The sequence below is a fragment of the Gymnoscopelus braueri genome (genome assembly GCF_963280865.1).
Source record: "Gymnoscopelus braueri genome assembly, chromosome: 14".
Lineage (NCBI taxonomy): Eukaryota > Metazoa > Chordata > Actinopteri > Myctophiformes > Myctophidae > Gymnoscopelus > Gymnoscopelus braueri.
Window position 1 is genome coordinate 7474102 of NC_137619.1, and position 72089 is coordinate 7546190.

The window sequence follows — 72089 nt, forward strand, 5'->3', positions numbered from 1 at the left end:
GAAGTATTGGCATCAAAATGTACAAAGTACCAAAAGTAAAAGTACTCATTGTGCAGAATGTCCCGTTTCACGACGTATCATATATAACACGTAATTTAGAAAATAGCAGATCTACAAGCCCACAATGGCAACGCGTTGTGGGCTTGTAGCCAAAGTTTAAATAGAGCTGAAGTGGTTCATCATGTATGTTTTGTAATAATAATCTAAATCTACAAAGTAACTAGTAACTAAAGTTTTCAAATAATTGCAGTGGAGTAAAAGTACAATATTTGTCTCTGAGATGTATTTGAGTAGAAGTAAAAGTACTGAAAATAAGTACCTCAAAATGGTACAGTACTTGAGTAAATGTACTTAGTTACTTTCCACCACTGGTAAAGTGGTTGTATGACATGAAGTATAGGAGTTATTATTACCAAATGAATAATCTAATAATAAATCAAATAATTTAATGGGGATCCCAAACAAATTAAATAAATACACTTACCAGCCAGGGAAACAAACGAGTAATTTTTAAAATAACTACTACAGCACAAACAAACACAAGCACACTTCATCTAGGCTGCTTTGATGGACCATGAATTATGTCAAATATTTCACACAAAATGCTGCTCCAGCCTCCAGGGATCCTAAAGAGTCCCACACTTCTGAAAACCCTGTCAACAAGACTTCAAGAACTTTAGTAACAAGCAATTAGCCATCCATCAGTCCTCATTAAAGGGTTAGCATAGCAAATAACACAATGAGTCCACTGTCAAATCTGACTGTGGCACTAATCTTCAGTAGCCTAAAACAGTGGTTCTCAACCTGTGGGTCGGGACCTCCAGGGTGGTCCCCACATGACTTTGGGGGGTCCCCAGACCCAGATGACAGTGAAGAAATAATTTATGGACTTTCAAGACCTTTTTAATACCTAAAACAAAAAGAGAAAAAATACCATTATTGCATCAAAAGTGGTCAACAAACTATACTATAAAAGAAAGAGAAAAAATAGTATAATAGCAGATTTACAAGCTCACAACGAGGCGTTGTGAGCTTGTACATCTGCTATTTCCACAATATTTATCTGTGGGACCGAGTCAAACTAAATGTAATGCCCCAACTCCTACAATTCCAAGTGTTCATTAGGGTGGGGAGTCCCCAGTTCAAATATGCTTATTTTGGGGGGTCCACAGTTCAAACATGCTTATTTTGGGGGGTCCACAGTTCAAATATGCTTATTTTGGGGGGGTCCCCACCCCAGTTCAAATATGATCATTTTGAAAAAATAAAGTAAAATAAAAAGTAATTATTTTGCAATTTAGCAATTCTTTTTGGATTATGTGTGAACCCTCAGTACAATCTTTACTGTTGATTTAACTGTATGTCACCGACACCAAATGGACCTTTATGGCTAAGTAACTCTGAGAGACAGTGTAGGAAAGGAATGGAACCACATGTGGAACGAAATGAACACATGTGGTTCAACCACATGTGTTCATTTGGTTCCATTCGTACACACTCTCTTAATCCAGTGGTGTTAAGTAACTACAGTACATTTACTCAAGTACTGTACTTGAGGTCCAATTTTGAGGTATTTTTTACTTTACTGGAGTATTTCTAATGATAGTATTTCTAATACTTTTGTACTTTTACTCAAGTAATTACCAGAATTATTACCAGACAGAAGTAAAAAAAAAAAATAACCTGAATACTTTTCCAAACCACTGTCCACGATGTGGACAACAACGTGAGAACCGAACCGGGGGCGGGGCGAATCAGGCGCGACCTCCGAACTCGGCGCGTCATTCTGCGTCATTTTGCCGGGAACGCCGGCACCACGTGGTTTCCTCGCCGGGCCCCGCTGGACCAATGCGCGTTGAGCCAGTCCGTGATTCATGTTCATACTTCCATAGAGCTCTGCACGCATCTCACACACACACAGAAAGATGGCGTCGCGCTGGGGAGCAGGAGGCGACGAGACTCTCACTATCTCCACTATGGATCTATTCTCTAGCAACACACTAGACGAGGTGAGGAGGGATCTGTAGCTGTGCATGATCATGTTATGTGTGATCGTTGGTGTTTAGTGTTGTGTGTGTGTGTGTGTGTGGCGTGTTTTAACGCGCACGGGCCTTTTTCCCTTTTTTTATTGTGTACACAAACTGCATGGGGAAAAGTGACACGTGGATGCGATCAGGGGTCTAAACTTGCAAAGCTGTTGGAAATGATCACTTGATTGGTGTTTGCTGCGATGACAGATTGCTGCTCATCTGTGTTTGTTAAACGTCTACTCGTATTTAATGTTAACTTTGTACACACAGTGTCATTAGTGGGTTTTTAGACGTGATGATAACAGTACTTGCTAGCTGTCCCAATGGGCCGGCGGCCGGCCGGGGTCTCACACACACGTTGCTGGGTTATCTCTTACTGTACGCGTGTTGTGGGGGTCGATTCTCGGTGATCGGTGACGTGACAGCGGTGTTATATCATAGTGATCGACCTGTCGTGGTCGTATATGACATTATAACGGTTCTGATCGAGTCCCGGTCGGAGATGTTTCACGTGTAAAAGCTGTGCCACTCATTCACACAATCACACACGTGGTGGTGGTAGTAGCCCATTATAATAAACGCATGTCCCACCAGATTCTTTTAGTTTGTGTGATCGTTCCAATGATAAAGTGTGCTGTTTAAATGAGGATCCTTGGTGGTTTATATTGTCACACGTACTTTGTTAACATTGTGTTAAGAGGTTGAGATTGACTGGTTTTGAGGTGCAGCAGCATTGCTGCAGCAACGTGGTCATCACATTGATGATGATGATGATGATGATGATGATGAGGCAGTGTTCTTCAGTAATGTCAGCCTGACCCACACAGTGTGTGTGTGACAATCAATGACATCGATTGGGAAAGGGGTCGTGTATATGATGATTTAGCATATTATTGTTTGTCTTTGAATGTTTCAATGAATTGAATACACAGGATCACATTGAAACAAGCCTTTCTTTGGTTTAATCCTTTTAGCATCCTTCTTGTATTGGAACTGTACTTTGCTGTGCTTTTTTTTTTGGCCAACTGTTATTAAAGTTAGATAAATAAATCGATCATCTTTTGTGTTTAATAATAACTCATGGCTTCAAAATATAGTGAATCACAAAAGTTGGGTGGCTTAAAAAAAAAAGTGGTGAATCACATGTTGGTGGCTTTGTGGTATATTAGTCACCAAACAGCATTTTAATTTGACATTATCAGTCACCTATGTATTTTATGTTTTTCTATGCATGTCCGTTTCTAAAGTCACTTCTTAATGAACAGTTCTAACTTTAAACGTGGGTTTAATGTGGGGTTGATATTATAACAACATGGTGGAGTCAGTGTGGGTCCCACGCCTTGGCAGCGTGTTTGTTGTAGTGGCACCACGTGGGTTGAGTCAGAGTGCATGTGGGAGCCTCGTTTTTTAAAAAGAACAGATCTACAAGCTAACAACGCGTCGCGAGGCGACGCGTTGTTAGCTTGTAGATCTGTCCCTTTTCCCCCTGTCCGAAGTGACACGTCTCGCGAGGGGACGAGACTTGAGCCTCGGAGTCGGTGTTGCCATGGCCGCTTATTATAAGCGACTTTTTGGGGGGTTTGTTTCTAAAGTGAAGTTGCTTATTTGGACTTATTTCCTAATGTTGTTGAAATTATGTTCATGTCAAAGACCCCCAAATTAATATGCATTTGTCCGTGGTGGACCCCCATCTGAAACTATTTTGTGCCAGGGACCCCCACCAGATTTGTGGTGTTAAAATGTTTAAAAGAAAATATATTCCACATTTTTTCACATTTCTTCAAGATTTTTTTGAAAATAGCACAAGCTCAATGTGAGTTAAATGTGATTTAAAAGCTCAATGTGAGCTTGTTGTAGATAGGCTATTTTCAAGTGGCTGATGTATACATACTTACATAACATAGGTTTGAAGTGCCCATGTGACCTAATAGTTGTTTCTTTTGGGCTTGGTTTCTAGACCTGGTTTGCTTATTCCCCTCACAAACCCTGGCAACACTCGGAGCCAACATGTCTGCGCTCTGTGCCTCTCCACACTGGACCCACGTGTGTCTGAGAGCTGACCAGCGCCCATATATCTGTCTATTACATTTCATAGCTATATTTAAGTTGGTTAATTTATTGTTCTTGATCTAGTAATGTTGTTGTCTATCATGGAGATAAAACAAAAACAGAATTAAATGATACTGTATTAGTGTGTGTGAGGCCTCCACACTTTAAGTTGTTTTCTGCATTGCATCTCAATTTTTAGTGGTTAATAGTTATTTTATAAACCATATATTCTTGTATTGACTTGTTTTTATGTTTTATCAATGTGTTGCTTTGTACAACACAGCTAAAAATGGCCTCATTCATTCATACAGTAACAAAGTAACTGTAACAACCATAGCAGTGAAATGAATCACTTCCTCAACTAGTTTTAGGATTAGGTTCTCTGTAACTCAGTCTGCCCTCATTCCTTAGGATTGTTTTGAATATGAATGAATATATAAATGAAGGCATTAGTGTTTTTAACGCATTAGTGTTTTTTTTTCCCCATTGGGATGAGGATTAAAGGAGGACCCACTTTCGAGGGGTAACAATGCATCATTTGCATAACTTAACATTTCCCAAGGATGTTGAGGCTTTGGTTATTTATCCCCACAATGCATTTCTTTTTGTTATTGTGTAACCTAGCCTGTCAATCACAGTGGAGCCTACATTGACATCCTGGTACCTTTAATAACAAAATGAAACCTTGTGTAAACGTTAATACATATCTGTATATTTCCTACAAAGCATCGTTTGCTCCTCTTTCGAGGTGCCAATAATATAAATCTGCTGAATTCACAGTAGATGTAAGAGGAATTGCGCATAAATATAGAGCAACTGTGTATATTGTCACCAGAATCCGAATTTTGTCTTGAGTTTGCGTGATTATTTCTACATGCAGTTTATTTCTGATAACCAAATTAGAAACCAAAGTTAAAGAGCTGTTTTTTTTTTTGTTCTTCTCCTCCTTAGGATGATGGGATGAGCCCTGGTGAAACTCTGGAGGTCTTTCAGAGCACCCTGGACCCCTCCATCCTCTCCATGTTTGAGGACACCCACTCAGGAGAGGTAACACTCCTTTCCCCCCGCAATCTGTACTCCGTGTACACTGTACACGGTCTGGGGACCACCTGTGGTCCTTGAGGGGGTTCCAGGGGGTCCCCAGACAAATTAATAGTTAGGAACCAAATTGACCCTTATGTGTCTAATTCTGAGAGTGTACAAATGGAACCTAATGGACCCGTTAGGGTCCATTTGGTTCCATTTGTACACTCAGAGTTACACGAACACTAATGATGATGATACAGTGTAGATTGGGACCCCCAAGAAATTGAAAGGGTTGAGTCCCTGGCATATCCATGGCCAGGTTTAATCCCCAAAGCCATGGGGATTAAACTGAAAACCGTCAAGCCAAATACCTTTTTGTCTTCTGGTAAATTGCATGGTCAAGTAAAAGGTTTTCCTGCAGCTTATTAAGCTGGCCAGTCTTGCTGTGGTGCAATTCTGGTGTGCAAGGGCTGCAGACAGTGACTCTTTGGTTTGTGTATGAACTCAGCTGGGTGGTGCTGAGTGCTTTTAAGGGACCATTGAGACAATAACTCAAACAATGTTTAAATTTCAATGAATTAATGCATTTTTATATGAACAGATAAACAAAGTAACGTAACAAGAACACGCAATGTCAAATATACATATTGGTGCATAGACAAAATGGATATGAGTGTGCAGTTAGGGACAACATTTTCAGCTGATAGGGACAACATTTTCCCTGGCATATCTTTTCAAATGGGGGTCCGTGGGCTAATATGTGTAAATTTGGGGGTCCTTGACACAAAAAAAGGTTGAAAACCACGGGTGTACACACAGACGAACGTGTGCAAGTCAATCTATTGTTTGTCAACCACTTCATATCATTTGTTGAGTCCCCCACGGTTCTGTCCTAGGTCCCCTCCTTTTTCCCCTCTACACCAAATGTCTTCGCTGACTGTGCATACTTAATGTCATTTGTATGTTTTTATTCAGGAGGAGAGCGAGGCCACGCTGCTAACAGCCCTGACGGAGATCCTGGACAACGTTGATGAAGAGAACCTGTCTCCATTCGACATGCTGCCCGACTCGGACCTGCTGTCGGGTCAGAAGGCCAGGGAGCACTCCCCGGTTAGTTCCCCCCCCCCAGCTGTTACACTCTCTCACTCCATAATTCACTCCCTTTCTCCTCACGTTCTTCACTCTCACACCGACGACTCACCTAATGGTGCTTTTCACACAGACACTTCATTGGGGGATGGCTAAGCCTTTGATCCATTTAGGTTATAAAAGTATAAACACTATATCGATACAATGTTATTTACCACCTAAGCCCCTTTTTTGGGGGGGCATCTTAAGCTTGTATCCCCTATTTTTGATTATTTTTTTTGCCTGTAATGACATGCCAAAAATGAGGGCACCAGTTTGGAAGTGGTTAATTATTAAGCAATTAGCTGATTAGAGAGAAATCACCAGCTGGCAACAATCTAGAAAGAGACCGGCACACAAATCCCAGTTAGAGAAGTAACTTATTTTGGAATAATTCTGCACATTCCTTGGAGAATACTTGTTGTGTTTACACGGACATGAATACACTCAACGGCAACTTTATTGTCACGTCGCAAGTATAAAAGAGTATGGTGTGGATTACAATTTCCAGTGTTTTGCTGTTAAAAAAAAAGAAGGTTTTAGAAAAGAGCTGTCATATGGCAAAGTATAGAATTGATCAAAGCCATGGGGATTAAACTGAAAACCGTCAAGCCAAATACCTTTTTTGTCTTCTGGTAAATTGCATGGTCAAGTAAAATGTTTTCCTGCAGCTTATTAAGCTGGCCGGTCTTGCTGTGGTGCAATTCTGGTGTGCAAGGGCTGCAGACAGTAACTCTTTGGTTTGTGTATGAACTCAGTTGGGTGGTGCTGAGTGCTTTTAAGGGACCATTGAGACAATGACTCAAACGATGTTTACATTTTAATGAATTAATGCATTTTTATATGAACAGATAAACAAAGTAACATAACAAGAACACGCAATGTCAAATATACATATTGGTGCATGGACAAAATGGAAATAATTAGTCAGAAATGCTTCTTGTGCAAGTAGGGACAACATTTTCAGCAGATATAGAACGTCAGTCTCTTGTGCAGGTGATAGGCACCACTTAGCAGCAGATATCAAACATGTAAGTGTATACATAAGTGATGGTGCCATTGCAGCAGCAGTGGAGCGTAATCATAGTCCTATATACATAAAGTGATAATTCCCGTGCGGCTGTACAACAGCCATTGCGGGTAGAGTGACGAGACCCACAAACAAACACCCCAGTAAGTCGGTGGTTCTCAAACCTTTCAATTTCAAGGACCCCCTGATTTGATATGCATTAAGTCACGGACCCCCATAACTTTGGGAGTGTAATTTGGAAGCGAATAGCTGTCCACACAGTAGGCTATAAAGTGGTAAAAGTGTGAGGTCTGTTGACCAGTGAGTTGAGACGAATGGCATTCTGCTGTATGTTACCATTTCTCAATTTGAAAACGGACATTTTATGTGTCGCCGCACTTAATTTCCCGCAGGGCCCTTTCTGACCTGTAGTGTCATTCCGTTGTTTTTGAGGATTCAGAGGCTAGGGAAAGAGTCTGAGGCATGGTACTCAATAAATGGAGAGAAGCAGATAAAATAACAGACACAGAGCCAAGAACGGACTTGGAAAGAAACCGAGAAGCACAGAGATGTGGTGAGCTTAGAGGAGAACTTTTTAATGTCCTTTTGAGGGCTGAGTCATTGAGAGAGGATGCCACTAAAAGTGCTCAATTAAAATATTTTCTTGGCTGCACAGAATACTAAATGGCTGCTGAAACTAACTCGATTAAATATCAGTTCAATATTCTGTTATGGTCAAATTGAACATTTGATTATTGAACATCACTGTCAGACAATAGTTGTAATCTGTCCTTCCCTACTCAATGTACTGTATAATTTACCACCTAATTTTGTACAGAATAAAACAAAGTATATACCCATACCCAATTGTATATCAAAAACACGGACCCCCCTAGCTGATTACTATTCTCATTTAGCTGTCCAAAACGTAATGCAAGCACCGAACTGTAGATGTGACAGATTTAGACATTATTGAGTAAATTTATGTGTGATTGTTGAGCTTTTCTTATGTTCTGCTTTTTAGCTGAGGAGGTTGCTGTGTCTGTCGCGATCCCCTCCAGAGAAGGACCCTTTCTGCAACATGAGACCCTTCTCAACTGGAAAGGTATGTGTCTGTGAACAGTCTATAGACAATGTATGTTGGCGCTGGTAGATTTCCAGAAAATGTGATTTTTTTTTTCTTCCCTTCTGCATGCAGAGCCTCTCCAGGTCACAGGCTGCTTCTCTCCAGAGGAGTGACGGCGAGGAGGAGGACTATGGCTCCCTCACCCCGAGCCCAGTGAGGCAGCCTTCATCTCCGGATCAGGAGTTGCCCGACTGGGGGAATCGGACCCTCCCTTCCATAACTCTTGAGCAGGAGGGTGAAGATTACGATGGCATCTCGGTTAGCTTAGGGGACTTGGTGAAGCACATGCACCCCTACTGTATGACTATCTGTGTGGAAGATGGACTGGAGGAGCAGATGTTTTTGCCTGAAGGAGGCATCTTACTTGAAGTGGTGGATCAGGGGGAACACGGAGAGCCTATCCTGGCCATCCAAGATATGGATCTTTCCCTCCCTGGGCCAGTGCCACAAAATGCCCCAGAAATGAGGCAGAGAGTTCCTGATGAAGAGGAGGAGGATGCAGCCTCCGACATTTCCGAGCACATAATTGTCGACGACGATGACTACGACGACACCATGGCCAATGAGGCCCTGGCTGAATTTGCCCGCCATCTGGCCCCACTCGCAAGCTCAGAGGTGAAGGATGAGGTGGTCATAAAAAGACCCAAAGAAGAGATACGGGAGAAAAGCCCGTCTCGGAGGAGAAAGAAAAAGAAAAGTAAGAAGGGGCTCAAACGGGAGCCTGTGGAGGAGGAGGACGTTCCTCCCGTGGAAGGAAGGGTCCTTCGGAGCTCCTCGTCAAGACGGGCCGCGGACGTGTCGCCCCGTAAAACTGCAAAAAATACTATCAAGGAAGAGAAGAAAAGGAAAGAATCTACGACTCTGTGTTCCTCAAGTCTTCCTAGTTCTCTTCCGAAGCCCAGAGGACGTAACGGGGCACCGGCTGAAACACAATCAGAAGTCACCACCCTAACACTACCGACTAAATCAACGATTAAGAAAGGTGCTGAACCGTTGCCACCCACTACAGACCAGTCTCCAGGAAATGCAAGCCCAGAGACAAGTCCTGTTGATAGCCCCCCCACACCCATAAATTCCTCTCAGTCCGAGGAAATGGCCAAACTGTCAGCTCCGGCAGCTGATAAGCTTCCCGTCTCATCAGCAGTTACCGCCGCGGTCTCCCCTGTCCCCCTGTCAACAACACCTCTGTCTCCTCCAGAGGATTCCACAACTCAACTTAACGTGTTACCCCAAAACCCGCTCCCCTCAAGTGAGTCCTCTACTCCTCCTCCTGTGACCGCCAAGACTAGTGATCTGGCCCCTCCTCCTGCGCCAGAGTCCAAGCCCAAGTCTCTCAGTCTGGCGGAGTACCGGCGACTTCGTCTGGAGAAGAAGCTCGTTCCGGTGGAGAAAACGGAGGACCACAGCACCAAGTGGCCCAGTCTCCCCGAACCCCCTAAAGAGCTTCCGCCCATCCCCTGCCTGCCCGACCCCAGTCCCCGCGACGCTCGCCGGCCCCACCACCACCCGCCGCCGTCGAAGGAGGCGGAGGAGGTGAAAACCGCCTGGCAACCCATGGGGCCGGGCGCGCCGCCCACCCCCGAGGCGCTGCTCGTGCCCCCGGCTTACATGGTGGCGGCCTCCAGGAAGGTTGCCAACGCTGCTGCTGCTCCGGCCCCTAAACCCCAACCCGCCCCTCAGGACTCCCGACCCAGACGTCCTCAGGGCGCCTCCGCCCCGACGACCTCGCCCTCACCTCTGCATGCCACCCCGCCTGCTGCTAAGCCTCTTGTGCCTCACAACTCCGGGTCTCCTCCGCCTGTCCTGCGGTCGGTCTCTGTGCTCACGCCTGCAGCGGAGAAGCTGAAGTCTTTCTCTGCGCCCTCAAAAGTTGAGGGTGTCTCTGGGGAAAGGCCCTGCCCTCCTCAGGTCGATTCTGCGAAACCCGTGCTCGTCAACGAAGGCTCGTCTAAAACCACTACGAATCCCCCCAGACCAACCGCTGCTAGCGTGTTTGCCCAGATACTCAAGACCACTGCAATGATCCGGAACCGGAACGTGCCTCTGCCCGTTGCTGCTACCCCCCCAGCGAGTGACTCTGTCGTCACACCTGCCAGCAGGCCTTCCTCCAGACCTGCAGTCCCCGGTCCCCACACCGCTCCGTTTCGGGTAAACCAGTCTTCTCGCTCCTCTGCGATCCCGAAGGAAACCAAGCCTGTCGCACTCGGAGATGAAGGTCGTCCCACCGCAGAACCCGGGGCACTTCGAACTAAGAGTCGCACACAGGAGCTGATCGAGGCCTTCACCAGTGAAATAGGTGAGCTTGAAGTCTATTAAGAATCTGTTTAAACCTTGAACCTGGCATGTCATCAATATAGGTGGAAATTCACCGACATGTTGTGAGCTTGTAAATAGGCGATTTTCACGCCACGCTGTCATATGGCAAAGTATAAAATTGATAAAAGCCATGAGGATTAAACTGAAAACGGCCAAATAACTTTTGTCTTCTTGTAAATTGCATGGTCAAGTAAAAGGTTTTCCTGCAGCTTATTAATCTGCCAGTCTTGCTGTGGTGCAATTCTGGTGTGCAAGGGCTGCAGACAGTGACTCTTTGGTTTGTGTATGAACTCAGCTGGGTGGTGCTGAGTGCTTTAAGGGACCATTGAGACATTAACTCAAACGATTACATTTTTATATGAAGGTAATTGCATTTCGGTTTTAAACATAACTGATGTTTCTCAGGTATTGAAGCTGCAGATCTGACCAGCTTGTTGGAACAGTTTGAAGAGACTCAAGGTGAGTGACACATAAAGACTCTTATCGTCCTGATTTCACAGCACATATTTACCAGTAGCTCAATTCTTCATCTTTGAATGGTAAACCTGTTCACCTGAAGGGAAATCTCTTATTCCACATTCCCTGAGGCAATAGTTCCTAAACGGTGTGCTGTGAGACAGGTCCAGGTGTGCCTTGGGACCTTCCAATGTACACAACTACCGTAATTTTCGCACTATAAGCCGCACCTGAGTATAAGCCGCAGCAGCTAAATTGAATGATTTGTACATATATAAGCCGCACTGGACTATAAGCCGCGGGTGTTTTAATGTTTAATTTAATTTAGGTCCCCTAGTGGCCGTTAGCTGTAAAAATCCATAGATAAGCCGCACCGTTATATAAGCCGCAGGGTCGAAAAATGTCGCGGCTTATAGTCCGAAATTTACGGTATACAAAACGTTATGAATATGATTAGCAAAATTATTTACCAATACAGAGGACATTTTCTTTACCCTAAAGAAATATATTTTAAGTACTTTCAACCTGGTGTCACTGTTTTGGGCATGGCATTATAGATTTTTTTTTTTTTCACTAATAATTAAAAAAGTAGCAAATGGCTATAAACTCAAAACGTGTTAAGTTGTGAGCTTGTTGATTTGCTGTGAATACAGGCGTGCCTTGAGATTTTGGTTTGGCCACAATAAAGTTTGAAAACCTGCCATTATTCCCCCCCGACTCAAACGATCAGTGTCCATGCTGTTTTGCTAATTGTAAACTTGGCCAACTGCTTTTGTAGGTCACATAGTTGAGTACGAGGTACATGTGCTCAGAGGATCGCTTTCCGGATTTCGTAATGGATGAAAGTGGCGGTATAATGTTGCAGCACTCTATCTTTGGACAGGAATAGTGGTGGTGGGACTTGGAAAAGGGCTTGTGGGGTCTGTAAATGGACACCTGAAGACCCCCCCGAATGCTTCCAGTTGTCTGTTGTGCAGAATGTTGGAGCAGGTCATTAGTAGGTTTACGGGCAGCCATAGCTGAATGGGTAGAGCGGATGTCTGGGAATCCGAATGTCCCCGGTTCATCCTGGGTCCCAGCCTAGGTGTCCCTAGAATCAGCGGTTACCCTGGTTCGCCCCCTTGAATATGTTTCGGAAGTGTCCCTGAGCAAGACACTGAACCCCTAACTGTTCACCAGGCGCTGTTTGATAGCACCCACTGCTCCTAGTAGTTAGGATGGGATAAATGCAAGGACACATTTCAGTTGTGACAAAAAAATACCCCAAAGGAGTGGGGACTAAATTACTATATTATTAGGGGTTATATATGGATATTGTGCTCAGCCCTAACCTCTGAGGCGATGTCAAAAAGTGACGTGAAACCACTGCAGACTACCGATTGGTCAGAGAATCGTCATTGCATCACGACCTCTCTCCCTTACTGCACGATTCGAATGGTATAAAATCCTTCGTATCTCCACTTAAAGACCAGGATGTGTGCGTGTGTGGAAGGGGGGGGGGGGGGGGGTGCAGAGCTGCTGCTGCTGCTTTGTGTTCCTGTCTGCTCAGCTGTTGGAATTTTGCCCTGTCTGCAAATCCATTTAACTCTCCTCCCCCTGCTGCCTTTGTCTGGACCGACGTATAGGCCCCAGCCTGGACAAGTGGGGACCGTTTTGTACATGTACCTCTGTTCTCATTCAATGGCGTTTGTCGTACCCAGTTTTGGGCAAGTTACTCAGGAAGTGTATATAAGTTACTCTTTACTTATTGCTTCTTTCATAAGTAATATTACTTTACATATTACTTGGTATCAAATGTAATTGCTTACGTTTCTCGTTTATATTACCATGTTACTTTCGTTCCCCCCCTCTCTGAATCCACTTTATTGGAGCAATAATGAACCTCACAGGATGAGTCACCAATCATCCAAACTGCACACATTGCAGCCTGTCAAACCTGATGGGATACATACAACATGCATACGGCAACATACAATCTCACAAATGTTTTGAGCTTGTAAATTTTCACGCCATGCTGATATGGCAAAAGTATAAAATTGATAAAAGCCATGAGGATTAAACTGAAAACGGTCAAGCCAAATACCCTTTTTTTTGTCGTCTGGTAAATTCATGGTCAAGTAAAATGTTTTCCTGCAGCTTATTAAGCTGGCCGGTCTTGCTGTGGTGCAATTCTGGTGTGCAAGGGCTGCAGACAGTGACTCTTTGGTTTGTGTATGAACTCAGCTGGGTGGTGCTGAGTGCTTTTAACTCTTTCACTGCCAGACTTATTTCTGGCTGCGTGCACCGCACCCACTGTCAGCGATTTTTCGATTTTCTTACCTTTTGAAAAAGCGTATGTTGCTTTAATAATATTAAAGATAACGTCAGCCTAGTCGAGCGATGATGATCTTCCATTTCCCCGTGTTTCTGAACACCTGATTTTAACGGAAGTCCTGAGCTTAACGCACACTCCATGAATTGCGTATGTGATTCAGTGGTTCTCAAACCTTTTTCATGTCAAGGACCCCCAAATGTCAAGGACCCCCAAAATGATATGTATTTGGCCGCAGACCCAATATTTGACCCCGTATTTGGCAGAGGTAACCACGCTTGCCTCGGATCTTAACACATTGATTGCCAAGATCAAGTTAACTTGATCTTTCAAAAAAAAAAAATCAAAAAAATTATTTGACCCAAAGACCAAGGAGATATGATTTTTCGAAGATCTAGACTCCTATCCACTTCCTTTTTAACTTAAAACTTAAAAATTCTGTATCTCGGCTCCTGAGTACTTTTTTTTTCCTCAATGAAAAATCTCTGGCATAAAACTGCAAAAAATCTGAAATAATTCTGGCAGGCAATGTGTTAAGGGACCATTGAGACAATAACGATGTTTACATTTTAATTACTTTGAATATGAAGGTAATCACATTGTTTAGACGTGATGTGTAAGTTGAGTGTAAATCAGTCTTTACTTAAGTGTGACATCTAGCCCACGACTGATGGATTGGTCAGAGAATTGTCATTGGCGTCATTAGCTATCGACTAAATGAATCCATTGAGCGAATGCATGGTACCAAGAGCAGGTCAGATTGAGTTACCCTGCCGTGTGTATAAATAAATACCCTCCCTGGATTTGTAGGCTCCATCCTTGTTTTCACCTCCATCTCGCAAAATCTTTTTCCACACATCCTTCCCGTCTTTTCATGTGCTCTGTCGACTACCCCGGGTCCCAACGTTCCCTGTACTCATCCTTCCCTCTCTTCCCCTGTTTCTCTCTCTTCAGCCAAAGTGGAGCAGATTGTGCCGGAGGTCTCTGGTAGAGCAGCTGCTGTAGGAAACTCTAGGTGAGTTACCCTACAGCCCCCCATGCTGCTCTGGGTGTGTGTGTGTGTGTGTGCTGGAGGAAATCTCCTGGCAACATCTTGGAGTGTGTGGCTGCGTGCGTGTGTGTGTGTGTGACGGTGGCCAGTAGCCACGTTTTGCCAAGACCTACCGCGATCATCATACACTGCTGTTTGACCGGCCCTGGTAATGGCCTGGTCTGATATGGATCTGAATGTCCGAATTGACCCGATTCTCATTCTAAGACAGCCTGAGGTATTATGTTACACTATTAAGTCTGTGCACACCCAGACCCATTCCCGAGCTTAGGTTTAATCAGCCAATAAGTGAAGACACCTGTGCGGCGGTATACAGGGCCTTATAAATGTTTGCTGACAAAGCCTTGTACTTTGTTCTACACAGTGGTGCATTGACTGCAGAGAGAAGTGCCGTGGAGCGTGTGAGGGCCAATGACCTCTCAAGTATTGCAGGTAATTATTTTAAACTTCCCAAGTGCCAACATTGATCCAAGTTCTGCCCCGATACCAAAATGTTTAATTGATAAAATCCATGAGGATTTGAAAACAGTCAAGCCAAATACCTTTTGTCTACTGGCAAATTGCTTGGTCAAGCTAAAAAAGGTTTTCCTGCAGCTTATTAAGCTGGCCAGTCTTGCTGTGTAGTGCAATTCTGGTGTGCAAGGGCTGCAGACAGTGACTCTTTGGTTTGTGTATGAACTCAGCTGGGTGGTGCCGAGTGCTTTTAAGGGACCATTGAGACAATAACTCAAACGATGTTTAAAGTCTGGCAGTAGCACGGTAGAGGATGAGGTAGAAAATTAACCATTTGAACCATGTTGTATAATGTTTTGAGAGACCTTAAACTCTATTTTACTCTTCCGCAGTAGATGTCATTTTCAACCTCTGTAATAGACCGCCGAAGTCTGACGTCATTTACACATCCTTTGTTTGTCTACCTGGTTCGCAGTTTTCCACCCCCGTTCTGAATCCCATAGAGTAGACGTATTTAATATCGCGTCAAATAAGAACTGTGTTCCAAAAATAAACAAATTACCCCGGCGGGTTGACTCTTATGGATATGAAGCATCAACTGACGGTGAGAAAACGCTAATGTTACTTCCGCCGAATTAGTTACATTTTCGCCAGAAACAGACTGTATCAAATATAAGTGACTGACTATCATAAACGATACAGAACCTCCTCCCTGACAATAACGCCGACACGCGGTGTTTATTTTTGGACCACAATTCTTATATGAGACGATTCTAAGATGACCCAATGTTATTCTCCATAGAGAAATTACTTCCGCAAACCTGGGGATGAACGAGTGACATCAGGACTTCGGTGCTCTATTGAATATAATTTGGTCATAGAATATATGACTGATGTCCTTGTAAAACTTAATAGCCACATAATAGTTGTAATTCATCGAGCCTTTTCTCTCCATCGCAGCTCTGACTCCACCAGCCACTCCTCCTCACCAGATGTGGAAACCTCTGGCTCCCGTGGCCCTCCTGGCGAAGAGCAGGGCCGCCACCGAGGGGCCCCCCAAGCCATCCCCTTCCAAGGTTATCCAAATTGATGCCCGGCCCCTGCCCGCGGCCAAGCTCCGCAGTAAACCCACTGCCCCCGCCCCCGCCGTATCACCCGAGCTCATATCCATGGACCACGACTACTGCCTCCCCAGCAAGGTGGCTTCTGCCGCCGGTGAGCAGGGCCAGCGCTGGAACATCAAGCAGCAGCCTTTCATCACCATCAAAACCATCAAGCGGCCCACCACCACCACCACTCAGCCCTCCCAAATGGTCGCCCACAGAGTCGAGACAACCACGCCCGTTCTGGATACGAAATCGCCCGATTCTTCACTGACCGATCCGCTGGATCACAGGACTGTCACCGCTGCAGGAAGCTCTGTTCTAGAGACCCCCGACGCCTCCCCTGTTAGCCGGGAGACCGATGATGATGATAATGATGATGCTCTTCCAGAGCAGAGTCCGAGGCATGGGCGCTCCTACCGTCGACACGCTTCCGATTCTCGCTCCCCCAGCCCGAGACCCGCCTCCAAAGACAGGAAGAGGGGTCGGTCTAGCAGAAGAGGGTCCCATCGTTCCCCCAGCCCCACATCCAGCAGCGGATCGGATTCGGACGACTCCAGCTCCTCCTCTCAGTCCAGATCTCGCTCTCCACCCAGGAAAAGGTGAGGCCCTCAAAAGTCACAACGAGAACACAGAGAATCTGACCGATGCCTCGGGTCTGATCCTGATTTTGGAGAGTCCTACACCACCGATTTACTGATGTTTTGACTGAAGTTTGTATTTGAGAACGTCAACTTGTAAGCAAACGAATGAATGCAAAGAAATGCATAACTTTTTGATAGATCAAAATGTTGGGACATGTTGGGAGCAATCACCAGCATGTTGATCTGCTATTTTTGAACATTAATTAAAGGTAAAAAATATATCTGGCGAAATTGGCTGCATAATTGCCATTAATGATGTTGCATAAATAGCCGATATATTGTATCCAAAATGTTTTATTGATGAAAGCCATGAGGAAAACAGTCAAGCCAAATACCTTGTTTTATGGTAAATTGCATGGTCAAGTAAAAAAAAGGTTTCCTGCAGCTTATTAAGCTGGCCAGTCTTGCTGTGTGGTGCAATTCTGGTGTGCAAGGGCTGCAGACAGTGACTCTTTGGTTTGTGTATGAACTCAGCTGGGTGGTGCTGAGTGCTTTAAGGGACCATTGAGACAATAACTCGAACAATAAAGTTTAAAGTCTGGCCTAAGTGAAAGATTCAGCCTGTCCAGTAGCACTGTGTAGAGGATATGGTAGAAAATTAACAATACATAATGTTTTGTTTTGACAGGGCTTAAAAAATTTGATATAATTTAGTCATAGAATGTATGACTGATCATGTCCTTGTAGAACTTTGAACTGTTATTTTCCAAGTATTGTTGGAAAAACACCTGTTGTTGATACCTGTTGTATCGAATTTTACCTTTTTTTTATTACATCGTATCCAGCGTTGTCAAAGTTTCCAGCCTTGCTCCATTGATCACCAACACTCCCATCTTATTTTTTTCTGGCAGATATCGCCGTCGCTCTGCGAGCAGATCCAGCTCGTCTTCCCGTTCCTCCTCTCACTCCGTCTCCCGCTCCCCTCCCAGGAGACGAAGGTACTCGTACTCCTCCTCTCGCTCCGGGTCGTGGAGCCGCTCCCGCAGTCGGTCGCGCTCTCGTTCCCCGTGGATGGAAGACGGGTGGAGTAGAGGCAGAAGGACGAGCAGGTAACAACGTTCATCTGGGTTGAAAGCAAACATTACGTCACACTGTACCGTAGAGCAGTGGTTCTCAACCTGTGGGTCGGGTCCCCAGATGACAGTGAAGTGACAATTTAAGGACTTTAAAGACCTGAAAAAGACCATTAGGCCTACTGCATCCAAAGTAATCAACAAACTAAATTATATTATAAAAACTGGTCAAACATTGGCCAAATTGTCAAATAATATAAGAAAGAGGCAAATATTGTGAAAATAGCCGATCTACAAGCTTCAGTATTTATATTGTGGTCGTGTAGTGAACTGAGGCGCTATTTTTGAGCGGTGCAACCGCTCCTATAAGAGGGTTTAGGACCCATCCGTGGCGAAGTTTTTCGTTCCGTCGTAAAAATGTGTCTTTCGCTGTGACGCCATGCTGTGGAAAACACGCCCATAGGCTAAGCTCTGCAGGACGTGCTGTGATTGGCTAGCGAGACACATGATGAAATTAACTTCAAACTTCGCAGATGCGCTGTGATTGCCTTGTGAGACGCATGATGAAATTAATAATAATGTAAAAAATGTAAGCACGTCACTTCGCAGGACGTGCTGTGATTGGTTACCGAGATGCATGATGAAATTAATAACTCATAAATAGCACCGCTCGCTTCACACTGGGTGTGATTTTTATTTGTCCGTCAGTGGCATTTGTTTTTTAACAAAGCTCATATTGTTGAGTTATTATGCACTGTCTTTGAACCTGAGAGGCTCTGTCTGTGACCTCCTGGGCCAACAACGGTGCTAAAGCAACACTTGCTCATAACTGGAGCCTCCTGGCAACACCCCCAGGTTTCTCTTTTAAAAGCAATGCACACTTGTAGTCTGTTCGGACAGTATTCTCGTCAATCTATTGTCATGAAGTGTTTAATTATGCCTGCGTTGCGAGGCGTTGTGGGCTTGTAGATCTGCTATTTTCTCAATATTTGTCTGTGGAACAGTCAAACTAAATTGAATGCCACAACTCCTACATTCCAACAGGCTGAGGGGTCCGCAGTTCAAATATGATTATTTTGGGGGGTCCGCAGTTCAAATATGATTATTTTTGGGGGGTCGTGGCCTGAAAAGGTTGAGAACCACTGCTGTAGAGCTGTGTCCTTAAGTTTAGTCTGGCACAGCTTCGCAAGGACTGGTTGTTGGAGTGCTTTGTTTTACACCACAAATGTGTTTTTATTTTTAACCGTAAATACTATGAAATGCTAATATCGTGTAAATATGAAATACTAATTTCCTTATGTTTCTATTGGTCCACCTTATTTAGGTCAGGCTATAGGCCTAGTGTAAGAGAAAGTTCTGAAGAGGTGAAGAGACTCAAGGAGAAAGCCATCGTGAGTTGGGTTTTACCATGTGATCCTCCTTAGCCACGCAAACATGACATTATTAGATGATGCCACCTGTTGTTCATCTTACACATATTTAACATCGAAGTGCTGTGTTTTTTTTCTCTCAGGAGGAGCGCAGAGTTGTTTACGTTGGCAGAATTCGGGGCGCGATGACCCGTAAGGAACTGAGAGAGCGCTTCTCTTTATACGGGGAGATTGAGGAATGCACTCTGCACTTTAGAGATCATGGGTATGTAAAGCATCATTCTTTGAGACTCCAAATTCTGTATTAATATTGTGGTTGTAGTGAAATGAGGCGCTATTTTTATCTGTGTTACACTTCAGTGGCATTTGTTTAACAAAGCTCATATTGTTGTTATTATGCACTGTCTTTGAACCTGAGAGGCTCTGTCTGTGACCTCCTGGGCCAACAACGGTGCTAAAGCAACACTTGCTCATAACTGGAGCCTCCTGGCAACACTCCCAGGTTTCTCTTTTAAAAGCAATGCACACTTGTAAAAACCAGTCTATTCAGCCAGTATTATGTCAACCTATTGTCATGAAAAGGTGTTTGATTATGCCTGCGTGTTTTCTGTTACAGGGACAACTACGGGTTTGTGACTTACTATGACACAAAGAACGCCTTCCAGGCCATCGAGAACGGAGGCAAACTGCGCAAACCTGATGAGCTGCCGTTTGATCTCTGTTTTGGTGGAAGGAGACAGTTCTGCCAGACCAGCTATGCTGACCTTGGTAGGTTGGCGTTACCACTGAGCTTGATCTATACTCCATCCTAATATGGGCAGAGATGTACAATAAATAAGAGACGCTTCAACCCAACCCTAGTGGTTCGCAGAGGGGTATTTGAGCACATTAAGTTTGATCCACCATTTAACCACTTGAACCCCAGTGTAATTATTCTGGCGGAGAACATTCGGCAAAAAAAGATCTACAAGCTACCAATGCGTCACGTTGTGATCGACTAGTTTCAGCGAGATTTGGATTAGAGGGACATCATAATGTTCTCTGTACTGGGTCGGGGGGATCCCAGTCAACTAAATATATAGGGTTTAAGTGCTTAAAGTTCGTTTTAGACAGGAATGCAAACATGATTAGACTGCTGAAAAACTACGACATGCCCAAAATAGTGACGTTGGGTCATTGGTTCTCAAAGTGGGGTCTGGGGACCCCCAGGGGTCCTTGAGGGAGTTCCAGGGGGTCCTCAGCTAAATGATAGATAGTTAGGAACCAAATGGATCCTTATGGGTCTGTAACTCTGAGAGTGTACAAATGGACCCATTTGTACACTCAAGAGTTAAATTGACATGATTTTACAATATAAATTGGAGTCCCAGAGATAGAAATGTCATTACATAGGGGACCGTAGCCTAATGCATGTCAAACTGGGGGTCCTTGAAATTAAAATGGTTGAGAATCACTGCTAGAGCCGAAAAAATCTTCTCTTATTTTGGTTCCCCCTGTTGGCATTAAAATGCTAAATCGAGTATAACTACTAGTTTAGTCTTGCCAGTCGCTACGAGTTGGAATAAAGGATGGATATCCTAACAAACCAAACAAATTATTTCTACAAGCTAAACTACGCCGCATTAAGGGTTTTATTGGGTAGGCCCTAAAATTAAAATGCCCTTGACCGCGGGGAATTATTTACGGGTGACACACAGGCATTCCGGTTCCGGCTTGTGTGGGTTCCGGCCGCCTGACCGGATCAGAAACCCGAAAATGATATTGATCCCAGGCTAGGTTAACTCTTTCACTGCCAGACTTATTTCTGGCTGCGTGCGTCCCACTGTCAGCGATTTTTCGATTTTCTTACCTTTTGAAAAAGCGTATGTTGATAAGATAACGTCAGCCTAGTCGAGCGATGATGATCTTCCATTTTCCCGTGTTTCTGAACACCTGATTTTAACGGAAGTCCTGAGCTTAACGCACACTCCATGAATTGAGTATGTGATTCAGTGGTTCTCAAACCTTTTTCATGTCAAGGACCCCCAAAATGATATGTATTTGGCCGCAGACCCAATATTTGACCCCCGTATTTGGCAGAGGTAACCACGCTTGCCTCGGACACATTGATTGCCAAGATCAAGTTAACTTGATCTTTCAAATCCATCACTTGATTGCCAAGATCAAGTTAACTTGATCTTTAAAAAAAAATATATATATTTTTTTTTTTTTGACCCAAAGACCAAGGAGATATGATTTTTCGAAGATCTAGACTCCTATCCACTTCCTTGTTAACTTAAAAAGCTCCTGAGTACTTTTTTTTTCTCAATGAAAAATCTCTGGCATAAAACTGCAAAAAATCTGAAATAATAATGGCAGGCAATGTGTTAAAGGACAACATGGCATGTGAACAACATTGTCGTCTGGTCTTCTATTGTTTTGACGTCGTTGACATCTGTCTCCCCCCTCTCTCGTTGCAGATTCTAATAGAGACTCATACGACCCATCGCCGTCAAAGGCCAACTTTAATGCACTAGACTTTGACACTTTATTGAAGCAAGCCCAGAAGGGTCTGAAGAGGTAACGGAGGCCTTCGACCAGAAGAGGAAAACACACTTACCTCAGAGTCGTTGTGGCTGGCTCGGCGCCTCCCAACGCTGCCTTTGCGTTTACCTGTTGTTTTTTTATTTTATTTTCTTTGTGTTTAAATTTTATTTCTGCAAGCTAACACCTTCTATTGAAGTGAAGATTTGTATGAAAAGAGTAAAAGAGTTAAAAAAAAAATGGAATAAATCAAAATATAAACCATGGAATTTTTTTTAAGGAGTTTATTTAAATGTATGATTAGACTTGGAAAATGTCTAAAACTTAAAAAATAAGTTGAATGGCTTTCAGTTATGATTGGGAGAAGGTGTAATACAGTACATTGATGGAAAATGTACTGCAGACCTTAATAAAAACCAAAACTTGGACTGGCGTGTGTTTTCTCCTTCTTTATATATGATTGTCCACATTGATTACATGTAGTTTTTTTTTTTTAATACTTAAAAACCGTTTGTAAACAGTACAGTGGTATGATTTTACAATTAAAATCTCATCTGTAGTAGAATGTTTGTATGGTGTGGCATCAGGAGGTAGGATGTCCACTTGGGAATCATCAGGTTCCCGGTTCCAACCCCGGGGGTCCTTTTTTTGTGTGTGTGTGTTGCAGTCTTTGAGAAAGATTTCAAACTCCTAGGTTCACACCTTAACGGGATAATTCACTCAATTTTTTTTAATCAATTGACAATTACACATATTTAAAAAATGTGATTGTGTCCTATCTGGTAGAGAGTATCTGGTATAGTATGTTAGTACAATATAACTTATACAATTGGGGTGGTTGTATTTTGTGTCCCTGCTCTTCTATTGAGACATTTAGATATTGTCAAAGGTCATGTCTCACCTAGACACAGGATCTGACATGATTTTTTTACCCGAATGTCAAGATTCAATTTATCCCTAGCTCAATGGTAAATGACAGCACTTGCGCAGGAAACCGGGTTCAAATCCAGGGGTAGAAGAGGAAAGTTTCATAGTGCAGCTTTAAATTACAAGTTACAGTTGTAAAATTCAGGGTGAATTGTTTTTGTTGTAAGCTCCTATGTTTTGCATTTAAAAAAGAAAGAAATGGAGAAACGACGATGTCGATTATACTAGGTGCATGGGGTCAAAATATAAATGAAATGATGCCTTTTGTGCATGTAGAGACGATGCACATTCTAAAGTGCTTTGGACAAAGACTAGCCTATGTAAACACACCCATTTAACAATAATTCTAAGGTGGGTGTAACTTGTGTTGTATTATAAAGTGTTGCACTAGAAATGAGACAGCTAGCCCAGGGGTCTTCCGGGACCCCTAAGGGGTCCTCAGAGTTACTACAGGGCCAAATCAGAGTTACTACAGGGCCACATCTTTGTGTGACATGATTTTTTTTTTTTTTTACATTAACCACTTCAACCCTAGCATCCCTTTTCTGAGGAGAACTTTAGCCAAAAATTGTAGATCTACAAGCTCACAACGCCTCGCACTGTGTTGTGAGCATGTAGATCGGCTATTTTTGGCAAAGTGGTATCTAGGTGTTAAGGGAATAAAGTAAAACATTAAAAAAAAAAGTTTAATCTGAAACACAATGTTATACAATATAGAGGGGTCCCTACTCCCTGCTTCATCTCTCTCTCAGCTAGGGGGTCCTTGGCCTGAAAACCGTTGAAGACCCCTGGGCTAGCCTATTAAGCCTATATAATATGATTTCCCAATGATTCTGCTGGCTCACAGAGGGCTCACAGACATGATTTATAAATGAGAACCTCCTTCCATTTGAAATGTGTTGGAACCATGGCGGCTTAGATTCCAGTTCCATTCCTAATATGGGCAGAGATGTGCAATAAGAGATATTCAACACAGCCCTATAGTGGTTAGCAGAGGGGCATTTGAGGACATTCATTGCGACAGTTTGAGCCAGCCACCATTTATAGTTATTTAACTGTCTTAATGTTTTAGATATCAGTGTCTGTCTATCTATTCTCTCCTCAAAAAGCCAACATGATCATACCCACTTAATTACTAATGACTAATTAACTGCCTCCAAACAATTACAAATGTATTTTTGTATTTCTAAAGATGCCAAGTGGTTTAATGTGCTTAACTCATTTAAATGTATCTTTACTATGGCAATTTGAGAGTAGCCGATATACAAGCTCTCAAGGCATGAACTGCAACCCATTGTGAGCTTGTGGATCTGCTATTTTTTTGCAATTGTAATTGTTACATATTGTTTTATTTTTAAAAAAGTTTAAAAGTTAAAATTGTCGACTATAATAATGACATGCCAAAAAATAGGGACACCAGTGTGAAAGTGGGTAAAAGAAGGAGGGGGGAAAGTGACGCATCTCTTTCTAACATGAACATCTTGGCGGTGTTTACGTCATTGTTGCCATGTCCGCTTATTATAAGTGATTTTGGGCTTGTTTTTCTGTAAAGTTGCTTGTAAATATTGGTAGGCTAGTTGCGGGTTGCGTTTTTTTGGGGCTTGTTTCTAAAGTGTAGTTGCTTATTTGGGCTTATTTCCACATTTGTAAATTATTATTTAAACCAATGGTTCTCAAATATTTTTGTATTAATTAGTTTTGTGCCAGGGAGACCCCCATGTCTGTGTTGTTAGAATGTTTTAAAAAAATCTTCCAAAATATTTTTTTTACTTTTTTTTTCCTTCAAGACTTTTTGGAAAAGATTCTTCAAGATTTTTGGCAGATCTACAAGCTCACAACGCGTCACGAATTATGCGCTTGTAGATCGCCAATGTATAGCCAATGTATCAGTTAATCAGTGTAAGGTTTAAGTACCGCCTTGTCGCTTCTTTTGGGCTTATTTTCATAGGCCTGGTCGCTTATCTCTCTCACAATATCTGGCAACACCGGTTTTCGTGTCACCCAGATCCGGATCTGACCGGTTCTATCCGGTCGTGTGCGCATGCGCACTGGGTGTAAACAGGAAGAACTGACTAAACCCAAAGGAAAAACTGAAAGAGGAGGAAGAAGACATCAGACCATAGAGGAGAAAAACACCTTTAACATCTGCTTTATGCACGAATTGGCGTAAACAAGAGACGCCGAACCACACTTATTTTAATAACAACAATTATAATATTAATAATTGCTAACATACGCTATAAAGGGCCAGACAGTGACGGCGGATTAATTCCACCTCTAATGTAATGGCCTCCTGCTGAGCTGCACACAGACTGGTCCTCGGCGGGTCGGGTGGGGCTGTGCTCTAAATCAAACAAACCCTCCACGTTAAGGCTGTCACTTTAGCTTTAGTTCTGCTGTTTGGGTTGGTTTGTTTTATATTTAATAGTGATAATAACAACAACAATGGTTCAGAAAGACAAGGCGCAGGTGGAGTCTCAACATCAGCAGCAGGTCAGTGGTGGATGATGATGATGATGAACTGAAGTACTCACTCATTTGTTACTTAAGTAAAAGTATCAATACCCTATTGAAAATTATACTCTGTTACACAAGTACAAGTTCGGTATTCGAAATGTACTTGGAGTAAAAAAAAGTACAAAAGTATTGGCATCAAAATGTACTTCAAAAAGTAGAAGTGAAGTAAAACTACCTCGTTATGCAGAATGAATTCCCCATTTCACAAGTTTTCCGATGTGTAAAAATCTTTTGAAAATAGCAGATCTACGCGTTGTGAGCTTGTAGATCTGCTATTTTCAAATAGCCTAAGTATATATATATATAGGGCTGAAGTGATTAATGTATGTGTTGTAATAATAATCAAAATCTACAAAGTAACTAGTAATTATAGTTTTCTAATAATTGTAGTGGAGTAAAAAGTACAATATCTGCCTCTGAGATGTAGTGGAGTAGAAGTAAAGTGAATTGGAAATAGTCCAGTAAAGTAAAAAATACCTCAAAAGTGTACTTAAGTAATAAGTACAGTACTTGAATACACGTATTCAGTTACTTTACACCACTGTGTGTGTGCAGCAGGTTGAGGTGGAGCCGAACCTGTGCTCGGTGCCGGAGGAGGCCTGCTGTGTGGTGGAGGAGGAAGGGGCCCCGGGCTCCGTGGTGGAGGAGGTGCAGGAGGAGCACGGTCACCCGGGCATCGCGGTGGAGACCATCACCGGACACAGGCCGTTCATCAGTGGAGTCGTGGAAGGTAAAACATTGTTGTGTTGTTGGAGGAGGTGGCGCTTGCCACAGATCTGAGTCATGTTGACAGCTTGTAGGTCTGTTCTTGTCGGCAGGAGACGCCGTGGCACAAAGACAATGCAGTGTGTGACACTGTCACTGGCGCAGTGGTCCGTTGATAAATATTAAAGGGATAGTTCACCTAAAAAATTACTTATTCTCTCTCAATTACACACCCCATGATTGAAGCCTTGAATTCATGGAGATTTTTTTCTTGAAGCATTTCTATGCCAATAATTTGATGACCGCCGGCGTAAAGATGCTAATATCTCGTCATCAAATTATTGGCTTAGGAATGCGACGAAAACGAAATAATCTCCATGAATTCAAGCCCCCATGGGGTGAGTAAGATAAAAAAAAAAAATCATTTTGGGGGTGAACTATCCCTTTAATCTTGTGACTGGTGGTGGGTTCATAATTTGAAGATGGTGATGAGAGTAAATGTGAACCTGGAGGCCAATTAATCTAATATATATATATATATATATATATATATAGTAATGTTAATCATTAATTAAATTATTATCATTAGTAATCAAATCAATAGTATGCTTCTTTCTTGGGAGAACCATGAATATCACAGAGGAGCTTTCTTCAGCCGCGCCGACCCTGTCCCCCCTAGTCCAGGCCTATTACACCGGAGCAAGTGGCCAGTTAGTCCCAGTTTATACCCCAGGACAAGTGTCCTGTCCAGTAATCCCAGTTTACCCGGGGCAAATTGCCAGTAGTTCCAGTTAAAACCCCAGGGCAAGTAGGCAGTAGTTCCAATTTATACCCCGGGGCAAGTGGCCAGTAGGCCTGTTTATACCCCAGGGTCAGTAGTAACAGACAACTGATGAATGTCAGCAGACTCAGACTGTATTGACGCCGTTGTTTGTTTGACACAGGCTTTTATGGTCGGCCATGGACAATGGAACAAAGGAAGGAATTATTCAGAAGGTATGTCGACCGTATGTTTTTTCTTCTTTGTGTTTTACACTGCACTACAGTGATTTATATTGACATGGACACCTTTTATTTTCCACAGGCAACACAAATGGGGGCTGAATACATATCTTTATGCTCCTAAAGATGATTACAAACACAGAATGTTCTGGAGAGAATTGTACTCGGTCGAAGAAGCAGGTGAATTCTCTCTACTTATTGGAGCCTAAGTCAACCGGAGTAAAATTGTCTGTTCGTCTTGAACATTTAAAACTGTATTTCTTTCACTGAGATTCTCAGTGCTAACTGCAGTGCCAATAATTGATTGATTTGTTCAACTGTCTTAGAGCAACTCATGACTCTGATCAGCGCCGCAAAGGAGTACGAGATAGAGTTCATCTACGCCATTTCCCCAGGACTGGACATCACCTTCTCTAATCAGAAGGAGGTTTCTACCCTCAAGAGGAAACTTGATCAGGCAAGAAGACAGCATTTTTGATAATCATAAAAATATCTAATAAAACACATTGCAATGGCATCAGCATGTGTCCAATGCATTTCACCAATTTCCATCATATATTGTAATGTTATATAATTGCCATTTGCTTTATCCTCGCCTCCCACTGTCTCTCTCTTAGGTTTCTCAATTTGGCTGCAAGTCGTTTGCCTTATTGTTTGACGACATCGACCACAACATGTGCCCGGCTGACAGGGAGGTGTTCAGCTCATTTGCTCATGCCCAGGTGTCCCTCACCAATGACATCTTTCAGTACCTGGGAGGGCCAGAGAACTTCCTCTTCTGTCCCACAGGTACGTCGTTGCCTTGGCTGTGCTAATTACAGATCTTTAACCGTTTGGCCTGAACCCTGAAACGAAATATTGTTTGGATTAGATTATTGTAACTCGCTGTATACTGGCATCGACATAAATGTATTCCCTTTTGCCTGAAATGCAGAGTACTGTGGAACCTTCTGCTTCCCAAATGTTGCACAGTCCCCCTACCTCCTCACAGTGGGAGAGAAGCTACTGCCTGGCATCGAAGTGTTATGGACCGGTGAGTCTGATGCCGTGGAATTTAGTTCAGCATCATTGCTGAGCCTGACCGTATTAATCAACTCGTATGAAAGATAATTTCGTGTGGTAGATGATGCATGATCTGTTGTGTAATTCCTCCAGGTCCAAAGGTGGTGTCCAACGATATCACAGTGGAGTCTATTGAGGAGGTGACTAAAATCATAAGGAGAGCGCCAGTGATCTGGGACAACATCCACGCCAACGATTATGACCAGAAGAGACTCTTCCTGGGTCCCTACAAGGGCCGTTCGACGGAGCTCATCCCCAGACTGAAGGGTGTCCTCACAAACCCCAACTGCGAGTTTGAGACCAACTTTGTGGCCATCCACACCCTGGCCACCTGGTACAAGTCCAATATGAACGGAGTGCGCAAGGATGTAGTTATGAGTGAGTATGATAAAACTCTTAACACATTGACCGCCGGGCCCGTAGTTCTACGGGCCGTTAAATCCAACGGTTAAGTGCCGATCCCGTAGCCTACGGGCTGTGGTGCTTTTTCCTTTTTTTCGAAAAAACTTTTTTTTTTCAATTTTCTAGGGGGACCATTTTCAGTGTAACCACCCGATGTCGACCGGAAGTGCGATCCCGTTTTTTGTTTCCCGTCTGCCTCCATTCTAAGTCGTACACAAAAACCCCTGTAAACCTATGTAGTTTTTCATCCTCGCATTTCCCATGTTAACATAAACGGTCAGAACTCAAACATGGCGGCTCCGTTTGACACGTGGTTTGGACTGGTACACGCAGGGAGATGTCGCCGATGTAAACAGACCGTGTACGGCTCAATCTTAAGGATTTTAACAAGATCTATGGCGACGTGAAAAAAACAACAATAAAACGTTGGCACTGGTGAGTACATTATGAGATTAACCTCTGGCGGTCAATGTGTTAAACCTGTGAATTGAACCACTTTGAAACCTTATATAATATTTACTTTGTTGACCGAAGTCCCTAAGGGGTCTATACTTGGTCGCCCCCCTCTACACCAAATCTCTTAGACAAAAATAGGCGAGCTACAAGCTTGTATGTACTGTATATATATCACCTATTTCCGCAGAATAGTGGCCCATTATGACATGCCCAGATTAGGGATAAATGGTGCATTTATATAGCCCTTTTATCCAAAGCGCTTTACATAGATCGTGCATTACATTCACCCATTCACACACACATTCATACACCGATGGCGGAGGAAACCATGCAAGGCACCAACCTGCACATCGGGAGCAATTAGGGGTTCAGTGTCTTGCTCAAGGACACTTCGACACTAACTCTGGGGGAGCCCGGGATCGAACTGGGAATCTTGCGGTTCCCATCCGGCCGCTCTACCCTTGAGCCACTGCCACCCCTCATGAGTCATGTTAGGGATGTTAGGGTTCATGTGGATAAAGTATGGTCACTGCCTCAATAATTTGCTCTCACATAGATCATCTGGTATAGCAGTAAAGGTCCGCCTCTCTTCCACGTCCTTACCTCTTCTTCTTTTCTTTGCCCAGCGGACGGGGAGGACAGCACGGTGTCCATCCAGATCAAGTTGGAGAACGAGGGCAGCGACGAAGAGCTGGAGACAGACATGCACTACAGCCCTCAGCTGGCGCTGAAGCTGGCCCTCACCGAGTGGCTGGGGGAGTTCTGTGTGCCTCATCAATACAACAGTAAGTCACGTTATTACTTTTCCACGCCGCTGTTCCACATTATGTGCCTGGGCCTGTCACAGTTATTACATAATCGTCTAATCGTATATATTTTTAGCATGTTGCAATTATTTGAGTGACAATCAATCGTCAACTTAAATTTGTAATCGTGCCACCTGTGGTTTCTGTTGTATTCGCATAGCTCTTGCTTTGGCTCACGTGTGTAATGTTTCTTGGGATAGCCTACAGCTATAATCTTTTTAATGCCAGATGAGAGACAGAGAGAGAGCATGATGCAACATCATGTTTAACCCATTAAGACCTGAGGCGATTCTTAAAAATGTTTTCTAAATCCTAGCAGTTTTTTGAAAAAAAATCAAAAAAAAAATAACGATTTTTCAAAAATAGCAGATCTACAAGCTCGTAGTGCGGCACTCGGTGCCGCGCTACGAGCTTGTAGATCTGCCAAAAATTACACAGATGCTTCTCCAGGTCTTAATGGGTTAAGGCAAGTTCTTCTTTTCAGGCCGACAGGTGCTTCTCGCCCATGCCAAGAACTTGGCCGTAGACGTGTCGTCCCAGAGCGTTCCCCCGCTCTGTTCCGCTACCACGGTCACCGGTGTGTTCCAGCAGCCCATCATGTCCCCGGTAGTGCCGTCGCTCTGCCCGGATCCAGACAACCACCCCATGGCCAAAAGACACCAGGGAGTACAGGAGGTACGTACGTTTACTAGTCCAGTTGTTCTCAAACTTGTTCGAGCCACCAAGGACCCCCAAATTGATATATATTTGGCTGTGGACCCCCATCTGAAAATGTTTTGTGCCAGTGACCCCCAGAAGAGAAGATATATGTAAAGGGGAAAAAAATCGAAATGTTCAAAACATTTCTGAGATTTTGCAAAGAATTTCAAAAATGGTAGATATACAAGCTCGCTGCACGGCACGAAGTGACGTGCTGTGAGCTTGTAGATCTACTATTTTTGAATAGCCAACGTAAACATTTATAAAATGGTTGAAGTGATTGTGATGCTATATTAACAAATTTCACTGAGGACCCCCTGGAACCCCCCCCCCCACTTTGAGAACCAATGGCACAAACCACATTTACAAATGAGGTGTATAAATATAATTTATGAATGGGACTGTCATTTATATGATATCTTCAAATTTTGAGAGGGGAGGATTCGTTTGGGAAGATCTTTGCTTGAATGTTTTCCCTTTGTGTCCCCCTGGGCAGCCTGAGGTGGAGGAGCCCATGGAGATGGTCGTAGAGAAGGCAGAGCCAGGAGCAGGCGTCGAGCCCGACTCCGAGGAGAAGCTCGTCGTCGCTCCCATCCTGGCCGACAAGATGGCCGACGACCTGAAGCCCATGGACACGGACAAGGAGAGCCTGGCGGAGCCCAAGTCTCCGGAGGAGTCGATCCAGGAGGACTCCTGCAGCGACATTGCCCCCATGCAGACCGATGACCAGCTGAAACAGGTACGTGTTTGTGTGTGTAGGCCTGTCACGGTTATTACATAATTGCCTGATGGCAATTATTATGCATTGTTTCCATTCATCTGTATACATTGGTCTGTTTAAAAATAGTGAAAATAGCTCACAACACGTCGCAGTGCAACGACGCAGTTGTAAGCTTGTAGATCGGCTATTTTCACTATTTCTTTTTTAAGTTTTTAAAGTATCAAATTATGAATTGCATGGACTGTTTGGCTATAGTAGTCATTTCTTTGTGTATATTTCAGTAATAATAGGCCTTGATTTTCAGTTTACAAAACTTAAAAGGCAGAAATTTTATTTCAAATCATTGTACGCTATTTTGTACGTTGTACGTTGTCATGATTGTGAACAACCCTTATTTGCTTGCTGATGCGAGCATACGTCTTCCGGCTAGATGTTTGTGGCTGGTCTTAATTTTCCTCAGGACCTGTACGTGCCCGGCCCCGACGAGAAGCCCCTGTTCACGACCGCGCCCCTCACGCTGGAGGACCTGACGCTGCTGGCGGAGCTGTTCTACCTGCCCTACGAGCACGGGCCCAAGGCCGTGCAGATGTTGAAGGAGTTGCACTGGCTCAGAGCCAACAGCAGCAGTGTCAGTGTCAACTGCAAGGGCAAGGATCCCGAGGTATGCGGCCAGTGTTCATTTTGACGAATTTTTTTAATGCTTTTTTCATCTTTTAGTCATATTTTAGTCATCCGAAATGTTTTTGTTTTAGTCTAGCTCTACTGTAGTTGACTAAAGATTATACGATTTTAGTTGGCTAAACCTACAGTTGATTTAGTTGACTAAAAAGCTATTTCGGTAGGCCTCGATGGCGTTGTAATGCTTGATTTATACCTAGCTGCAATCCACAAGCTAAATAACGCATCGCAGTGCGATGCGTTATTTATTGATTATTTTGCAAATTTTTTGCCTATAATGACAATAAATAGGGAAGCCAGGTTGAAAGTGGTTAATATCCAGCTGCTACAAAATGGTGGAGGTGTACTTCCTATACGGCCCATTGGGTGGTGCATTAGTGACATGGGACCACAGAGTTGAGCCTCTGCTCTAACAGGGTATCCATGGTAGGGTTGGGCACTTTTAAAACGGTAAAAAAAAAAAGGATATTGATTCCTATTTGGTTGTGAATATAAATTAATTGTCGGCAGTTTTGCTGTCTGTTCGTCTGTAATAGGTTCTGTGTATATAACTACCTCTGGATTTCAAGAAGGTGGCAAACTCCGGTTCCGGTTCAGTTTCCTGTAGCTTCGGATTTGAACCGAAAACCAAATTGACACCTTCAAACGTGTTTCCGGTTCAAATCTGCGCCCGAGCCAATCTAACGAAACTGAAACGGAACGGGAAATGAGTTTGCCACCATCTGGAAACCCGGGACTACAGGTTATGCACAAAACCCATCGTACAGTTCTGTTCTAACAAGCTCAACTTACAACCTATTTCAAACATACACTCGTGGGATCCAGGCAGCACCAGTAAACGTTGGACGTTCGCGCAAGATTTGCCGTCAGATGCCGGCACCCACCATTTGTAGGATTTGTGTACCATTTCGCCTCTAGTGGCTCCAATTGAGTCGGTAATATCAGCATATCCCGCTTCCCGCATAGCACTAACTACTACTACTTTGTTGCGTGCACTGTGTGGCGCACTGTGGCACAAAATTACGTGTTGTAACTCACAACTTATGAGCTTGTCGGTTGACTATTTTCTACCACCACTCAACAAAGTATAAATCAGGCTTAAGGATATTCTATCAATTCTAACAATCTTCCCCACCACTTTTTGTCCTTTCGCTGCAGGTATTAGAGTGGCAAAATAGGGCTGAGCAGTTCGAGGACATGTGCTGCTCTGTCATCCAGATGTTCACCCGTCTGTCCAACTCCGCCAACCGGACCATCCTCTACGACCTCTACACCTACATCTGGGACATCAAGAGCATCATTTCTATGGTCAAGTCTTTTGTCCAGTGGCTAGGTATGTATGACCGGGGATGCCGAGGAGCACTGAACCCCCACAAAGTAGTGGCAAAAAAAAAATTGCCTGACCAAATCCGGCAACGCAAGTATCAACCCTATTTCGGATAAGCTACACAGAAAATCATTCGATGACCATTTTTGCGAGCAATCATGGTGGCTGCAAGGAATTCCTCTTCCAGGCTAGAGCTTCATAGTTTAGTCATGCACATATATAATCATAAACATATTCTGCACAATCTGCATAACAGATGGTAGTGCTCATTGTTTGACCGCATTCCCCACCTGTACATCAGGTGAGAACCTGAGCAGCCTCTTAACTCTTGTAGTTTGAGCTAATCGCCTTCATTAACGATCAATCACGTCGGACCAACTCGGCCACAATACACATTGCATCGTAGTAGTTTTGATTCTATTTATTGCTCTTTTGTGCTTTTTCTACACAATCGTGTGTAAAATGGTTTAATTTGTCTGACTGAATGCCGCCTGCACTGCTAGGGGACGACTGACCCATGACAGGTTTCTCCATTTGGGTTGTACCAGAGCTAGATCTTCTGTGGTGACTTGTCTCTCCAGCAGGGTCACTGCTGCTTGCTGTGTGTCCAGTAACATCACTGTTGCATTCCCAACCCCAGACACACTTGCTTCCATCGCTCTTATCTGTGGGGATGGGCACTGGGGGAAATCCCTACCTCCCTTCCCCCACCTTCCTCCCCCATGCCCTAGCGCGCACGCGAGCTTGGACAGCAAGGTGACTGGGAAGGCCATTCTGGTGCCACGACATATCCAAACCAATCCTTGAGAACATTTGGAAAAAGAAGGACATGACATCCTTCACGTTCAGCTGTTTTGAACAGATGAACCCGTTATTTGTTATACTGTATTTCAGCAGCATCCTCTCTGATCTACTCTGTTGAGTAGCCTTAGTAATGAAGAGGACCCAAATGTATTGAAACCCCCTGAATGATTTGCTCAAACTGTATCAAAGGTTGACTCACCTGGTATAGAACTAGCCTAATTTGTCTCTTTCTCTCTCCTTTTCTCCCTCACCTCTGCTCTCTCTCTCTCTCCCTTACCTCCCCTTCTCCCTCTCTCTATGTCTCTCTCTCACACTCACTCACAAAATGCAACGGGAGCACCATGATACAACTTGAATGGCATTCAGTCTCGATTTAATTGGAGTGTTGCTTTTGATGGGAGTGTGAAGGCACCAGCATGGCCCTGTAACCCAGTTTCATTCACAGGTTTCTGTCCTGTCCGGCTATAAAAAGCCGGTACAGCTGAGGACTCTAACCTGCAGTACACAGCAGGCAGCATGCCCACACTGGCAAAACACACATCATTCAAAAACTCAATACCTCTGGTATGCAAATTATCACAACGGTTCTCGCCAGCAACAGGGAAGCAGAGCTATTCATTACTATGAAAATGACACTTTACTGTGTGTCTGCATTTGAACCTGTGCTAGTATTAGCGTGTTACTACAGCCTTTAGCTGTTGGATGCTGTTGCAGCTGGCACTCAGTCACTACCACCCCTGGTTTTTGTGCTGAGAATACTTACTAATAATTATTTTCTACTGTTTTCTCCCTTCACTGTGTACAGATGGAGTATACACGTTTCTACTGCTTTCGGATCGACAGTGGCCGATAATATGCACAGTGCAGATCTGTCATCTGATTGTTGTTGTTCATTTTTTTTATTGGGTTTTGTTTGTTTTCCTTATGTCAAGAGTGATCAATATGTATATATATATATATATATATATATATATATATATATTTATGTATATATATATATATATATATATAAATTATTAGAAGTAGAGGAAGCAGCCCCCGGATGAAGTCACATTTTGCGCAGCGACTTAGCTCAGTGATAAGTGTTAACTCCAAAATCTCTCTCTCTGGCAGATCCTCTCTAACTTGTTGTTTTGTTTCTACCAGTAGGCTAATAGAGATGGCTCAGACCAGCCCCTGGTGCACCTACTCAAGGGAATTCATACCTGACTTTTAAAATGTAACTGGGATTAGTTTGACTGTGCAGTCAACAGTCTATGTACTGCTAACCTTCAGTATTGATGGCAGAGTAATTTGGTCCAATACTGTATGTCCGCTGTGCATCACTGACCATTTTCAAGTCTTTATTTGGGTTAAAACCAGTGGTGGAAAAAGTGCTCAGTACTCAATACTTCTTTATTTAAGTAAAAGTATCAATACTGCAATATAGAAATACTCTGTTACAAGTAAAAGTACAAAAGTACCTTGATGTACTTAAAATGTACTTAAAGTACCAAAAGTAGAAAGTAGTCATTATGCAGAATGTCCCATTTCACAAGTTTTCAAATGTATAAAAATCATTTGAAAATAGCAGATCTACAAGCTCACAATGAGTCGCATCGCGACGCATTGTGAGCTTGTAGATCGGCTATTTTAAAATGGCCGAAATGTATATAGGGCCAAAGTGGTTAATGTATGTTTTGTGATGATAATCAAAATCTACAAAGTAACTAAAGTTTTCAAATAAATGTAGTGGTGTAAAAGTACAATATTTGGATCCGAGATGTAGTGGAGTAGAAGTAAAAGTATTGGAAATTGGAAATACTCAAGTAAAGTACAAATACCTCAAAATTGTACTTAAGTACAGTACTAGTTAAATGTACTTAGTTACTTTCCACCACTGTTTGTGACTGAGTTTGAACATTGGCTATTGTCAGTGAAGAGATGTGGTGTAGCGGACCTAGGATAGAGCCCTGGGGGATATTTTCTTAAGTCTCTCATGCATGTCTCATCATATGGGGGTGCTGAGTGAAAGCAACGTTTTGACTTCCCTCTTGTGGGTGCACCTGTGCGCTGTGTTGTGCCAGCTCTTCAGAGGTCAGGGTGAGGTTGATGTGTGTTTTGGTGTTCCCGGGCACCCTGCGCGCTTGCATTTGTCTAGTCACATGACAAGGGCTTCTCCTCCATTATCAGCAGGTTCAGACATAACTCTGTACAGTCCATAGACATGGTTCCTCCTCTTGGCTGTCAAGAATCATGATAAGCCGCTGTCGTGTAGCTTGTTGAGCTTTTTTAAAGAAGGTCTCTGGATAGCAGAAAGCTATGCGCTTTGTGTAGTCACTGAAGACATGCCCCCCCCCCCGCCCCGCCCCTCACATGCTACAGTGTGTTGCTACTGTGCATTTCATTGCTGGTCTGTCTTGATCATGTCTTTGAATAGTAGGTTGAGATGTCACCATGTTATGGGGTGGGGGGGTGGGGGGGGTGTTCATCCCTCCTTTCTCTCTGTCCTGGTTTGATAACTCAACGCTCCCCAGTCATGTGACGAGGCAGATAAGATGAGAATGTGACTTCAGACGAGGTGCAGAGATCAGATCAGAGGGGTGATGGCAGCTGAAGCTTACTTATGAATTATAGGTGCAGTTACATTTCTTTTGTGTGGCTTATCATGACATGGGAATAATTCTGGACTCTGTAGGCTTAAAGATGGCTTTTCTTTTAAAAGCCACTTGCCCAGTTTTGCTGGAGTATATATGCCATACCTTTGCTTTCCTTATGGGTGGAATAGCCTTAAGAAGGCGTCCAATCTTTGGTCGTGGACCTTTTGCTAGGAAGAAATAGCCAGGTCCTGAGGGCCATGTTTTGTTATATTTTAATTTGACAAGAGTTTGGGGAATATAAATCACAGAGGCATAGTTTTGCTTTCAACGATGATTATTATGACGAGTCCGTCCTTAAATTGGACCATGTAAAATCGGAGACGTAAGCTTTAGTTGCTTGAGCCCCATTTCATCAGAAAGCTTTTCTTTTTAATATAATTTGACTTTTCCAAACCACGTCCTTTTTTTTAAACGTGTTTTTTTAGTAAAAAATTGACTTATTTATTTGGATAATGATAGATACCTCTGTGACCCCTACCCCCCCCTTCCTCCCCCATTTGACCATCCCTTTCATTTGTGTCCGAGAGCCCCATCCTGTGGTAACGATGTCCGCTTGGCTCTGCTCCTAACAGGGTGTCGTAGTCAGTCCTCAGCACAGTTCCTTAGTGGAGACCAAGAGCCCTGGGCCTTTAGGGGAGGTCTAGCAGGAGAGTTCCAGGTATCCAATGCACTGAACCTACAGCAATCAAATGGAAAAGAGTGTTAAGAGTTAAAGAAGACAATGATAATGCGTGCGCAGGTATGAGAGGGTTTGGTCTGTCTAAGGTGAGCTGATCAGATATGGTTTCAATGGGGTTCAGAGATGTGGTCCAAAAGAGGCCAGATGTTTGACATGGCACTTCTTAATCAAAACCAAAAAATGAATTAATACGTTCTTTCAGCGACTGCCCAAAGGAGATGCTGCTTTTCCCTAGCGCACGCAGTTGCAAAGCGAGCATGGCTAGGTTTTTATTTTCATGACATCTCATTTCTTTGCAGGAAAAGCACAGTGCAAAAATTATACCCCCCCCCCCACCCCCTTTCACCCTTTGCACGCACATGCATCGCAGCGCCAGCGTGTTCGCCTGCGGAAAACTCTACGAGCAAACGCGCTTGTCTAGCCTACAAGTAAAAAAACTCCATTCTCGGAGTGTAATGACACTCATAGGGGGGCAGTTAATAATACTCTTATTCAATTACTTAACGTCAGCAAATGACAACTTTCATCTTGGGCTTTTGCTCCTGGAGTTTTCGTTCTCTTCCTGCGCAAGCATCATTACTTTTCTCAACAGGAGGTTCCCAGCGCAGCGAAACTTTGCGATGCCTTAGAAAAGGGAAAGGAGCATCTCCTTTAGCCAGTAAAAACCTTGCTCAGACCAAAACGCTGCTTTTATTGAGTTTAAAACAAAATGTGAATTTTGCGTCTCGTTTGTTGTTGTTTAGCAGTCAGAAAGGTGTCATGTTTGCTGCCGTTTTCCCACTGTCGGATCAACAAGGGATGTGAGCATTTTAGAAGTTCCATCTTTTTTTATAATTTTCTTTTTTACAGCACAGGTTTGCTGTGTATGCTCTTTTTGATCTGATAGTGGCTCAGCTGCAGCAAATGGACCATGAGGCTGTCAGCCATGGCCAAGCAAGCACTAGTGACAGAGGAACTTAAACCTGTTTGTTTTGATGCCCACAGCGATTGTTGCCAATAGAGGGGGCAAACGATCTTTTCTTCCAGCCTCCACCTTCAATGCCAACCTCCAAAATGTATTCCTTAAGGCCATACTATCCCAAAGATAAGGTGAGAAATTAATTTGTTTGATAATGTTTTTTTAAATAGCGAATATATTGCAGATCTGCAACACGTTCTAAGGATAATAAGGATAAGGATAATTCCTTTAACAGGTCCGTTTATGAAAGTCCTTGCGGTCTTGTTTGCAATGAGGGCCTGTGAGCAATTAGGGGTTAAGAGTCTTGCTCAGGGACAAATTTCATTTCATCGACACATTTGCTGGCCTGGCCTGGAATCGTACCTGGGGCAACCAGGGCCTCTGGCTCCCTAGGCGGGCTCACTAACCACTCAGCTATGGCCCCCCTGAACTTTTAGGTGGTCTTTTTCCAAGAGAGAGTCAACAACAGTTACTGGGTGCATCAATGGATGCAGTCTATTAATAATATTAGAAAGGTTTATTTTATTGGTGTAATACATGCTTGAGTTATTCAAGATCCAAAGCCCCCAAACGGTCATAAACCACTGTAATAGATGTTTTTTTGCTTGAATTGTGTTAGTTTAAGTGTGAAGTGCTAGTAAGTAGAATATTCCCAGCAGAACTGGCCTAGTTTATGCGCCAAATGCTTTGAGGTTAATCTACCATGGGCCGTATGCTTAACCAATAAACCGAGTGTGCTGCACTTAGAGGCAGCTTTGGACTGCTTTTCAGCACTAGCTCTCGATCAGGGCTTGTCGTGGCTGAGCTAAATTAGCTTTGAAAATGTGCAGATTTTAGAGCGCTGTAATGTGTAGCTTTCCTGTCCTCCTACCCGAGATTCAAACCTGATTCAAAGCCCGCACGAGGGACAACATTTGCTGCTGAGCTAATACAGGAGGAAGCCCTTTTGGGCAGATGATAAATTAAGTTTTGAGCTTCATGCAGTACCACGTGTCAACCAGTAGGTGTCCTACCTGACCACAGGATCTTAATGTCTCAATATAAGAGCAGGAAGACCAACTACCCCCACCGCAGCAATGTGAACATTTTATTCACAAGAGAAGTTATGGATTGCAGGTTATTCTGCATGCGTTGTATCACATCACAACCTCAAATGTCTGTCTGTGTGTGTGTGTGTGTGTGTGTGTGTGTGTGTGTGTGTGTGTAGGGTGCAATCTATAAAATCTGCAAAGAGATGTACTCTGAAGGATATGAGGGGGAAATTGTTCCTTTCCCTGAGCAGGACCCTGACCTCATAGGAGACAGGTATGTAAGACCTTGCTATTTTTTGCGCTTGTAGGAGAATGTCCGACTAGCATTTTCCTTACCTTTTTATATGATGTTATTATGTCCTAGAGGACGAGTGGTACAGTAGAACATTTTCATAACTCCATCCCGAGTCCATGTGCTAGATCGCATATTTTTATTGCGATGTATTTTTTTGTTTTTTTTTAAAATATCTGACGTTCATATTGACATATAGCCACAGTGTTTGTGTTAGATGCGTCCCTCCGGAAGTCTCCCAAGACGAGATTTCACCCATGATTTCATCCAAGTCAGCTTGTAAACACTACGGCGGCCCATTTGGAACTGCCGTTTCTGTTTTATTTTTTAAATCGATTAGTTAGATCATACATGGGCAACTGGCGGCCCGGGGGGCCACATGCGGCCCCCACCTTCACTTAATGCGGCCTGCAGGTTAATATCAGAATACTGATTATATTATTGATTTCAGCTGTTACAATGCAAACATGACCCGCTTTAACTACTTACAGTCTATATATTAGCTTAAGCTTAGCTTGATGACTAGTATTAAAATTCTAGCGTCTTTTTTTATGTCCAATGCATTTGTATTTAAGTTCATAAAGTTAACATAAGTATAACTAAATGAATAAAAAATAAAATAAAAATGTTACTTTTCAGGATTCCAATTCAAAAATAGCAAAACAAATATCACGATTCCAATTCAAAAATAGCAGATCTACAAAACGCGTCGCGCTGCGACGCGTTTTGAGCTTGTAGATCGGCTATTTTTGCTACTTTTGTGTGACAGTACAGTACATAGTATGTAATGTGGCCCTCTGGAGTGAGTATGGAAATACAGTGGCCCTCTCCATCATCAAAGTTGCATCACCCCTGAGTTAGATGAACTGCTATAACCCTGCTGTCTCCTCACAGGTTGGTAGGAGGCTTCCTGACTCTGAGTCCAGACTACGGCTTCGTGCTGGAGGACGAGGAGAGGATCTGCGGCTACGCTCTGGGCACCGCGGACGTCAAGCCCTTCATCAAGAAGTGCAAGTTGAGCTGGATCCCCTTCATGCAGGAGAAGTACCTGAAACCCGACAGTGAGAAGGACCTCTCAGAGGCTGATGTAAGGCTCACTTTCCACCTTTTATGATCTGTACGTCTTGTGACACGATATTGTGTTTTGTGTTTATCCACTTAAAGGGATGGTTCACCCAAAAATATATATATATATTCGCATTCCTAAGCCAATCATTTGATGACCAGCGGACCGGTAGGCAGCGGTTCTGGTAGGAGACACAAAGGAGACTCTTTGTGTCTCCTACCGGAACTGCTGCCGGTCATCAAATTATTGGCTTAGGAATGTGACAAAAACTAAAAAATATCCACAAATTCAAGTCTCCATGGGGTGACTAATCGATAGTAAAAAAAAGTCATTTTGGGGGTGAACTACCCATTTAAGCCCTATATACTGTGTTGTACAACAAATAGTGAAAAGAGACAATCTACAAGCTCACTGACGGCAATTTTCACTAATTTGTTTGAACTGTTCCTGATGACTTTTTGACATGGCATCCTATAGTTTTTGATATCTTAACTGTTTAAACCAGGGGTCTTCAACCTTTTCAGGCCAGGGACCCCCAAACTGATGGGGTGATGGAGCAGGGACCCCTACCTACCTCGTAGGGTAGGGGGTAGGCTACCACATATATATATATGTATATATATGTATAAAATTGTGTTTTATATGTATAAACATGAACAAATTGTTGCCTGCTCCTACGCACAGGTTGTCCCAGTAGGTGTGCAAAAGGACCTTGTTGTCCTTTCTCTTCAAAATATGTATAAACATACCATGTTATTGTGCATTCAATACTAAGCTATTCAAATATGTCATCTTATGTTTAAAGACAAATTGACATTTTTTGAAAAAAATAAAATTAAAACAAGTTTTTAAAAACAAAAATATTTTTTAAATCAAACAACAATTTTGCGGACCCCCTGCAGTACCTCCGCGGACCCCCTAGGGGTCGCGGACCCCCTGTTGAAGACCTCTGGTTTAAACTGATGCTAGGTTCTTGGTTTACCTATGATCCTAGATTACTAAGGCACTACACTGTCTATTCATTTGATGTATGCGTTTACCTTGTTTACTGTAAGTCGCTCTGGATATAAAAGAGCGTCTGCTAAATGCCTAAATTGTAGAATGACATGCCCAAAATAGGGACACCAACCAAGCAGTGTCTTTTGAATTAAATCCCATTAATTTAGTCATCCGAATTTTTTTAGTTTTAGTCGACTAAATATCATAAGATTATTGTCGACTAAATCTACAGTTGATTTAGTCAACTAAAATGTATTTTGGCGGTGCCTTGATGGCGTTGTAATGGCAGATTTTACACTTGGTTGGTTGCATGCTGAAAATAGCAGATCTACGAGCTCACAACGCGTCGCAGAGTGAGCTTGTAGATCTGCTATTTTCAGAGCGCAACACCCGAGCTCAACCAAGCATAAAATGACTTGTCTTTTAGTTCTACTGGATCTCTTCTCCACTAGTCCCTCACTAACATTTTAGTCTAGTTTTTATTTGTTGAGAAATTGTCAATATATTTAGTCTTAGTTTTAGTCATCGTAGCTTAGTTCTCGTCAGTGAGAAAAGGTAGTCGACAAAAAAAATTCGTCATAGTTTTAGTCGACAAGCAACACTGCAATCAAGTAGAAAGTGGTTAAATGGCGTGTGTCGTCTCTGTCATACTTGCAGAGAATGATGCTAAGCTTCCATGAAGAAGAGGAGGGCGAAGGCCTCCCTGAGTCCTTCCTCTCCAACTTCCCCTCTCTCATCAAGGTGGACATTCACACCAAGGTCACCGACCCCAGTGTGGCCAAGAGCATGATGGGATGCCTGCTGTCTTCACTCAAGGCAAACGGTAGGCGACTGAGAGCCTGAAATCTTAACCCATCTGGACCGGAAAAGTATCTGCACCATTTTAGATTTCTTTGGCTATTAAAAAATAGCAGATATCATAGATATGTTCTTTGTCCCAAAACAATTTTTGTATAAAGTTGTAGACTGTTCTATAGACTCAATAACAATTAGCGACCATGCACCTGTGATTCTCACTTTAGATTTAGGAGTAGAAAAGTGTTTTAAATACTGGAGGGCAAATATTTCTTTACTAAATGACTCTTTGGTGACTGACGAAATCAAAAAATGTATGGGAGAGTATTTTGATATAAATGACAATGGGGAAGTTAATCCATCCATTTTATGGGATGGAGCCAAATCTATTTTTAGAGGTAAAATGATTGAAATATCAAGCAGAATAAAGAAAAACAGGCTGAAGGAACAAAAAGAATTAGAGAACAAGATTAAGATACTAGAGTCAGATCATAAAAATAATAGGATGAATGAAGCACTGTTGACTGACTTGAAACAAAAAAGACACGATTTGGAGAAGCTCTTGACATATAAGGCGGAAGGATCCCTGAGATTTTCTAATCAAAAATATTATGAGAGAGGGAACAGAGCCAGTCGCCTTCTGGCATTTCAGCTACGCAAGGAGCAAGCCAACCGTGTAGTTTCCAAGGTCTTTCACCCTGCCTCAAAAAAAATAGTAGTTAAACCAAGAGAAATAGCAGGAGCATTTGCATCATTTTATGAAGAGCTATATGACTCTCCAGCAGTAATAGATAAAGATGAGAAGTTAAATTCTTTCTTTTCAAAATTGAACTTACCAACTATTTTCAACGCAGACGCAACTAATATGATAAGAAATATAGAAGTGGGTGAAATAAAAGAAATTATCAAAAAATTTAAAAACAACAAATCACCAGGTGCAGATGGACTACCGGCTGAATTCTACAAATGTTTTGTAGAGGAGCTCTCTCCGATTTTAGCTAAAGTTTTCAACTACGCTCTGACTGAAGGAATTCCTCCTGGGTCATGGGCAGAAGCCATAATATCGGTTATTCATAAAGAGGGTAAAGACCCTACCAAATGCGAGGGTTACAGGCCAATAAGTCTCCTATGCAATGATCAAAAGATACTTACTGCCATATTAACCAAGAGAATCCAAAAGGTTGTGACACAGTTAATATCACCTGACCAAACAGGATTCATACCAGGAAGACAGGGAGCCAACAACATCAGGCGTACTCTTAACATTATGTCATGTGCAAAAAAGAGAGGTCAGACCTCCATGCTACTTAGTCTGGATGCACGCAAGGCCTTTGATGTTCTGGATTTGGAATATCTCTACCATACACTTGACAAGATGGGTTTTCATCCCACATTCATAGATTGGGTTAAAGTCATTTATTTAAATCCAAGGTCAAGGGTAAGAGTGAATGGCTTTTGCTCCAATTTCTTTGGCTTGAAACGTGGTGTCCGGCAGGGGGACAGTCTTTCGCCTTTGCTCTTCAATTTAAGTCTGGAACCATTGGCAGAGCTCATTAGACAATCAGAACAGATAAAAGGTATTAGAGATGATAGAGGGGAGGAACACAAGATCTCTTTATTCGCGGACGATGTACTTTTATATGTAATGGACCCTATTATTTCGATACCAAACATACTAGAAGTCTTAACAGAATATGGAGAAATATCTGGATATCAAACAAACGACTCAAAATCGGAAGCAATGATGTTGTCAGGTACTTGGCCACCACAATTGGATGACAAAGTTCGGTTCCATTGGTCCAGAGATGGCTTTAGATATTTGGGAATTGTTATCACTCCCTCTTTTTCAGGCCTGTACGAAGCTAATTATGGCAAACTATTGAAAAAGATAAAGGATGACTTACTTAGATGGGAAATTCTACCACTGTCACTGATAGGCAGGATTGAAACGATACGAATGAATGTTTTACCGAGGTTACTGTTTTTGTTTCAAGCATTGCCAGTAGGGGTACCAATGGGGACATTTAAAAACATAGATAAACTGGTGTCAAGATTCATTTGGCAAAACAAAAAGCCAAGGGTAAGACTCAAAACACTTTTGTTGTCCAAAAAAGCTGGGGGCCTTAACTTGCCCAATATTAAGTATTATTACTGGGCAGCACAGCTTAGGACCTTGATAGCTTGGATAACTAATGATTTGGAAACAGGCTGGGTGAGCATAGAAAAGAATGCTTGTCCCAATATTCCACTGGAGGGGCTGCCATTTGTAAGCCAAGAACAATGGAAGAAAATTAAAATAGATAATGAGTGGATTACATTCACTATAAAAACATGGTTGTCTATAAAAAAGAAACTACATCTCTTTAATTCCATATCCAGAGTGATGAAGATAGCAGCCATTCCAGATTTTGAGCCAAGATCATTAGATATCGGTTTCAGTAGATGGGCAAACAAGGGGCTAATCATTGTAGATCAGCTTTTCTCAGGGGAAACTCTGAAATCATATATGCAGCTTCAGCAAGAATTTGGCTTGTCAGGGATGGACTTCTTTAGATTTCTTCAATTAAGACACTATTTACAAACAAATACAAACTGGGAGCAGATCTGTAAATTGCCTTCAAATCTAGAAAAATTATTTATGTTGACCATGGATGGAGAGATAACAAGGAATCTGATATCCCATCTATATGGGTGGCTCCAAGACAATGTTATGGGAAATACTCTAGATATTAAACAGAAGTGGGAACTAGAAATGAACATCTGTATGACTGACAACAACTGGGAAAAATCATGCCTTAATGGCCATAAACTAACAAGCAGTCCTACTTGGAGAGAGTTTGAATGGAAAACAAAAATGCGAGTGTTTAAGACTCCCCAAATGCTAGCGAAATACAGCAACACTTCAGACCTATGTTGGAGAGAATGTGGGAAGATAGGGGATCATACCCACATATTTTGGGATTGTCCAAAAATACTAACATTTTGGAGGGAAATTCAAGGCGAGATTAAACAAATTATGGGAGTTGACATTCCTTTTGAGCCTGCGTTCTTCATACTTGGTGAGATTCCGGGTGGAATAGTGACCAAGAACCAGACATATCTGCTTGGGGTGTTGCTGTTGATCGCAAAAAAAATGATTACCGTGTCTTGGAGAAATGTGAAGCCACCAACTATCCAGCAATGGAGGGATAGGTTAAAAAGCATATACCTGATGGAAAGCATTACAGCTAGACTACATATGAGGACAGAGTTTTTCAATATCAGATGGACACCGGTAGTACTGCAGCTGCCCAGACTGATTGGGGATTCGGCCCCCCCCTAATGTCAAATTGACTGGACTTGATACTGTATATAGACTTGGATGTCTGTCCTGAAGGACATGTATGGACGATTGGTACTGTTGGAAATTGGAACAATGACCTTTGATTGCCTGTGATGCCTTTGTATATTTCTTTGATTTGTCTGATGATGTTCAAAGTGATGCAATTGTTTTTTGTTTTGTTTTTGTTTTGTTTGTCTGTTTTATTTTATGTATGTCCATAATGTGATTACAGAATGTATGAAAATTGGAAATAAAATTCAAGTGCTAAAAAAAAAAAAAATAGCAGATATACAAGCTCATAGCGCAGCACAGAGTCCCACGCTATGAGCTTGTAGATCTGCTATATAATCTGCTATAAATCTTTGAATGTATATTTTTTAAAGCGAACATTTGTCAAATATTTTGTTCGAGGGACCTCCAGAAGCAAAGATTTAGTTTCAAATATTAAAAATAAATATATGTATTCAAAGATTTGCTCAAAATGTTCAATATTTTTCAAAAATAGCAGATCTGCAAGCTCATAGCGCGGCACTCGATGCAGCGCTACGAGCTTGTATATCTGCTATTTTTGAATAGCCCAAAGTATAATAATGGTTATAGCAAAAAAATTAAAATGACGCAGTGTGCGTTCCCGGTCATAATGGGTTAAGTCTATCTGAATAAGTATGAGCACGTTAACAGTGCTTTTGGATCAAAGGTAATCTGATGTGTTGAGTCTGCACTTAAAGGGATACTTCACTTTCGGCGGGGGGAAACATTTAAAAAATATATTAAAAATAAATGAAAAAAGTAATGGAAAATTCATGGCCCCCTCACGCATTAGAGTGTCCTACTAATGTGTGAGGGGGCCTTTATTTTGCCATAACTTCTTTCTTTTTTTTTTTATATTTTTTTTTAATGTTTATTTTATGTGAAAGTGAAATATCCCTTTAAACATCCAGCCAACATCAGGGATTAAGGGTCATCCACACCGAGAATGATAACTATGACGATGACTAATGTCATTTTGAAAATAGTTCTGACTCAAGTGGATGGTGGGGTCCACACGGCAAATATAATGACAGTTGTATTTGTGTGGTGAAAATATCTCGTAGCTGTCACTTTCAGAGCAATTTGATGAACGATAGAAACACAGTGACAGCCAATCAAAATCCAATCCAGATATACCAGGTGTCACGTTCAACACATCTCTCACATTCATCATGTTTACAGAACGTTATCATTCATCAGTGTTGATGCTTACATGCATATTTTTATCTTTAATTATGTTTATAGTTATCATCCATGGTATGGACAGCCCTTTTATTCACACGCCCAGAGAAATTGTACACAGCCATATCTCCAAGCTTTTCTTTATTTAAACTATATTGAGATATCATCTTGTACTACATAAGGTGTAAAAACTAATTCTGTTCTTCTTTCTGTTCCATCCCCGTGTGTGTCGTCTAAACCTCCAGGTTCCCGCGGCGCATTCTGCGAGGTGCGTTTCAACGACAAAAGGATGTTGGACTTCTATAATAAACTTGGATGCTTCGAGGTTGCCAAGATGGAGGGCTTCCCCAAAGACATCATCATTATGGGACGCAGCCTCTAAAAAAAAAAGAAAACGCCAGCTAGCGACCAAGACAATGGCTCTGCTGCGGGGAGAGAACAAGCCTCTCTGGGGCTTTTCAAAAAATGTGTCTGTTACCTTCATCAGACAAACTTTTGAGTTTTATATTTCATAACCATCTGGGCCCACGGCCCAGACAACCTGTTTTTAGATAGTGGATAGAAGCACAGCGGCTGTACAGATTTTCTGGTACTGTTCCTATACACGTTAAATGGCTCCATTGAATTCCTTCTGAGAATCCAAACGGTCAAGGTTCCACGAGGAAGTCGTCCCCCAATCTCGGCGAGGTCGGTTGATTTGAGTTGGGATGAGTTGCCCCTCCTGCATTGAATTGTGGGGTATCCAATCTCACAGTGTAGTTTGGAGAGGCAGGAGGTCAACCGTTAAAAGGCTGAGTTACACTTAGATGTACCGAAAAATAGCCGATCTTGTAGATCTGGTATTTTTGGTGCACGACAACTAAGTATAAATCAGGCGTTATCATTTATTCTGGTAGCTGCTACGTCTGTACGGTCCCCACCATGACATAACGCAGAGTCTCTGTCTCTGAAATAGACAGAAGTGTGTGAAAGTAAGATGCTTCGTCGTCTCCATTATCCTTGGAGAAAGAATGCGTCTAGAGACTGACGTAGGAGACCGTTGTGTAGGCTGTAATACCTGAAACAGCAGGCCTTTGATTTGTCACAGTGTTTCAACTGATTCATGCGGTGTAACTGGCATTTATATGCCAATAGATATCTACTGCATATGGAAGGTGGAAAGTATGGCTTTTTTGTGGTTAGTTTGAGAGCCTGTCGGTAATTGATCAGTATCAATGGAAAAAGCTTAACGTCTAAATGACTCAAACTCATCTCCACGGTCTGCTTGAGTAGAGAGAGGGAGAAGCTTCCATTGGTTAATGAACGTGATTCTCAGCCCAGACCTTTTTAAGTGCTTTGCTTTTTTTTTTTAGACATGTGTTTTCAAACCTTTTCCTAATGTCGCTTTTGAACTCTCGCCTTTCAGTTAATTGCCTTTTTTTTTTAAACTTTAGTTTTAACGCCCGCAGAGGCCAGCGAGTTTAGACATTGATTTTATTTCATGGCTTTTCTAACCCGTGTCAGTCAGACTCGGATAAAACTTGGTGACACGCGTTGACCTTTGCCAGGCTTGGCAAAGTGACGGCAAAAGGTTTCAGAAATGTCATCCTTTTTTTTTTCTCTCTCTCATAATTGTTCTTTAACCGGGTATGTTTTAAGCATCAAGCTCAGCCATCAGTAATGCCTAGCTACGCTTAATTTATACTCCATCGCACGACTGTTCTTTTCGTCAAGTGTTTTTTGTTTTGTGAAATACAAATAACATTTCCATTCTTTTAGGCCCTCATGACAGTTTGTGGCTAACCAAAACAAGACCTGGGGCATTCAGATCAGCACATAAAAAAAAGAAAATAATTGATTTGTGCAATGTAGACAAACATTGTGTAGCGGGAGTTTGAGGAATTTGATTGGTAAAATGTATGCTTAATCTGTACTCTTATCGTAAAATGGCGTCACATGCCGAAAAATTGCCGGTCTACAATCGAGCTAGTAGATGGGCCATAGTCTACATCAGGCTTAAATACCAGAGTTATGACTGAGCTGATGGAAGTTTGAACACTCATAATGATAATAATAACCACTAGCCCACGCCCTAAAAACAGTGGCTGATCTGGCTGTGTTCAAGAGATTGCAGTGTTCCCTCCGCGTTCAGAACGATGCAGCCCGCAGCAGACCGTTCTGCTCAACGGCGACCGGTCACGTTGTCACCTTTCGTGTTTAATTGCATTCCTTCCTGCATTGTTTTATTATGGCATTGCACACTCTTGACTGAATGTTCCCTCCAGTTAAAAGCCTTGGGGCCCTGGGCAGTGAGTGCACTCGTTATTGTAGGTCAGTGGTCCATTTGGTTCTATTTGTACACTCTCAGATTTATGGGGGTCCTTGAAATTAAAATAAAGTTTAAGAACCACTGTTGTAGAAGGTTATTAAATCCTGTCACCAAAAGTGGCACTGAAATCCCCCCCTCCCCCTCCTGCTACTCGTCCCTACTAAAGAGTAGGGGGGGTTTGGAACAAATATTTCTAGGCCTTTTTTTTCGTATCTTAATGTTTTATACTCTTGATGTGTTTTAGTTTTTTTTGTTTTTGTAAATCTACCAAGTAAAAAAAAAAAAGGAAGAAAAAAAGAAGGCACTTTGAACCATAAAAGAAGTGCTGCTTGAGTTGCTTTATTATTATGACGGATCAGCAGTTTGTTTTCCTCATTGCTCTTCAGTAGATGCCTGCCAATGTGATGTTTTTGTTTTGTTTTGATACTGTTGTACATTCATTCATGACGTGCATGTATGAGGTTGTATTGGATTTGCTGCGGCAGAGGCCATTAGAAAAACCTCATCTTATGATACATGAGGGTTGGGGGGGGGGGGGGGGGGGCATGCCGCCCGGGGCTCTATGGGCATAATTCTCTGCAATGTAGACAGTTAGGAGCTGGGCGATTATGACTTCAAATCACTATCACGATTATTTCAAACTTTTGGTCTCGATTATCGGTTAATGAACGTTTATAAAAAAAAATAAAGGTGAAAGCAGACTTACAAGGGTCCATGTAGATCGGCTTCTTTCGTGCACCACCATTGTAAAACAGTATAATGATCAGACTGATCGATTCACTCGATAATTTTGTTCCGTGTCAATTTGTTGATATGCATCACATAAAAAAAAAATATATAAAAAAAACCTGCTTCTCGATTATTCGATTAACCTTCATGAGCAAGATTGACGGTTTATTGGTTCTAGATATCGGTTTTGATATATTTTTTGGTTAATTGCCTAGCCCAGTTAATCACAACACATCTGTTGAATGGTTTGGTCTTCAGCAGTGGTTCTCAAAGTGGCCTCCAGGGACCCACAGGGTTCCTTGAAGGCGTTCTAAATGGTCCCTTACATGTCTAACTCATGCGCATTTGGTTCCATTTTGTACACGGTCCTTGAAATGAGTTTTGAGAACCACTTGTCTTCAGTGTGTTGTGATAAGAGATGAATGAGGCTGCCCCCTGCGGGAACGCAGGTAGTTCTAAAATAAAGATAACTGACTGATAACACAAGGACCGGTTTCTCCGAATGGAGGCGTGGGTTCGAATCCCACTTTTGTCACCATGCAATATTAAGATATTATTCAGAGAGACCGGTCCTTGTGTTATCAGTCAGCCATCTTTATTTTAGAACTACCTGCGTTCCCGCAGGGGGGAGGGTAGCCTTATCTCTTATCACAACATTCAGCATTCTGTTCATTCAGCTCCAAATGCCCTGCTCAGCCATCACAGCCTGGCTGTCAAAAAGGAGGTTTGTCTGTGGAAGTCCCGTTATGATTTCTCTTTTGTTTTTGAGATGGATATTTCGCGCTCGTTTTAAAATGTTTCATTTTGCAGTTGTGTCTTATGTCGAGGCTTGTGCTTTCTTTCATCTTGGCCAAGTTCTGTGTTGACGAGCATAGCTGGAAATTGAACGGGCTTAGATTGTACATTTTATTTTGGATTACACCTTGTTTAAGAAACCTGGGCTGAAGTGGGGTGGGTGGGGGGGGGCTTCATAAAGGTATCAATTTATGTAAGATTTGTATGTAAGATAAGATTCATAACTAATAAACCGTTATAAGTGTTTCTTCCTTTTTTGTTGTCGTGGCTGTTGGCTGATATTAAACACGACTGTGGATTTTGATGCAGGTTTAACTTGGATTTTCTCTTTAACCCATTAAGACCAGGAACGCATCTGTGTAACCACTTGTAAACCATTATTTTATACTTTGGCTATTCAAAAATAGCAGATATACAAGCTCATTGCGTGGCACCAAGTGCCGCGCTACGAGCTTGTAGATCTGCTATTTTTGAAAAATCTTGAAATGTTGTGCAAATCTGAATATATATATATATATATATATTTTTTTTTTGGGTCAACATTTTTAACTCAAATCTTTGCGTCTGAGGGTCCCTGGAACAAAATATTTTGAGATTGGGGGTCCGCGGACAAATGCATATCATTTTGAGGGTCCTTGACATGGAAAAAAGAACCATAGCAACATGTTTTTCAGAAAACTGTTAAAATAAAGATAAGACATTTTGTAGAATCGGAACCTCAGGCCATAATGCGTAAAAGGAAAGAAGTTAATAGTTTGGCTCAATATATATATATATATATCATCTCTGTCAGGTGGAAATCTGATATGTCCATAACTGTTATTTATCAGGATTCCAATTCTAAAATAGCAAAAGTAGCAGATCTACAAGTGACACGTTTCATGTACTTTTGATGCCTTTGTTTTGTGTGGCGCTGTAGTATAATAAAGAAGGGCGTTCGTTTACGAAAAAAGTTAAACATGGAGATAAAGATGGTTTCTTCCCGACGATATATATACTCCATCCAGCATAAGGCTGTTGCTTGCCTTAAAGAAGTAAGTAGAATTTGTAATATTTGTATTCATTTTGAAACATGTTAGAAATATGAAATGTTATCTAACGCCAATCATTCTCAACTTTCAATTCAAGGACCCAGAGTTTCATATATATTAGGCCACAGACCCCCATTTGATAAGACTTGTATCCCTGGGACCCCTCATCTAAACTGTTAAAACCTCATTGTTCATTTAACTGAGTTACAGACCTGTAGGGTCCATTTGGTTCCTAACTGTCAATCATTTAGCTGGGGCCCCATTGGAAGGCCCTCATGACCCCTGACGGTCCCCGGACCAAATATTGAGAACCACTGGTCAACATACCAAACTTTTTACTTAAAAAACAGATCTGTTGGAACATTTTTCTCTGCACCCAGATTTACTCTTTCATTGAGAGCAAACAGAGGGATGTTTAATGTCATCAAAATACAAATCCGCTATTGTCATATCTTATAGTCATCAAATAGAGTTGCATCTTCCATATCAGTGTGGCTCAGGAGATATACCAGGGATTTATAAGCTGAAGGTTTATAGGCTTTGAAACGCCTTAATATGATTTTTCACTCTCAATCTAAAATCGAAGAGGTTGGTTAAGTATTGCATTTTTACGTGAGTTTTTCATTAGTGTGGCTCGATGTATTATTCAGGGTTTTATAAATAAAAGGTTCAGGGATCAAACCTCATCAAGAACATTATCATCGCTCTATGTAAATTCTAAAAGGTGGGTTAAATATTTATTACATTCTCGGTTGCATCTTCAATGCCAGTGTGGCTCAAACGTTAAATCAGTGCTTTATAAACAGAAAGTTTAAGGGTCAAAACTCCAGAAGAAAAAAATTCACTCTCCGTCTAAATTCTCAAAGGTGGGTGAACGCATACATTCTCTATTGCATCTTCCATGCCAGCTAGCATGTGAGATAAATCAGTGATTTATAAACCGTTGGTTAAAGGTTCAAAACTCCTGAAGATCTTTTTCACTCTCCATCTAAACTCAAAAAGGTGGGTTAAGTATCACATTCTTAGTTAATTATTACATTCTCAATTCCATCTTCCATGCTAGCATGGCATGTGAGTCAGGAGTACAAACCATGGCTCAAATGATGAATCAAGGGTAGAAAGTTTAAGGACCAAAACTCCAGAAGGAAAAAAAATCACTCTCCGTCTAAATTCTCAAAGGTGGGTGAAGTATTACATTCTCAGTTAATCATTACATTCTCAATTGCATGTTGCATGCTAGCATGGCACATGAGTCAGGAGTACAAACCATGGCTCAAATGATAAATCAGGGGTTAATATGAATATTCTGGGTTCAAAACTCCCAAAGAACATTTTTCACTTTCCATCTAAATTGTGAAAGGTGAGTTAACTATTATATTCCCAATTTCATCTCCTATGGTGTCTGCGTGGCTCAATAGGTGAATCAGGGGCGTATAATCCAAAGGTTCTGGGTTCAAAGCTCCCAAAGAGCATGTTTCACTTTCCATCTAAATTGTGAAAGGTGAGTTAACTATTACATTCCCAATTGCATCTCTTATGTCTGTGTGGTTCAATAGGTGAATCAGGGGTTTATAATCCAAAGGTTCTGGGTTCAAAGCTCCCAAAGAGCATTTTTCACTTTCCATCTAAATTGTAAAAGGTGAGTTAACTATTACATTCCCGATTACATCTCCTATGCCAGCGTGGCTCAATAGATGAATCAGAGGTTTATAAACCAAAGGTTTAGGGTTCAAAGCTCAACTAATACAAAAGTCAACTCCAACAACTAATACAAAATATCTCAAACAACCAAAACAAAAGTCAATACAAAACTTCAAAGTGCCTCAATAAAAAAACATAAAACAATGGTCAAAAAAATTACAAATAAGTCAGCTATAATACTAATAATGTCAATGACATACAACAATTGCTTTGCTTATTATGTAAATGTATTAAGCTCCTCCCACTGGAGGCAGGCTTTACCCATGCTCCTCCCCCTCCTACCGGAGCTAAAAAAGGGCGTGAAGAGGGAGGCGGGCTGATTCCACACTCCTCGCCTTAAAAAGAGCAAAGATAGAGATTTACCAGGACCAAGATTCAAACCCCCAACCTTCCACCTGCGAGGTCTCTCCTTTTCTCTTGTGCCACCAGGCTTTTCACACCAATTAGAAACTGGAGGTAATATTTGAAGTTTAAGGGAGAGGTGGCAGGTCAAAAGTTGAAAGTCTACAGCAAACACCACTCCCCCTGACAGAATGCCTGAATCTACTAGATTCACTGATGATCAGGGTTCATTATGACACAACGTTTTTTGAGTTTTAGGTTATTGTTAAAAACCATCTGTTGAAAAAAAATAATAATGCAAAGGATGGTTGGAGAGCAAACAGAGGGATGTTTAATGTTATCAAAACACATATTCCTTATTGTCATATCTTAAAGTCATTTATCAATTTCAGAAGACAAACTATCAGTTTTAATGTGTGAACCAGGCTCAGAGTTCAAACAAAATAAGAGCAAATACACTTAAACACAGAATTGATGAATATAAAGACAAAGGCTAATTAACTAATTGTTTATGCGTGAGTTAGTCTGCAGAATCTGTAGTGGATGTGTGTAAAGCAGTGGTTTTCAAAGTGGGGTCCAGGGGACCCTCATGGTTTCTTGAGGGGGTTCTAAATGTCCCCTTACATTTCTGTAACTCCCGAGAGTGTACAAAATGGAACCCTAATGGTCCATTTGTACACTCTCAGAGATGTGGGGCTCATTGAAATTAAAATGTCTTAGAAGTAAGGAGTTGGATGATGGATGCGAACCAAAAGACAAACAAGCCGAGGGGAGAATGAGAGACTCCAAAAGTAATGAAGACTGCTGTCACTATGCGAATCAGGAGGGAGTGCAGGACAGAAAGACCAAGGCAGACTAGTTCAGATACAAGGAGTTTTCTTTTTTTTATTATGACAAAAACCAGGGAACACAAGGAGCACGAGAAGGACTAGAAGGCACTTGCAAGTTTCACTTGTAAAAGCACAAGAAGATGGCCTACATACACCGAATCAAGGAGACTAGATCAAACATTAAGATACTCACAGACAACTACATACAACAAACAGACTGGCAGTGAAGGGCAAACAGGAACACATTGGAGGAGACACAGGTGCATATGTATGGACAATCAACACACGATTGGCTAGGGCTAAACAAGACACAGGTGAACAACATTTGCAAATGACAGGGTGAGACAAGACAGGTAGCAAAAAACAGGAAACACTCAGACATCGCTACAAAACAAAAGGTACACAAGTGTAAATTAAAACCTGAACTAAGAAGATGTATTTCTAAAATATGTAAAGAACACAACTGTATTGTAAAACACCAAGTATGACTAAGAAACAAGGAACACAACAAGAAAACACAACAGTTATTGTTAAAAAAACAGATCTGTTGGAACATTTTTCTCTGCACCCAGATTTACTCTTTCATTGAGAGCAAACAGAGGGATGTTTAATGTCATCAAAATACAAATCCGCTATTGTCATATCTTATAGTCATCAAATAGAGTTGCATCTTCCATATCAGTGTGGCTCAGGAGATATACCAGGGATTTATAAGCTGAAGGTTTAGGCTTTGAAACGCCTTAATATGATTTTTCAATCTAAAATCGAAGAGGTTGGTTAAGTATTGCATTCTTACGGGAGTTTTTCATGTTAGTGTGGCTCGAGGTATTATTCAGGGTTTTATAAATAAAAGGTTCAGGGATCAAACCTCATCAAGAACATTATCATCGCTCTATGTAAATTCTAAAAGGTGGGTTAAATATTACATTCTCGGTTGCATCTTCAATGCCAGTGTGGCTCAAACGTTAAATCAGTGGTTTATAAACAGAAAGTTTAAGGGTCAAAACTCCAGAAAAAAAAAAATCACTCTCCGTCTAAATTCTCAAAGGTGGGTGAAGTTATACATTCTCTATTGCATCTTCCATGCCAGCTAGCATGTGAGATAAATCAATGATTTATAAACCGTTGGTTAAAGGTTCAAAACTCCTGAAGATCTTTTTCACTCTCCATCTAAACTCAAAAAGGTGGGTTAAGTATCACATTCTTAGTTAATTATTACATTCTCAATTCAATCTTCCATGCTAGCATGGCATGTGAGTCAGGAGTACAAACCATGGCTCAAATGATGAATCAAGGGTTTATAAACAGAAAGTTTAAGGACCAAAACTCCAGAAGGAAAAAAATCACTCTCCGTCTAAATTCTCAAAGGTGGGTGAAGTATTACATTCTCAGTTAATCATTAGATTCTCAATTGCATGTTGCATGCTAGCATGGCACATGAGTCAGGAGTACAAACCATGGCTCAAATGATAAATCAGGGGTTAATAATCTGAATATTCTGGGTTCAAAACTCCCAAAGAACATTTTTCACTTTCCATCTAAATTGTGAAAGGTGAGTTAACTATTACATTCCCAATTTCATCTCCTATGGTGTCTGTGTGGCTCAATAGGTGAATCAGGGGTGTATAATCCAAAGGTTCTGGGTTCAAAGCTCCCAAAGAGCTTGTTTCACTTTCCATCTAAATTGTGAAAGGTGAGTTAACTATTATATTCCCGATTACAGCTCCTATGTCTGTGTGGCTCAATAGGTGAATCAGGGGTTTATAATCCAAAGGTTCTGGGTTCAAAGCTCCCAAAGAGCATTTTTCACTTTCCATCTAAATTGTGAAAGGCGAGTTAAGTATTACATTCCCGATTGCTTCTTACATGCTAGCATGGCTCATATGATAAATCAGGGGTTTATAATCCAAAGGTTCTGGGTTAAAAGCTCCCAAAGAGCATTTTTCACTTTCCATCTAAATTGTAAAAGGTGAGTTAACTATTACATTCCCAGTTACATCTTCTATGCCAGCGTGGCTCAATAGATGAATCAGAGGTTTATAAACCAAAGGTTCAGGGTTCAAAGCTCACCTAATACAAAAGTCAACTCCAACAACTAATACAAAATATCTCAAACAACCAAAACAACAATCAATACAAAACTTCAAAGTGCCTCAATAAAAAAACACAAAACAGTGGTCAAAAAAATAACAAATAAGTCAGCTATAATACTAATAATGTCAATGACATAAAACAAAAATTCCTTTGCTTATTATGTAAATGTATAAGCTCCTCCCACTGGAGGCGGGCTTTACCCATGCTCCTCCCCCTCCTACCGGAGCTAAAAGAGGGCGTGAAGAGGGAGGCGGGCTGATTCCACGCTCCTCGCCTTAAAAAGAGCAAAGACAGAGATTTACCAGGGCCAAGATTCAAACCCCCAACCTTCCACCTGCGAGGCCTCTCCTTTTCTCTTGCACCACCAGGCTTTTCACAATAATTAGAAACTGGAGGTAATATTTGAAGTTTAAGGGAGAGGTGGCAGGTCAAAAGTTGAAAGTCTACAGCAAACACCTCTCCCCCTGACAGAACGACTGAATCTGCTAGATTCACTGATGATCAGGGTTCATTATGACACAACTTTTTTTGAGTTTTAGGTTATTGTTAAAAACCATCTGTTGAAAAATAAATAAATGCAAAGGATGGTTGGAGAGCAAACAGAGGGATGTTTAATGTTATCAAAACACATATTCCTTATTGTCGTATCTTAAAGTCATTTATCAATTTCAGAAGACCAAAACTATCAGTTTTAATGTGTGAACCTGGCTCAGAGTTCAAACAAAATAAGAGCAATACACTTAAACACAGAATTGATGAATATAAAGACAAAGGCTAATTAACTAATTGTTTATGAGTGAGTTAGTCTGCAGAATCTGTAGTGGATGTGTGTAAAGCAGTGGTTTTCAAAGTGGGGTCCAGGGGACCCTCATGGTTTCTTGAGGGGGTTCTAAATGTCCCCTTACATTTCTGTAACTCCCGAGAGTGTACAAAATGGAACCAAATGGACCCCTAATGGTCCATTTGTACACTCTCAGAGATATGGGGCTCATTGAAATTAAAATGTCTTAGAAGTAAGGAGTTGGATGATGGATGCGAACCAAAAGACAAACAAGCCGAGGGGAGAATGAGAGACTCCAAAAGTAATGAAGACTGCTGTCACTATGCGAGTCAGGAGGGAGTGCAGGACAGAAAGACCAAGGCAGACTAGTTCAGATACAAGGAGTTTTCTTTTTTTTATTATGACAAAAACCAGGGAACACAAGGAGCACGAGAAGGACTAGGAAGGCACTTGCAAGTTTCACTTGTAAAAGCACAAGAAGATGGCCTACATACACCGGATCAAGGAGACTAGATCAAACATTAAGATACTCACAGACAACTACATACAACAAACAGACTGGCAGTGAAGGGCAAATAGACACACATTGGAGACACAGGTGCATATGTATGGACAATCAACACACGATTGGCTAGGGCTAAACAAGACACAGGTGAACAACATTTGCAAATGACAGGGTGAGACAAGACAGGTAGCAGCAAACAGGAAACACTCAGACATCACTACAAAACAAAAGGTACACAAGTGTAAATTAAAACCTGAACTAAGAAGATATATTTCTAAAATATGTAAAGAACACAACTGTATTGTAAAACACCAAGTTTGACTAAGAAACAAGGAACACAACAAGAAAACACAACAGTTATTGTTAAGTAAAAGTATCAATACTAAAATGTTTTAAAATAGTGTAAAAAGTACAATATTTTCCTCTGAGATGTGCTGAAGTAGAAGTATTGAAAATTGGAAATACTCCAGTACTCCAGTAAAGTAAAAATACCAAAACAAGTACTGTACTTAGTTACTTTCCACATCTGAGTAAAAGTATTGAACAATTTAAATACTCCAGTAAAGTAAAAATACCAAATTCCATCCCGCAAGTACTTGCGGGATGGAACTTTTCACATCTGATCAGAACACATTAGGTGATCTGTCTAATATATCCCCATTCCCCAGTGATGGAAGAAAAGTAGTAACTTTCAACCACTGCAACCACTGCAACTGTTAGTGTGGAAGAGCATTGGGAAGCTCTGCTATCTGGCTATAGTGCTTCCTCATCCCCTCTGTACTTACAAAAGGTAGTACTGTATCTATACTGGACAAGGACCCCAAATTGACATGTATTTGGCTGGGGACCCCTATGGAAGTCCACAGGTCCAAAAATAAATAAATAAGTAAAATCCACAATGAAATAAACGCAATGATACAAAAAACATAATGTAATAAATAAATACATTCATTTATTTAACTTTACTAACTGACGGCTAACATACTAAAGAACGCTTCAAGGATACGAAGAGACATCTGTGAAAACGACCGAGTGATGGGGTAGTGGTCTATTGATCAGACTCCTAGCACAGACAGTCCATGTTCAAGCCCCAGTCCTCAATGTGCCTTTAATTATTTTGGGGGAATGACCCATCACGTTCATCCAATGTCAATGTACAATGTTTCTTATGTCTGGGTAGCTCAGTTGAAAGAGCTCTTGACTCCGCCAGGGTCAAAAACTTTATATTTGAAATCCGAACGTTTATGTAGATGAATGAACGGGTAAAAAATGGAGAAAGTGCAAACACCAGGTTGAAGTTCATCCATGACGGTCATGACAGATCCAGACTGCACTAGCGATTTGTTTACATTCGTTACCATAGACGTTACCATATTGATTTTATCCCACTGTTGAGGGTTAGGGTTATGTATTATATATTTTGTTTAAGACTTACAGTAGGCTGCCTTGCCCCACTGGAATAGTGACTGATATGAATCAATAATATACTGGACCATACGTAAAATGAAGAATACCTTGTGATGTACCTAGCTCTGTTGGGAGAGCTCTTGACTTCCGACCACAAGGTCATGGGATCTAATCCCAGCACAGGTAACATGGCATTTGAGCAATCTGGCTCCCACGGGTCTAATAACTTTTTTCTTTTTTAAATGTCCATTGCCATTGACAATGCATTGGGCGCTTAAAGTTAAATATTTCAAAAACTACAAATAATTTCAAAGTAAAACATCTCAAGGATGCATGTCCACAGTAAGGTGGAATTTTTGAACTGTGAATGGAGTTTCTAGGTGAAAGTGTTTTTTTGAGGTCCCAAAATCTTCCATTGGCCTCCATTATAAATCTCTGAACTTTTAAAGGAGTACAATTCTAAAACTATGAAACATTTCAAAGATTCCTTTTCAGGCAAACATGTCCACATTAAGATGAACATTTTAAAGTTTGAATGGGGTTTCTAGGGGTAAGTATGTAGGACTAGTAGCCTGCCAAAGTTTGTACTTTTCCCCCTAATATCTACGCAGTGATATTAGTCTGGAATCTCTGTGTGGAATCTGCATTTCCAAGGGGCAAATAAAAAAAAATGCCTCGCAATGGCAGATTAGTCTGGAACCAGGCTATTGTCAATGGCAATGGACATTGAAAGGGGAAAAAAAATTGGCATAAAGGTGAAAAAAAGTTAGTAGATCCATGGGGGCCAGATTGCTCAGAAGCTGAACATACTGTAGTTCTCAAATTGATACATATTTGGCCACGGACCCCCTACCTGAAAATGTTTTGTGTCAGGGACCCCCAGAAGAGAAGATTTGTGTTATGTCAAAAAATAGCAACATACAAGCTTGCAGTGCGAGCTTGTATATCTGCCATTTTTGAAAAGCCAACGTATAAAATATGGATAAAGTGGTTCAAATGATTTTGTATTAACACATTTGATCACGTCTGAAATAACTTGCGACAAGACCTTGTGGAACATGTCTCAATGGGAAATGAATGAAACCAGAAACGATTTAAAACTTTTATATTCACACATTTCTCCAAACATACAAAATTATGTCCACTCTGCAAGATTGTCATCTCATAAAGCAGGGATATATAAACTTAATCTGGAAGATGATTGTTAGGGAGAACCAGGGTTTTGAGGGCAGGGAGATAACATTTCCAAATAGTCGTTCCCCTGTCCCAAAATTTCCCTCAACATGCAAAGTACTCAATTATTTATTTTTTTCCTTTTTACTGTGAAAGACTCATATCACCCAACAACTGTTGGGTGATATTATGTCCACAGTATAAACTGAATAACGCAATATCAAAATCGTGGTCCGGCTAACCTTGGGACATCCTGTCTGCAGTCAAACATACTGCCAAGGCAAAGAGCCCTTGAACAGAACAAGTTATAAGAAAATGAAAAAAGGTGAACCTGCCTCCAACACCCCACAAGATTCAACGCTCTTTATACTTCAAGTTTGCGTGACAAATAGCCGATCCACAAACTTCCACAAGATTTTGTAGATCAGCTATTTGTCACGCAACCAAGTATATACATTAAAGGACGACTCCACCCATTTTCAACCTATCTTCATATAATAGGTCCTCAGTAATGCTACATGATACAATGGTACCATTTTTGTCTACTTGGTCTGTGTCTCAGTCAGAGGGGGTCTGTGGACAGTTCAGAAACCCGCCTACCAGTGACATCGTCAATGGGGAATCCGAGCTAATAGAAACTGCAGGCTTTCTATTCCTGGAAAGTTAGCATGCTATAATGGAAGCGTTAATAAAAAAATAAAATATTATATTAAAGAAATAAAAAAATCTGCCTAAAGATGATGTCACTGATAGGCGAGTTTCTGAAGTGTCCACAGCCCTCCTATGAGACACAGACTGAGTTGACCAAAATGGCACCATTTTATCAGGAGCATTATTGAGGACCTATTATATGAAAATGGGTGAAGTTGTCCTTTAAGAATGACTCAAACAGCATGTTATGCTTTCATCATTTCAGGCATGGTGCAGATTAGTAGATAGTTATTTCTACATAAAATGTGTCCATTGGGTTGTACAAAAAGTGTCACGGTGTCTCTTTAAAATCCAACGATGTTCCGGTGGTGTTGGACCTTTAACAACACGCCTTAGTGCACTTCTTCTTGGCTGGCTTGACGGGCGCCATCTCCTCCATGTCAGCGTCGTCATCGTCGTCATCAGACAGGTCAGAGTCTTGCGCCTCTGAGGCTGTGGGGGGGGGGGGGGGGGGGGGGGGGGAGAAGATGACAGGAAACCTTTCAGGGTCAAGCTAAAGCCTCGCCGTTTATAACAGTGTTTCTCAACCTTTTCTGGATCAGGGCATCACTTGAAAATCTCAAAAGCATTCGCTAATTGTCAGAGCATGTTATGATCAATCAATCGATTTGTGTTCCGGCTTGAATCAATGGAACTAACATAGTATACGTTCCTACTTAGCAGTATCAGAATGAAAACTCACTTCTCAGGGTTAGAAAACCATAGCATGACCTTTTCTTTTCTTCATTAACACATTGACCGCCGGGCCCGTAGTTCTAAGGGCCGTTAAATCCAACGGTTAAGCGCCGATCCCGTAGCCTACGGGCTGTGGTGCTTTTTCCTTTTTTTCTAGGGGGACCATTTTCAGTGTAACACCACCCGATGTCGACCGGAAGTGCGATCACGTTTTTTGTTTCCCGTCTGTCTCCATTCTAAGTCGTACACAAAAACCCCTGTAAAAGCCCCTGTAAACATGTAGTTTTTCATCCTCGCATTTCCCATGTTAACATAAACGATCAGAACTCAACAATGGATGCCCCGTTTGACACGTGGTTTGGACTGGTAGACGCAGGGAGATGTCCGCGATGTTTACAAACAGTGCACAGCTCAATCTTAAGGATTTTAACGATGTCTATGGCGACGTGAAAAAAACAAAAAACAACAATAAAACGTTGGCACTGGTGAGTACATTATGAGATTAACCTCTGGCGGTCAATGTGTTAATATTAATGTTATATTTATGACGTGTTATTTACCAATGAGGTGTAAGCCGCTGACAGTGACGGGTCCTGATCCAGACTTCAGCCTGATGGTCACCGGGGCCCTCAGCTCAAACTCCCCCAGACACACCTGATGGAACAGGAACCATAAGAACCAATTACAGCAACTATAGGGACAGAGTTGAACATTAACCCTTTAAGACCGGGAAAAAATTGTGCAAATTTCTTTTACTATTTTTTTTGCTTCTGGGGGGTCCCTGGAACAACATATTTTGAGATGGGGGTCCACGGCCAAATACATATCATTTTGGGTGGTCCTTGACATAATAAAGTTTGATTATAGCAACATAAGTTTAAAAAAAAAACTGTTATGATTTAGAAGACATTTGTAGAATCCCCCCAGAAGCAAATATTAAAGGGGTAGTTCACCCCCAAAATAACTTTTTTTCTATTGATTACTGACCATCTGGAGCCTTGAATTCATAGATATTGTTTTGTTTTTGTCACATTCCTAAGCCAATAATTTGATTAAAATAAATGTGTCCCCATTGATTCCGGTAGGAGACACAAATGCATTTGTGTCTCCTACCGGAATCAATGGGGCTAAATTTATTATAATCAAATAATAAAGGAAGGAATGCGACAAAAACAAAAAAATATCCATGAATTCAAGGCTCCATGGGGTGAGTAATCAATAGAAAAAAAGTTATTTGGGGGGTGAACTACCCCTTTAAGAGTTAAAAATGTTCACTTTAAAACATATATATTGAAAAATGTGCACACATTTTCATGATCATGATTTTTCAAAAGAATTACAGATCTACAAGCTCGTAGTGCGGCACTCGGTGCCGCGCTATGAGCTTGTAGATCTGCTATTTTTGAATAGCCCAAAGCATAAGACAATGGTTAAAGTGGTTCAAATCTAAAATGACAGACACTTTCCCGGTCTTAAAGGGTTAATAATAGTTATGAACTCTGCAGCACATCAGTTTCATGCTCTGTATCAATTCTAACTACTAAATTGTAGGCATGTAACGATTCACTCAACTCACAATGCGATTCGAAGCACGATACTAGGTTCACGATACGATTTAAAAAAAATTCAACACAAAATTAGTTCCCAGACAAACAGAAAAATCTTTAAAAATGTTTCTCTTACACAAATCCAGTATTTTCTTCTTTTTTTCTGCTGTTCTGATACAATTTTTACTAAATTGATTTAAATGATCAAATAGTTTGAATCGATTTTAATAGATTTACGATAAATCATTACATGCCTACTAAATTGCATTGTGCGATTCGTCCCTATCAAATACAATTAATACAAATAATTTAACAAAACGTTGGCTCTGCTGATCACATTTCACATACAGTATGGCTGCAGGAAATCAGTGATAAAAGGGAAAAACGATCCACGTACCATAGGCAGACAGTTGATATGAAGGTTGGCAATGGGCACGGAGATGGTCTTCCCTTGGTGGTTCATGGCTGTGACCTCCACGATATTGCTCTCCTCCTTGGCGCCCTCTCCGAGACAAACCTAGTCCACACAACACAACACATGCAGTATGGTTTTAGGTCATTGGTTCTCAAAGTGGGGTCTGGGGACCCCCAGGGGTCCTTGAGGGTGTTCCAGGGAGTACCCAGAAAAATGTGTAAATATAGCATCAGAATAATTATGACCTTTTATACTTTGGCTATTCAAAAATAGCAGATATACAAGCTCATAGCACAGCACCGAGTGCCGCGCTATGAGCTTGTAGATCTGCTGTTTTTGAAAAATCTTGAAAATGTGTGCAAATCTTTGAATATATATTTTTTAAAGCGAACATTTCTAACTCAAATCTTTGCCTCTGGGGGGTCCCTGGAACAAAATATTTTTAGATGGGGGTCCGCGGCCAAATACATATCATTTTGGGGATCCTTGAGATGAAAAAGTTTGAGAACCACTGGTTTAGGTCAGTCCGCTTGGGTGGGTTATACTCTGTGTCTCTGTCAAGACTTTGTTTCATAAAAATCCACCGTTGTCAACTTGTCATGTTATGAACAACTTTGAGTCAATTAGACTCTGTGCAGCCTTGATTTGTCATGATTTATCAATTATACAATTTTGTCTAAATTTTGCTCCTTTTCTCTTCTGTTTCAATAAACTAATATCCCAACCTGAAACTGTGTTTTCCGTTTACTAAAGAGCTGGAGAGACAGATCTCACCAGTTACTGAAAAAACACTCTATAGCAGTGGTTCCCAAACCTTTTGGCTCAAGACCCAAAAGAGAAATTAGACGTTTGCCCTGGACCCAAACTAGTGAAAATAGCAGATCTACAAACTCACAACGCACCGCTTCGTGCCGCGTTGTGAACTAGTAGATCTGCTATTTATTTTCACCACTACTTAAACATTTTGTATTTATGGTAATTATTAGATTTTCTGATTTTATTTATGAAATACTTTTGATTTTTTTTGTAATTGTTTTTAATTGATGAAAAGTTGTGATATATTTTTTTTACTTGTTAAAATCATTTGAAATAACATATTTTTTAAGATTTAATGTAGAAAAAATAAAGAAAAAGCCTATTTACTCGTGACCCACAAAAATGTGTCCGAGACCCACTCTTTGGGAAACAGTGCTCTATATCAATGATTACTATCGGAATATAGAGCTATCGAACACTTATTTTAACAAAAGAAAATCACGTATACCAACTTTAACACCAATATACTAGTGGACCCACCGTTCTGAGCTCAAGAAAATGCTCCAGATCTTCCTCTTCGTCCCCTTGGAAAGTGAAGAATGGCACTTTAGTGGAAAGTTCACAACCTGGAGAGAGACGACACCACCGACATGTTAACGCTCTATATACTGTTATACTATAATTGGTTCTCAAAGTGGGGTCCGGGGACCCCAAGGGGTCCTTGAGGGGGTCCCAGGGGGTCCCCAGCAAAATTAGCTGATATAGCGTCACAATCATTTTAACCACTTAATCCATATTTTATACTTTGGCTATTCAAAAATAGCAGATCTACAAGTTCATAGTGCGGCACATGAGCTTGTAGATCTGCTATTTTTGAAAAATCTTGAATGTGTGCAAATCTTTGAATGTGTATATTTCTTTAAAACGAACATATTTAACTCAAATCTTTGCTTCTGGCATAAAACATTTTCAGATGTGGGGTCCGTGGCCAAATACATATCAATTTGGAGTTCCCTGGCACGAAAACGTTTGAGAACCACTGATATATTAGGCTACTATTATATACTTATACTATCTATATACACTGTTATACTAAACTATACTGTTATACTATATACACTGTTATACTATACTATACTGTTAAAAATGTTACAATAACAATATAATAACCATGGGTATGAACATTGTTCACATTATGTTGTTCACTGTGAGACACCATCCTATGCAGAAACCCAATGGGTGTAAATAACTAAGTACATTTACTCAAGTACTGTAAAGTACAATTTTGAGGTATTTTGACTTTACTGGAGTATTTCCAGTTTAAGTACTTTTACTTGTACTCCACTACATCTCAGAGGCAAATATTGCACTTTTTTTACTCCACTACAATTAGTTATAGTTACTTTGTAGATTTTGATTATTATTGCAAAACATACATTAACCACTTCAGCTCTATATATACATGTCGGCCATTTGAAAATAGCAGAAGCTCACAATTCATACATTTGAAAACATTCTGCATAATGAGTACTTTCTACATTTGGTACTCTCTAAGTACATTTTGATACCAATACTTCTGTACTTTTTTACTCAAGTAAAATGTTCTGGCTTTTAACTTGTAACAGAAGTATTTCTACATTGCAGTGAATGATACTTTTACTTAAAGTAAAACATGTGAGTACACTTTCATTTTCCACCACTTGATCCCCCCATGCATAAACCCACGTGTGCGACAACCTGGCAGAGAAACACAGGGTGATAATGTGACCATAAAGGGTCCTCTGTCTTACTGAACAGGTAGTTCTCCAGTTTGGAGGGTCCTCCACCGCTCATCCCCTCCGACGACTCGTCATCGTTGAAAGACATGCTGTCTATAGATCTATAGATCGATACTAAAGGTCGATGGATGATCAGATCTGATCCGTTCAAACAGAAAGGTTTGGACACCAGATTGCAAGGAGCGCGTCGCAGGGTTAGTGCGTAGTATGTGACGCGGTGTTGCCAGAGTTTGTGAGAGAAATAAGCAACCAGGGTCTATGAAAACGAGCCTAAAAGAAGCAACTAGTAGCCCACATGAGCACTCTAAAGAATATTGGCTATATTCATTGGCTATTTTAAAATAGCCGATCTTTAAGCTCACAACGCGTTGCAATGAGACACTCTATGACTCTATGAGCTTGTAGATCTGCTATTTTTTTTAAATGAAAGAAAAGCTAAACATTTTTAATATGTTTTACAAACATTTACAAAACATTTAACACAAAACTGGAAAGGGGGTCCCCTAGTAGCTGGCACAACATAATTTTAGATGTGGGGTCCGTGGACATTAATTTGGGGGTCCTTTCCTTGCCATGAAAATGTTTGAGAACCACTGGTTTAAACAGCATTTGTTAACAAGCCCAAATAAGCAAGTACACTTTAGAAACAACTCCAAAAAAAACGCAACCTGCACATAGCATTATTATTTAAAAGCAACTTTACAGGGGGAAAAAGTCTAAAAGTGGCTTATAATAAACAGACATGGCAACGTTGAGGTGTCGTCATAATTGTGCGCTCCTAGGCCGCCCCGCCCTCACAGCCATATAGTTCTCAGGTTTGACGGTGTCGCTTGCCGAAAGGAGCGTGTCTTATTTATTATTATGAATATAGTGACATATAGTTAACATATTAAACAAAATAAATAAATAAATAGCAGATTAAAGACTTTAACAAGAAGACAAGCAGCAATTGAAAAAAATTAGGGAGGATTTTTTTTTGTCAAGGGTTTAGAGTTAGTTAAAAAAAAATACACACACACACACACACACACACACACACACACACAAGAAATTGAATCATCTATAGTATGTGTGAACCACGGTGGTAAAGCAGGCGGTAGCATACATGAGTCACATACACACAGTGGTGGAAAAAGTACTCAAATGTTTTACTTAAGTAAAAGTATCAATACTGCAATGTTGAAGTACTCTGTTACAAGTAAAAGTCCGAAATTCAAAATTTACTTGAGTAAAAGTACAAAAGTATTGGCATCAAAATGTACTTAAAGTACCAAAAGTAAAAGTACTAAAATGTTTGAAAATAGCAGATCTACAAGCTCACAACGTGTCGCGATGCGACACGTTGTGAGCTTGTAGATCGGCTATTTTCAAATAGCCTAGGTTTAAAATAGCGCTAAAGTGGTTAATGTATGTTTTATAATATAATAATTTATATCTGAAAAGTAACAAGTAACTAAAGTTTTCAAATAATTGTAGTGGAGTAAAAGTACAATATTTGCCTCTCAGATGTAGTGGAGTAGAAGTAAAAGTATTGGAAATTGGAAATACTCAAGTAAAGTACAAATACCTCAACATTGTACTTAAGTACAGTACTTAAGTAAATGTACTTAGTTACTTTACACCACTGCATACACAATATTACAATATTGCACAGTATAATAAATGTGGATGAATTCATAAAAAATTGCTGATCTACCATCCAATAAGATTGTGTCATAATGAATGAACCCTAATCATGGATGTACAGTCATTCTGTCAGGGAGAGAGTGTTGTGTGCTGTAGATTGTCATCTTTTGACCTGTCACCTCTCCCTTCAACCTCAAATATGCCCTATAACAGATGTGGGCAACTTTGATGATGGAGAGGGTCACTATATTTCCACACTCACTCCAGAGGGCCACGTTGCATATACTGTCTCTCCGTATTTTAACTTTTTTGGCCATTCTATGTCACACAGAAGTAGATTTTTGTTGCTATTTTTTAATTGGAATCCAGATTTGTTTTAGCTATTTTTGAATTGGAATCCTGAAATGTAAAATTTCAAATATATTGGACATTAAAAAGACAATAGAATTTTAATACTAGTCATTAAGCTACTAATATAGACTGAAGCAATTAAAGCGGGTCATGTTTGGAACTGTAACAGCTGAAATCAATAATATATCAGTAATCCGCTGCATCAAGTGAAAGTGGGGGCCACCACTTGTGGCCCCGGGCCGCCATTTGCCCATATATGCCCTAAAACATCTCATCGATGTGAATGGCCTGGTTGCACAAGAGAGACTGATGATTGGGGGGTTTGAATCTTAAGACTTCTATGTTGTGTGGTTACTGTGGTAGTCACATGTTATTTCCATCAAGCAGGATGTAATTAGGTTGATCAGCATCAACATACAGGCTCAGAAATCCCCTCCTCGTTTCTTCTGTTGTGGCTGTCAGTATGTCAATATTTTGTTACACACCTCAGTAATGATTCAGTGATTATATTTGGATAATGCCGTAAATTGAACTGTCAACAGCCCTCCTCAGAGACGTACAGTAAAAAAAAAAAGCATTAGTGAGGAGGACCAATTATGAAGATACGTTGAAAATGGTTGAAGTCCTTTACCTTGGTTTCCTAAAGATTATTATTATTATTATTATTATTATTATTATTACCCTTATTATTATTATTATTATTATTATTACCCTTATTATTATTATTATTATTATTATTATTATTATTATTATTATTATTATTATTATCAATAATAATATCACCATCATCATCATTATAGGATTATTTGTCTAATTGTTTGTTTTCAATTTCACCTTTTCTTCAGTAAAATCCTGCCAACTACATCCTGCCTGTTCCTTGGAGGAGTTGAAGCAACTCCTACAACTCCAAGGAAGCATGTTATTGATTCAGTTCCTAAACACATATGGACACAACAGTATATTTAAAAAGTCATACTATGTCATAAAAAAATGTCATGCAATACCTTTTAAACAAAATGCCATACAGTACTGTTAAAGTTGTACAATGCCATAATACTTTGTACTGTTGTTCACAGCACAGATATCTGTTTTTGTATTTCATTCTGGAAGTGGATGGATTCAATTTACATAATTTGTTATTCCTCAGTCACAATAATAGCTCAAAACCAAATAGAATGCAGTTCACAAGTATGGGGCTCAGCCTATAATTGATCATTGATTTGATTGATATGCTGCATGTCAGTGTTTAGTGGTATTTTCTCAAACTGAATTCAGCTAAAGTGGAGCTGTGGTCATAATACAGCACTGTTTGAGAAACGCGTTGAAACTGTATGCCCTGTATGCCCTACATATTTTATGAAAGAGTCCAAAGTGAGAACAGCAAATGTACTCGATTTTACAAAAACAAAACAAAACAAAAGGAAAAAGTTCTGGTTGATTAAAACTGCAATAGTTTTGATCACCTGAAACTAAGAAACAACCATACCCAGTTGCAATTGATGCAGTTGATTTTTGAATGTGTGTGCATGCATGTGCGTGCGTGCGTGTGTGCTTGCTTGCTTGCTTGCTTGCGTGTGTGTGTGTGTGTGTGTGTGTGTGTGTGTGTGTGTGTGTGTGTGTGTGTGTGTGTGTGTGTGTGTGTGTGTGTGTGTGTGTGTGTGCATTTTACCACTCTGGATTCCTTTGGTGTTTTGGCACAGAATTCAAAGGCGTTATCACATCAAAGAACTTTACCAGCAGTCTGCGTGATTGATTGATGATCAGCACCTCTGTGTCTATACATGCATCTGTGTGTGTGTGTGTGTGTGTGTGTGTGTGTGTGTGTGTGTGTGTGTGTGTGTGTGTGTGTGTGTGTGTGTGTGTGTGTGTGTGTGTGTGTGTGTGTGTGTGTGTGTGTGTGTGTATGTGTGTGCAAACTGCAGTGTCCAGAAGCTTATGAATTCCCCTAAACTTCACACAACCATGTATTCTATGTGGCGTTACAGACAGACAGACAGACAGACAGACAGACAGACAGACAGACAGACAGACAGACAGACAGACAGACAGACAGACAGACAGACAGACAGACAGACAGACAGGTTTTATGTGAATACACAGACAGCTGAACTGACTGTGGGGTTAGACAAGCTACCAGCTAATGTATATGGAATAACGGCAGGTTCCTCGTCCCTGCCACTAGGTGGCCCCAGAACGTATCTGGGTGCCCAGAAGATTTATTCATCTCACCTTGATATCCATTGAGAAGGACTTACTGTCTAAAGTGGGTTTTATTGGCCTGATTTGCTGTGTAATTTGATTTCAGCTATTGCTCTATTGCTGTTTTATTGTGGCCCAAAGGCTGGGTGGCAGTGAATAATGTTTAGTGTTATTTGCCATGGAATTGAAGGGTGGTGACAGTCTTCACAGCAAAATCGAATATATCCATTTGTAACTGAGAGTGTATGAATGGAACCAAATGGACACGATGTACATTGCATGTTGAGTATGTTTCTGTTTTCGGCACCTGGATAAACCAATGAGAACTGACCAACCGACAAATGAACAGGGTGCAAAGTGCACGTCATTCTTCCTTCTAGTTACAGTAGGATTCTCCTCTGTTCCTGTTCATTTTGCAGTGATAATATGTATTACTGTAGAACAGAAGCAACCAACTAATCTATCTTTTAATCTACCAGGTGATCAGATCAGGCTAAGGTAATCAATTGAGTTGAAAACAACTATTATTAACTATTATTGTTTGATGTGCTTATACTGCTTAAAACATTTCTCCCGTTTTGATACTGACCATGATACTGACATGATACCTACCATGATACTGACCATGATACTGATACTGACCATGGTACTGACATGATACTAAACATGACACTAAACATGATACTGACCATGATACTGACCATGATACTGACATGATACCTACCATGATACTGACCATGATACTGATACTGACCATGGTACTGACATGATACTAAACATGACACTAAACATGATACTGACCATGATACTGACCATGATACTGACATGATACTGATACTGACCATGATACTGACATGATACTGACCATGATACCTACCATGATACTGACCATGATACTGATACTGACCATGATACTGACATGATACTGACCATGATACTGACCATGATACTGACATGATACTGACCATGATACTGACATGATACTGACCATGATACTGACATGATACTGACCATGATACTGACATGATACTGACATGATACTGACCATGATACTGACATGATACTGACCATGATACTGACCATGATACTGACATGATACTGACATGATACTGACCATGATACTGACATGATACTGACATCATACTGACCATGATACTGACCATGATACTGACATGATACTGACCATGATACTGACATGATACTGACCATGATACTGACCATGATACTGACATGATACTGACCATGATACTGACCATGATACTGACATGATACTGATACTGACCATGATACTGACATGATACTGACCATGATACCTACCATGATACTGACCATGATACTGATACTGACCATGATACTGACATGATACTGACCATGATACTGACCATGATACTGACATGATACTGACCATGATACTGACATGATACTGACCATGATACTGACATGATACTGACCATGATACTGACATGATACTGACATGATACTGACCATGATACTGACATGATACTGACCATGATACTGACCATGATACTGACCATGATACTGACATGATACTGACATGATACTGACCATGATACTGACATGATACTGACATCATACTGACCATGATACTGACCATGATACTGACATGA

The 72089-nt window shown here is 41.2% G+C and overlaps 3 protein-coding genes across 4 annotated transcripts; 2 read left to right on the forward strand and 1 right to left on the reverse strand.

Annotated features, from left to right (window-relative positions):
• The first annotated feature begins 1907 nt into the window (after window positions 1-1907).
• pprc1 (PPARG related coactivator 1) lies at window positions 1908-22036 on the forward strand. The gene is made up of 14 exons (XM_080448574.1): window positions 1908-2009; window positions 5031-5126; window positions 6081-6215; window positions 8267-8347; window positions 8441-10664; window positions 11090-11143; window positions 14406-14466; window positions 14867-14934; window positions 15916-16660; window positions 17554-17751; window positions 19040-19106; window positions 19229-19350; window positions 19702-19853; window positions 21545-22036. The coding sequence occupies exons 1-14, from the start codon at window positions 1926-1928 to the stop codon at window positions 21646-21648; spliced, it is 4191 nt and encodes a 1396-aa protein (XP_080304700.1). The 5' UTR covers window positions 1908-1925; the 3' UTR covers window positions 21649-22036.
• Window positions 22037-24613: 2577 nt separating this feature from the next.
• On the forward strand, window positions 24614-50689 carry oga (O-GlcNAcase). Of its 2 annotated transcripts, none has more exons than XM_080448809.1 (19): window positions 24614-25028; window positions 25608-25782; window positions 26702-26753; window positions 26842-26939; window positions 27086-27216; window positions 27377-27548; window positions 27694-27792; window positions 27915-28199; window positions 29306-29464; window positions 29970-30160; window positions 30681-30923; window positions 31336-31566; window positions 32742-32916; window positions 36926-37011; window positions 38017-38121; window positions 39198-39295; window positions 40208-40400; window positions 42036-42201; window positions 46953-50689. In XM_080448809.1, the coding sequence occupies exons 1-19, from the start codon at window positions 24981-24983 to the stop codon at window positions 47087-47089; spliced, it is 2844 nt and encodes a 947-aa protein (XP_080304935.1). In that variant the 5' UTR covers window positions 24614-24980; the 3' UTR covers window positions 47090-50689. The 2 variants fall into 2 exon arrangements, with proteins under 2 accessions (XP_080304935.1, XP_080304936.1); XM_080448810.1 differs by having other exon boundaries at window positions 25611-25782.
• Window positions 50690-60318: 9629 nt separating this feature from the next.
• On the reverse strand, window positions 60319-66451 carry npm3 (nucleophosmin/nucleoplasmin, 3). The gene is made up of 5 exons (XM_080449226.1): window positions 66298-66451; window positions 65048-65133; window positions 63734-63853; window positions 62350-62443; window positions 60319-61546 (listed from the first exon to the last, which is right to left on the reverse strand). Exons 1-5 carry the CDS (start codon window positions 66371-66373, stop codon window positions 61434-61436), a joined length of 489 nt encoding a protein of 162 aa, XP_080305352.1. The 5' UTR covers window positions 66374-66451; the 3' UTR covers window positions 60319-61433.
• Window positions 66452-72089: the final 5638 nt, after the last annotated feature.

Excerpts from the sequence above, each read along its gene's own strand:
- npm3 (XM_080449226.1), bottom strand. The coding sequence starts at position 66,373 with ATGTCTTTCAACGATGACGAGTCGTCGGAGGGGATGAGCGGTGGAGGA. Across the intron at positions 65,134-66,297 it reads ACTGGAGAACTACCTGTTCA|GTTGTGAACTTTCCACTAAA; the intron begins GTAAGACAGAGG and ends GTCTCTCTCCAG. Across the intron at positions 62,444-63,733 it reads ATATCAACTGTCTGCCTATG|GTGTGTCTGGGGGAGTTTGA; the intron begins GTACGTGGATCG and ends CTGTTCCATCAG.
- oga (XM_080448809.1), top strand. The coding sequence starts at position 24,981 with ATGGTTCAGAAAGACAAGGCGCAGGTGGAGTCTCAACATCAGCAGCAG. Across the intron at positions 30,924-31,335 it reads CCGATGACCAGCTGAAACAG|ATGTTTGTGGCTGGTCTTAA; the intron begins GTACGTGTTTGT and ends TCTTCCGGCTAG. Across the intron at positions 31,567-32,741 it reads GCAAGGGCAAGGATCCCGAG|GTATTAGAGTGGCAAAATAG; the intron begins GTATGCGGCCAG and ends CTTTCGCTGCAG.
- pprc1 (XM_080448574.1), top strand. The coding sequence starts at position 1,926 with ATGGCGTCGCGCTGGGGAGCAGGAGGCGACGAGACTCTCACTATCTCC. Across the intron at positions 6,216-8,266 it reads AGGCCAGGGAGCACTCCCCG|CTGAGGAGGTTGCTGTGTCT; the intron begins GTTAGTTCCCCC and ends TCTGCTTTTTAG. Across the intron at positions 19,854-21,544 it reads GACCAGCTATGCTGACCTTG|ATTCTAATAGAGACTCATAC; the intron begins GTAGGTTGGCGT and ends CTCTCGTTGCAG.